This window comes from Equus caballus, chromosome 21, assembly GCF_041296265.1.
Source record: "Equus caballus isolate H_3958 breed thoroughbred chromosome 21, TB-T2T, whole genome shotgun sequence".
Lineage (NCBI taxonomy): Eukaryota > Metazoa > Chordata > Mammalia > Perissodactyla > Equidae > Equus > Equus caballus.
In genome coordinates this window covers 14204628-14273191 of record NC_091704.1, presented here as the reverse complement: position 1 = coordinate 14273191, position 68564 = coordinate 14204628, and the positions used below count along the sequence as shown (strand labels likewise).

The 68564-nt window shown below is 44.5% G+C and overlaps 2 protein-coding genes, 1 long non-coding RNA gene and 1 pseudogene across 4 annotated transcripts; 1 reads left to right on the top strand and 3 right to left on the bottom strand.

Moving 5' to 3' along the window:
* Nucleotides 1–13931: 13931 nt before the first annotated feature.
* Nucleotides 13932–15836, bottom strand: LOC138919897 (uncharacterized). The gene is made up of 3 exons (XR_011430436.1): nt 15695–15836; nt 14542–15062; nt 13932–14298 (listed from the first exon to the last, which is right to left on the bottom strand). It is a non-coding gene; the product is annotated as an uncharacterized lncRNA (long non-coding RNA).
* Nucleotides 15734–39342, top strand: SLC1A6 (solute carrier family 1 member 6). 2 transcript variants are annotated; one of them, XR_011430435.1, is made up of 11 exons: nt 15734–15874; nt 20760–20971; nt 21716–21853; nt 23371–23575; nt 24383–24425; nt 24953–25296; nt 28027–28260; nt 29432–29626; nt 34178–34252; nt 35828–35962; nt 36716–37785. XR_011430435.1 is itself a non-coding variant. In XM_023625320.2 (10 exons), exons 2-10 carry the CDS (start codon nt 20767–20769, stop codon nt 36909–36911), a joined length of 1695 nt encoding a protein of 564 aa, XP_023481088.1. In that variant the 5' UTR covers nt 15734–15874; nt 20760–20766; the 3' UTR covers nt 36912–39342. The 2 variants fall into 2 exon arrangements, 1 of the variants encoding a protein (XP_023481088.1); XM_023625320.2 differs by lacking the exon at nt 34178–34252 and having other exon boundaries at nt 36716–39342.
* Nucleotides 39343–44754: 5412 nt separating this feature from the next.
* Nucleotides 44755–45708, bottom strand: OR7C2 (olfactory receptor family 7 subfamily C member 2). The gene has a single exon (NM_001391734.1). It carries the CDS (start codon nt 45706–45708, stop codon nt 44755–44757), a length of 954 nt encoding a protein of 317 aa, NP_001378663.1.
* On the bottom strand, nt 59372–60333 carry OR7A206P (olfactory receptor family 7 subfamily A member 206, pseudogene; annotated as a pseudogene).

The window sequence follows — 68564 nt, the reverse complement described above, 5'->3', positions numbered from 1 at the left end:
AGAGGACACCATGGCTGCTGTTGCAGAGCTCTCAGCTGCGCTGAGTCCTCTGCCTCCGGAAATGCCAGCTGCTCCTGCTGGCCACCGACCGAGTCAGCACTCTGTGGAACCTGCTTCTCTGCCTGTGCAGTTCAGGGGTCCCAGGCAGCTGCCTCTTAGGGGCTGAGCCTGTGGCGCATGGCCATGGCCCCAGAAAGCGAAGCTGGGGAAGCAGTCATGCCTGAACGTTCTCCTCCTCGAGTGGGAGGAGGGTTTGCTTCTCAGGAAACTCATGATGTGAATTCCTCCCTCGGAGGAAGCGGGCCAGAGTCCAGGGTGGAAAAAGGAGACAACTGCCCTCCGTCCTTCCCCCATGGTTTTCCATCTCGTCACCTTGTTTGGCTCCCTCCGGCAGTGGCATCTTTACTTGGGCAGTTGCTAGGCTCCTCAAACTCAACAGGTCCCAAAGCAAACTTTTGGTTAACGTCCTCCATCTTTTCCTTCTGCTAGTAAGACTTGGTAGCTGGCCCGCCATCCACCCGAGTCGCTCATGCTAAAAACTTAGAACATGATGCAGTCTGTACAGAAACTGATATGGAATACTGGACACTTGAGATTTAGACAATGTTGTAAGTCAATATGACCTCAATAAAAATAATTTTTAAAAAACTTAGGAAGCTTCTTTAATATTTTTGTGTCCACATCCAATCCATCAACCAATTTTGCCTTTCCTGCCTTCCATATTTATCTCTAATATGATCATATTTTTCTCCACCGTTTTTATTCTCTTTCACATCATTTCTCATTCACCTGGTCTTCCTGTGTACCCTCCCCGGCCCCCTTACCTCCTCAGATTCATTCTCCACACCACAGCCAGCACTGTGTTTTAAACTAGGGCACTTACTTAAACCCCTTCAGTGGATCCCATTGTACTTGGAATAAAATCCAGACTCTTTACTCAGAAGGCTCTGCATAGTCTGGCTTTTCTTACTTCCTGGAATTAACTCACCTTCTGTCTCCCACCCCTGGGCTCACTCACTGCTCCAGCCTTCCTGCCCATCTTTGTGGTCCTCTAACGTATCACACTAGTTCCTACCCCAGGGTCTTTGCACTTGCTGTTGCCCTTTTGGTTAGATCTCTTTCCCTCAAGATTTTTGCCTGCCTGGGTTCTTGGTGTCCTTCAGGCAGGCCTTACCTTTTCGACAGGTCTTCCTTGACAACTCAAAAGTAGCTTTCTTAGTTTTACAATTTATATAGTGCCTGATAGCGCTTATGGTTATCTGAATGTCTCCTATCCATTTATTTGTTTACTTTTTAATTTTTGATCTCCCCACCACCTACCCTAGAAGAATGAGAACCTTGAGAGCAGGAACTTTGCTCTCAAGTGCCTAGCATGGCTCAAGGCACATAGCAGGTCCTCAAAACGCATGTGATGAAGGAATGGATGGTGTCAACCACATGCTGTGACCATTTTATTGGTTTCTTTTTTTTTGAGATGAAATTCTCATAAGTAAACTTAACCATATTAAAACGCACAATTCAGAGGCATTTAGTACATTCATGATGTCATGCAGCCACCACCTCTGTCTAGTTCTAAAACATTTTCATCACCCCAAAATAAAACCCTATTCCCATTGGCAGCCACTCTCCATTCCCTTCTGCCCCCATCTCCTGGCAACTACTAGCCTACTTGTTGTCTCTATGGATTTGCCTGCTCTGCATATTTTGTGTAAATTATTTATACATTATGTGACTTTTTGAGTCTGGCTTCTTTCACTTAGTGTAACATTTTCAAGGTTTGTCCTCCCGTAGCATGTATCGATGCTTCATTCCTTTTTGTGGCTGAATTACATTATATTTATATTCCACAACTTCACTTATTCATTCCTTCATTGATAGACATTTTGTTTGCTTTTTACTTTTCTCTTTTGTCTATCTTCCCCATCAGATTGTGAACTTCATGGGGGCAGTGACCTTGCCCCTCTTATCTACCCCTGTATCCCAGCATCCAGCACAGAATGTGGCTCATAGTAAGCACATAATAGACATTTATTAAATGAATGCACGAGCAAAGGAATGAATAAGCATTTTCTTGTTGAGCGATTGAGAGGTACAAGGATGCAGAAGGGATGAATGACCCTGGCTTTGGAAAACCAGAAAATCATTGAGTGATGGGGAGGAATAAGATGGGCAACTAAAGGCTCCCAGGCCAGCTATGCTGGACACCCACCAGGGTCACCAGGAAGAGATGGGGGCAGGTAACCATTGTGACGGAGGCTTGCTTCAAGGATTCACAGGAATGTGGGTTTAGCATGGTCATTAGCCACTGGGCCCAATGATATCTGGCTCAACAAACCTTCACTAGAGTCAGGATAGTGCTGTGGTCACGATTCTGGAACCAGACGACTTGGGTTAAAAGTATGATTCTGACACTTGCTGTCTGTATGATCTTCTGCAAGCTGCTTGACTTCTCTGTGCCTCCATTTCCTCATCTTTGAACTAGCATAATAGGATCGTGGCATGGATTAAATGAGTTAATATGAGTAAAGTGCTTAGCATGGTGGCTGACACAGGGTGGGCATTATGCAAGTGCTGACTTTTCATTTTTATTAATTGAATGAATAGATGAATTAGCTCTCCTAATACCAGGAGACTCAGAGAGGGTTTCACAAGAACTGGGGAGACAGCTCTCTTGGGACAATATGCTCCGCTCAGCCACCCACCTTTGCTTTGTTCCTGTAGTGCTTCCATTTTCCCAACCAGAGGATTGCACTGGGTTGGTTTGCTGCCTGGTGTATGGAGCACTTCTGTTAGGCGGTGTTCCTGCCAAGCTACACAAGGGACACCTCAGGAAGCTTTCTTGTGCCAAACCTGCTTATGGAGGATTTTGGCTCCAACATCGGTCTCTCATGAAATTCATTAGGGCTGTGAGTGGGGGTGCAGTCTGTTCCATTATGTTTTTTTATTGGTTCAACCCATTCATGCCAACACACTCCCAGTAGATACTACCTTTGTCTGAGTGTTGGATTTGGTCCAGTGCTCTGTCTGCCAACTTCTCCCCATTTTGACCTTCCAACCCAAGTTTGACTCTATCAGCTTCTAATACTCACTCCAGTTCCTGGTCTCTGATGGCCCATTTTGGACACTTTTCTCGAGCCTGACACATATGCCTGTGTTTGAGCAATAGGTGAACCACCTCCTGCTCAGCTTTCAGAGACTGCTGCTCACAGCCTAGGGGTGCAGGTGCTAGAGACTGAATATCTGTGTCTCCCCAAAATTCATATCTTCAATCCTAATGCCCCATGTGATGATATTAGGAGGTGAAGCTTTTGAGAGATGATTAGGTCATAACCTCATGAATGAGATTAGTGCCCTTATGAAAGAGACCTCAGAGAGCTCCCTTGCCCCTTCTGTCATGTGAAGACACAGTGAGAAGACAGCTGTCTATGAACCAGAAAGTCCCCAGCAGACACTGAATCTGCTGGTACCTTGATCTTGGACTTCCCAACCTCCAGAACTGTGAGAAATCAATTTTGCTTGTTTATAAGATACCAGTCTATAGTATCCTGTTGTAGCAGCCTGAACAGACTGAGACAGCAGGTGGCTGGAAGGAACGATAGCAGGGCTGGTGTTAGCTCTCAGTCTCCAAGAGATTCAACTGCACAGAAATGATGCAGTTCAAAAAATGCTACAGAAACATTTACATATGTGAGCTGAGGGCTGGGAAAATTCTTCACTGCTCTTCAAGCCCAAATACAACCCTCTTAAGCTAACAAATAAGCCTGTTTTTATGCTATGAAAGAAATGTGTGCACATTGTGTAAAACACAGAAAAATGTAATGGGGTCAGAATCATCTATAATTTTACCATTCAGAAATGTCTATTCTGAACATGTTTTACTTTCACTCCTACATTTCTCTATTCCCGCTCCCTCCACATAGTTATAGTTATACACATCTCCCTCCTCCCAACATGCTGAACCTCAGATATGTCTAACTCAGGCCACTGGGGAATAATATTTGTGAAATTAGCTCTCTGATTTTTATGACAAAGGATGCTTTACAGATATTCCTTTCTGTAGTCATCTTTGCCGGGACCACCTGTTCTATATAATGGATACTGAGAAGTGGAGAGCAGAATTCTGCCCTTGGATTAAATAGAGAAATTGCGGGATGTATGAGGAAGGAGAGCCTTCTAAAACTTCTAGCTTTTCCTCTCTCTTTTTCCTTTGGTATTACATGGAGATGCCCTTTGCTCTGAAATCTTGGCAGGTAATTATCAGAGACCCCTTTTTAGGTCTTCCCTTCTGGGGCACCAGGTTCTACTTTTAGTAAATGCCCCCCTTTCTCTTGGAGATAATCACATCAATTGGTCTCTCGTTCCAGGGGGATGTGACCTAGAATCAGTTTTGTCTTTAAGAAATGAGGTCACTTTCCTGAGGGAGGTGTCAGGAGATAGCGGGAAGCCCCAGGCTGGGAGAGGAGCTTCTTCCCAGCCACCTCATGCAAAGGTGGTGACCATGTTGGTTGGTGAGGATAAAGACTGGTCCATATGGTTCTAGCCCCCGTCAGTCCACTTAAATGGTTCAGACCAAGGTATCAATGTCCTCCTATAATTGACAAATTCCATAGTTACTTTCCATCCCACTCAACCAGACCCACAGGTAGCATCTGAAGTTGTTGTCTACCTGAAACTTGAATCTCCTCTTTCACATTTTCCTCTTCTAGCTCTACTCTGGGTCCTTCACTGGCTGATTGTTTGCCATCCACCCCTCCAATATAGAGTTCTTCAGGTGAGTTAGGCAGTCTTGAAGATGGCCCCCAAGGGTCCACACCTCCTGGTCTTCATGCCCTGTGAAATCCCCTCTCTTTGAGGGTAGGCTGCACCTAGTGACTCACTTCTAACCAGTAGAATATGGCAAAAGTGATAGCGTACTACTTCTGAAAGATTAGGTTATAAAGAGATCATGGCTTCTGTCTTGCTCCCTCTTTCGGAAATGGAGAGGCCACGTGGCAAGGATGTGAAGGGATCTCTGGCCATTAGCTAGTGAGGACTTGAAACTTGCAGTCCAATATCTCGTGAAGAACTGAATTCTGCCAACAACCACATGAGTGAGCTTGGAAGCCATATCCTACCCCCATCCACCCTTGAGATGAGATAGCAGCCCCTACTCACGTCTTGTTTGCAGCCTGGTGAGAGAACCCAGCTAAGTCATGCCCAGATTCCTCACCCGTAGGAACCCATATAATAAACGTGTTGTTTTAAGCTGCCAAGCTTTGGGATAATTTGTTATGTAGCAAAGATAAGTAATGCATTAGAATTCCATCCTCCATTTACTTCTCATTACTCACCTTCTCCCTGGAAAACACTCATCCGTGTTAATGGATTTGGGTATTACTTATTAGCTTAGGATGACTGTGGCTTTAAGACCAATGGGTAGGTTTAGTGAGGTGAGCCTCAAGTTTAGAATAGCATCCAAATTTCTTGCCATGATCCGCAGAATCCCAATTCTTTACCACCTGGCCCTGTCCGCCTTTCCATCCCTATCTCCTATCATGCTGTCCTTGGATCATGAAGGATCAGTCATGCTGGAATGCAGACTTACCAACCTTGTTTTATCTCATGGCCTTTGAACTTGTTTCTCCCCTTTCTGGAATGTTCTTCCTTCTCTGGAATGTTCTTCTCCTACATTTTCATATGGCTTATTCCCTCTCATCCTTTAGGTCTCTGCTCAGATATTATCTCCTACAGGGCCCCTCCTTGGCCATCTTTTCTGAAGTATCACACCACCATGCTGTAATATAGCCCTTCTTCTCCTTGTAGCACTCATCAGTTTGTGATTCTCCCACCTCCCTCTCCAGATATTAGCTCCTTGATGGGAGTGTTATCTGTCTTAGTCATCGCTGAATCCCTGGCGCTTAGCCCAGTTGCCCGCACAAAGCAGGCCCTTACTACTTATTTGTTGAATGACTGAATGATGGTGACCCTATCACGCTTGGACATAATCCATGTGTGGACCAACCAAGGACTTTCTGTTGCTTCTTCATGGACTTTCCTGTTCTGGCCTCTCAACCTTCAAGCATCTTTCTTATTTATGAGGGAACCCAAATTAGGTGGCAGGCAGGACTGATGAAGGGCCTTACCCACTATTGTGGGATGGATTGTTATCTCCCCATCCCCAAAATATTTGTTGAAGTCTAACTCCTGGTACTTGTGAATGTGACCTTATTTGGAAATAGGGTCTTTACGGATGTAATTAGTTAACTTAACATGAGGTTATACTGGAGTAGGGTGGGCCCTTAATCCAGTGACTGTTTTCCTTATAAGATGCCTATGTAAAGACATAGAGACACATACAGGGAGTAAAGCCGCGTGAAGAGAGAGGCAGAGACTGGCGTGATGTGTCTACAAATGGAGGAACACCAAGGATGGCTGGCAACCGCTAGAAACCGGAATAGGCGAGGACGGATCCTTCCTAGAGCCTTTGAGGCAGCACAGCCCTGCTAACACCTTCATGTCAGAATTCTGGCATCCAGGACTGTGACAGAATAAATCCCTATTGTTTTAAGCTGCCCAGTTTGTGGTAATTTGCTATGGAAGCTCTAGGAAACTAATACAATGGTTTGTCCCTTTTGTCTTGGGTCCCCTGCCTGCTCCTGGCCTGTCTGTATGTGGCATTCCTTATCACCTGTGCACAATGTGAGCACCTCTTCAATGCTTAAAGAGTGGAACCAGAGAGAAGCAGCCTTTTCCTCTCCTGGCTGTTTGAGCTCGTCTTCTAATTTCTAGGTTTCCCAACTTAATCTTACCCTTCTCTCATCTCAGATTCCCTGAGGCAAGGAGCCCATGGGTCTGGTCCACAAAGATCTGCCTCCTGAGGTACACAGCAGGTTGGCAATGGATGGAGAGTGGACTTGGGGGGGGGGTCCACCAGAAAATCTGTCTCTCCCAATGGATTGACTGATTGACTGACCCATCAAGTTACCTGACAAATATTTACTGAGCACCTGCCCTGAGTCAGGTGCTGGTCCATGAACCAGGAGATGAGAACGACAAGACAAAGCCCCTTCTCCCACGGGGCTTCTCATCCAGTGGGACAGACAGAATATGAAAAACTAAAATAAGCCACAAGATCATGTCAGATAGAGGTAATTGCTTAAGGTGCAACAACAGGTCATCATCATCATCATTGTTGTCTTTGTAGGCAGGACAACAAACTGCCAAAATGACATGATTCTAATTTTTCTTTCTCATAGTAAAATATACGTAGCATAAAATTCACCATCTTAATCATTTTTAAGTGTCCAGTTCAGTGCCATTAAGTACATTCCCATTGTTGTGCTGCCCTCACCATCATCCATCGCCAGGACTTGTTCACTGTCCCAAACTGAGACTGTGTCCCATTAAACATTAACTCCCCACCCCCTCCCCCAGCCCGTGGTGCCCACCATCCTACTTTCTGTCCCTATGAATTTGACTCCTCTAGGGATCTCGTATAAGTGGAGTCATAAAATAGTTGTCCTTTTGCATCTGGATTGTTTCACTGAGCATAATGTCCTGTAGTTTCATCCATGTTGTAGCATGTAGGCATGATTCTAATTTTGAACTCGAAAAAATATCTCTACCTGGAAAGTGATCCACCTTCGCTGCTCAGTACGATGTTGGGCACAAGACAGATGATAATAAAGGCTGAATAAATAATCATGAACTAGAAAGAGACTGAAGTTTTTAATTGTAAAATACATATAACATAACATTTACCATTATAACTATCTTTTCCAGCTTTATTGGAATATAATTGACACAGAACATTGTGTAAGCATAAGGTGTACAAAGTATCGATTTCATACATTAATGTATCGCAAAGTGATTACCACCATAGCCATTGCAACCATTTTAAAGTCACAAGTCAGTGGTGTTAAGTACATTCACAACGTTGTGCAACCTTCACCACTATCCAGCTCCAGAAAGAACATTGCCATCCCCTGCCCAAAGAAACCCTGCACCCGTGAGCAGCCACTCTCTGTCCCCCTCCCCAGTCCCCGGCCACCACTAATCTGCTTTCTGTCTCTATGGATTTACCTCTTCTGAATATCTCGTATAAATATACATGCAGACTGAATTTCGGAGGAGTAAACTTAGCCCCTCGTCTCTGACTCTCTTCTTTTCTCCCCTGAAATTCTGCTTCTGGTTTGAGACACTTTACTTGCATATCAGGTGACTTTGATAACAAGGGGGGAGTTTCAGAGAAGGGGCACCTGGCCTTCCTCTCCCTCCTCCTCTGCTCCCTCTGGGGCCCTGAGAATGATGGGGAAGCTGCCAGCAGATAATGAGACCCCGCCTCTCCCTTAATGACTCTGGGGGCTGCGGGGATGCCGCAGGCTGGCTCTGCCCTAATTAATTAATAGGGAATGCTACCCGCAGAGGAATTAGCCTCGATTCCTCCATCTCAGGCTCCTCTTGGCTCAGCCCCTGCTCAGGCCCCACCCCACAGCCGGGGCAGTCATCTGGGACAGCCTGGGGATGCTCTCTCTGGGCTGGCCTGCCCTCCTAATGCTAGAACCAGAGCTGGAGCCTCTGGTCAGTGTGGACCTGGGGTGGGCTTAAACTCTGGCCCCACCATTTATTAACAATGTGGGCTGAGACTTAACCCCTTTGAGCCCCTTTTACATCTATAAAAGGGGGCCAGTAGCCTTTCCCTTATTGAAAGAATGAAAGAGAGACTTACAGGGCCAGGATGAGGGTGAGGTGATTGAGTGACTCACCTGGGGCGTGAAATGTAAGAGATTGAGTGACTCACCTGGGGTGTGAAATGTAAGAGATTGCCAAAACACCTGTAATTAAGATAAGCCATATTCCAGATTTTGAGAGGTGATGGATATGTTTATGGCCTTGAAGGTGGTAATGGTTTCATGGGTGTATACTTATTGCCAAATTCATCATGTTGTATGCCTTTACTACATTCAGCTTTTTTATGTCAATTATACCTCAATAAAATGAGGAAATAAATAAGGCAATGAAATAGACAGTGACTCTGTGTTTATCTGTAATTTCTAAATAATGAAATCTATCGGATTTTTTTCTTTATGAGTTAATCTTTGGAGATATAGTTATGTTATCTTTTCCCATTCAGAGGCAGTAAAGCTATTCTCCTGTAAAAAAGGGTAAATAACATTCCAATGTCAATAATTAAAAAACACACACACAAAATTAATGCAAATATCCACGGTGAGAAAAATAGCAGAATATTAGAGACAGAATCAGTAAGAATGTCCAGTCAAGCTACATGGAAGCCTGAAGCAGGAGGAAAAATCAGGAATTCTAATCCTGTTTTTATCTGACATGTTGATATTTTGTTCATTGTGGATTTTTTGCATCCATTGTAATTTTTAAAAATATTGCATTGAAATATTATTTATCTTAAATCTGAGGTTTTTTTGGGCACTCCCTTACTTTTTTTTAATTGGAGTGAAATTCACACAACGTAAAACTAACCATTTCCAAGAGTACAATTCAGTGGCATTGAGCACATTCACAGTGTTGTGCAACCATCACTTCTATCGAGGTCCAGACCATTTTCATCGTGCCTACAGGAGACCCTGTGCCCATTAAGCAGTCACTCCTCATCCTCCCTCCCCCAGCCCCTGACAACCACTAATGCGATTTCTGTCCTTATGGATTTGCCTGTTCTGGACGTTTCATATACATGGAATCATACAGTGTGTGGCCTTTTGTACGTGGCTTCTTTCACTGAGCATCTCTTTTTCGAGGTTTGTCTGTGTTCTAATTTGCATCAGTGCTGCCCCCAAACATTTTGCGCCCATGGCGAGTGCTTCACTTGCCTCAACCTCGTCCAAGCCCTGAAGAATCGTAGCAGTTCACTTTTACTGAGTCCTTCATGTAAGCTTCATTTTAAAAATTGAGATAAAATTGACATATAACATTGTGTAAGTTTAAGGTACACAATGTGTTGATTTGAAATTTAAATATTGCAATATGATTACCACCATCGCATTAGCTAACATCTCTATTGAGTCACCTCATTATCTTTTTTCTTTGTGGTGAGAACATTTAAGATCTAGTCTCTTAGCAGCTTTGAAGTATCCAGTACTGTATTGTTGACTTTATCACTATGCTGTGCATTAGCTTTCCAGATCTTACTCATCTTCTAGTTCTTTTAACCCTCACTACAGCTCTTGGGGGTAGTTCCTGCAAATGCAAAGACTCTGAGCATTCCCATTTTACACATAGGGAGACTGAAGCTTGGAGAAGTTAAGCAGACTGCCATAAGCTTACAGAGCTAATAAGTGGGGGAGGTGGAATCCCAACCCAGGTAGCCTGACTCCAGGGTCTGTGCCCTTAATACTGTGTGGAGTGCCCGGGCCGTGCCTGGCACACAGGGGGTTCTCGGTACATGCAGAGTCGCTCAGGCCACATGGATCCAAAAAGGGCAGGCCCTGCTGGGGCCAGACTAGGCTCCCCACATTGCTTCCCATAGGCTTTCTAGTCGGGGACAGGTTGAGTTTGAATTGCCTGTGGAACGTGTTGGGGGAGATGCACGCTGCCCTCCCTGCTGTGTGTCAAAAGCCCCAGGTTCATCCTGCTCAGAGTCTTTGCATTTGCTCTTCCCTCCCCCTGGATTTCCTTTCCTAGAGATATCCTCATGGCTTGCTCCTTCATCTCCTTTGGGTCTTTGCTCGAATATCACCTTTACATGCAGACTTTTACTGAACAAACAAAGTTACTCCTTCCCCACCCTCCGTGTATTCTTTTCCTGGTTATTATTTTTTTCATAGGGCTTATCACCATGTGACAATGGTTTGCAAAGTGTGGTCTGCAGATCACTGGGGTGAGGTGACCCTGAGATTCTTTTAGGGGCTCCACAAGGTCAAAACTATTTTCATACAGGGGCCGGTCCTGTGGCCAAGTGGTTAAGTTCGCGTGCTCTGCTTCGGCGGCTCAGGGTTTCGCCAGTTTGGATCCTGGGCGCGGACATGGCACTGCTCATCAAGCCACCCTGAGGCAGCGTCCCACATGCCACAACTAGAAGGACCCAGAACTAAAAAAATATATATATACAACTATGTACCGGGGGGCTTTGGGGAGAAAAAGGAAAAATAAAATATCTTTTAAAAAACCCCACAAAAAACTATTTTCATACTAATACTAAGAAACTATGTGCTTTTTTTCCACTGTGTTATTATATGCACTGATGGTGCAAAAGCAATGGTGAGTAACAACTGCTAGCATCTTAGTATGAATCAAGGCAGCAGCACGGAACTGAGCTAGGAGTCTTTGTTTTCTTCACTGCCACAAACTCAAGATTAAAAAAGCAAAAGTCAGTTGCACTTTAGTGCGTCCTCGATGAAGCAATAAAAAATTGTTCACTTTATTAAATCTCAACACTTGAGTTCATGTCTTTACTTTTTTCTGATTTTGATTGGAGTGGTTTTTTAAAAGATAACTTTTCTTAGAGCAGTTTTAGGTTCACAGGAAAACTGAGTGGAAGGTACAGACTTCCCCCATACCCTCAGCCGCCACTCAGGCACAGCCTCCCCCATTATCCACATTCCCCATTACAGCCGTGACTTTGTTCCAAGTGATGAACCTTCGTGACGCATCACCATCACCCTAAGTCCACAGGTTACACTAGGGCTCGCTCTCGGTGTTGTGCATCCTGTGGGTTTGGACAGATGTATAATGGTATGTGTCCATCATTACGGCATCATAAGAATATTTTCACTGCCCTAAAAATCCTCTGGGCTCTGCCTATTCTTTCTTCCTTCCCCCAAGCCCTGGTAACCACTGACCTTTTTACTGTCTGCATAGTTTGCCTTCTCTGGAATGTCACATAGTTGGGACTGTACAGTACGTAGCCTTTTCAGATGGGCTTCTTTCATTTAGTAATGTGCCTTTAAAGTTCCTCCGTGTCTTTTCATGTCTTGCTAGATCATTTCTTCTTAGCACTGAATAATATTCCATTATCTGGATGTATCGCAGGATATTTATCCATTCACCTACTGAAGGGCATCTTGATTGCTTTAAGGTTTGACCATTATGAATAAAGCTGCTATAAACATCTGTGTGCAGGTTGTTTTGTGGACCTAAGTTTTCAACTCCTTTGCATAAATACCAAGGAGCCTGACTGCTGTATCATATGGTAAGAGTATGTTCAGTCATCAGTTCTTGTCTTTTCAAAATTCTGTATGATGAAACAGGAAGCATGCAGACAGCATCTTTGCTGCCCCTGCAGCACCGCAGTCACCGTCTCCAGGAAGAAACACCTGTGTCCCTGTGTGAAGTGCAGGCTGAACTAGCCGCATGTCTCGTGGAATACCATATTTAGATACACAAACTTCAGGTATTCTGATATGGATATTTGGCAGACATTTTCACAAAAATGAAAGAAAGGGGCCTGTCACTTCTAGGAAAAACAATGGACAGTATTTGTTGTTAATGATAATATTTGAACTTTTAAGTGAAAACTAGAATTTTGAAAAACTTGTATTTACCACAGTGATCTCGACAACTTCCCAACACTTAAAGATTTTCTGATGAGATCAGCGGTCATATTAACATATGTGACTTTTGGATATTGAATAATGAAATGTGTTAATATTTGGAAGATCTGTGTAATTCAGTGGACTAATATTTTTCAAATGACTGGTGCATGATGTTTCCAAATCATGCGTGGGGAACAGATGCACTCGGTGGGTTTTCATGTAAATGGAGTCCAGAAGTCCACTGACAGTTCCAGATCACACATTGCAACTATTCTTTAAGAAATTAAAATGTGTCGAGTTTTGGAGTAGTCTCAAAGACTAGGCACAATTACCTGAAAAGCTGGTCAAAATACTCTTCCCTTTTCCGTTTACATGTCTGTGGGAGGTTGAATTTTCCTCATATACTTTAACCGAAACAACACATCATGACAGATTCAGTGCAGAAGGTACACTTGATTCTCGTTATTCGCCGTAGTTGTCTTCTACAAAGTGGCTGTGAACCCTGAACCATGGCTCTTAGGCAGAAAAATCGGGTTAGGTTCCTGTAAGCCTCTGGTCACCACATTTTTTTTTTTTTTTGAGGAAGATTAGCCCTGAGCTAACATCTGCTGCCAATCCTCCTCTTTTTGCTGAGGAAGACTGGCCCTGAGCTAACATCCGTGTCCATCTTCCTCTACTTTATGTGTGGGATGCCTACCACAGCATGGCTTGCCATGTGGTGCCATGTCCACACCCAGGATCCGAACTGGTGACCCCCGGGTGCCAAAGTGGGAGGTGCGCACTTAACCGCTCCTCCACCAGGCGGCCTCTCTGGGCACAACATTTTTATCAATCAATCATCAACTGATAAAAAGCCAACTCTGTTTTATGTGTGTTTCCATTTAAAGGCACCTTATTTAATAGATATCGTTGATTCATTCACGTTGAATTCACAACCAACAGCCCTATAACTCCTGCATGAATGAAGCTTGTGGCATGAGGCACGTCACAGCCTTCTGGTGCTAAGGACCACTAGGCGACACCACGCCTGGGGCCAGTTTAAACAGCAAAATCAAGGAAAAGCACAAAAATGTGAAAAATGCGGCACTAAGCAGACTGTGGAAAGGACACTTTTTACAGTATGACGCTGGAACAAGAAGGCAGAGCATCGCCTCCTTTGACCTCAGCTGGGAACCCGGATGTCGGCCACGTCAGAGCTCTCACTGCTCCGTGGAGGCCCCTGGCCACGGGAGGCCCCGAGTGCTGATCGTGGGGCTGCAAGTGAGTTTTAGTGAGCGGATGAATTTGCAAACACAGAATCTGCACATCATGAGGGTCAACTGGAGGAGAATCCCGTCTTCTTGTTATTAAGCTAGACAATAAAGCAATCTGCAAAGGTGTAAAACATTGCCACTCTTCTCATAATTCTTTGTTTTGGAAAATATAGTTAATTTTTATAAAAATACACTATTTTTGTTGCCATGTAAAGAGTTTATGTTAAAATGGATATTTAAAAACATTCTCAGTTTTAATTTCTAATACAGTTAAGATCAATAGGCATGCCCTCTGTAGATGAAAACTGATCTTTTAAATCAACAGACACAATTGTGTAGAACAGTTTTATATTTACAGGGAAATTAAAAAGATAGTGCAGAGGGGCTGGCCCCATGGCCGAGTGGTTAAGTTTGCGTGCTCCGCTGCAGGCGGCCCAGTGTTTCGTTGGTTCGAGTCCTGGTCACGGACATGGCACTGCTCGTCAGGCCACGCTGAGGCAGCGTCCCACATGCCACAACTAGAAGGATGCACAACGAAGAATATACAACTATGTACCGGGGGGCTTTGGGGAGAAAAAGGAAAAAAAATAAAATCTTTAAAAAAAAAAGATAGTACAGAGAGTTCCCCTATCCTCCCCCCGCAATTTCCTCTATTAATATCCTGTCTTAGTACAATACATGTATTACAATTCATGAGCCAATATTGAAACACGACCGTTGAAGTCCAGGCTGTTCAGATATCCTGTTTTCTCTTAACACCCCTTTTCTGCCCCAGGAGCCCCCGCAGGATCCCACGTTAGTCTTACGTCTCCTTGGGCTCCTCTTTGCTGTGACGGTTTCTCGGGCTTCCCTTGTTTTTGATGGCGTGACGAGGTTGAGGAGCACCCGTCTGGTATATTGTTGAATGTCCCTCCATTGGAAGTTGTCTAATTTTTAAAAAATCATGATTTGACTGGAGTTGTGGGTTTCCTGGCTGTGTGTACACAGGGAGTGAACGCTCCCTGGCTGTGTGACCTTCGGCTGAACCTCCCTGAGCACCTGACCCTCACGGAGAAATGCGGGTGGTGGTATCTCCTTCAAAGGGGTGTGTAGATTAAATACAGGTAGAAGCGCCTGCCTAGACCGGGAAGCTGCCGTTCACAATTGCTCGGCAACAACGAGAACAATGACAGCAAACACGTAGCCAACACTGGGTTTTTATCACGTGCTGGGCTCTGTGCTCAGCTCTCTGAATGACGATGAGCTTTCAGGAGAGGCCAAGATGTTGGAAGCAACCGAGTCAGTGCCGTTTGAGAAGAAACGCAGGATCAACATTGCCCGGCGTACCCTAAAGACAGCAAAGAATAATATTAATTACTATACTAACAGCAATTATACACCTCCCATTTGCACAGGGCTTCACGCTGCACGGGGTATTTCCACGCTCAGGCGTTTTAATTTTCTCAGCCTTAATTTTCTATGGGGTCAGCAGAGTCATCTCTGTTGTTTAAATGAGGAAGCCAGGCTCAGAGAGGGAGAGGGGCTGGCCCAAGCTCGCACAGCGGCTAAGTAGCCAAGGAATGTGCCCCCGGAGGGAGAAGCGGGCAGCGGAGCCCGCGCTGCGGCCGTGTCTCCGATACGCTCAGGCCTGCGCCTTCCCCAGACCTCCGCCCAGGATGCAGGCGCAGGCCCCAAGGTGCCCGGCCTTGTCCCGGGGCTCTCCAGGGACGTCCAGTCCTCAGGAGGGCTCAGGGGCTGGCGGAAGGCGCGGGCTCGGAGGCGCGACTCTGAGCTGGCGGCGGGGGCCGGACGCGGGAGAGGCCACCCACCCCTCCCGCCCCAGGATCCCCCTCCCTCCCCAAACACGCGGGGCCCTTTCTAGGGCGCGGCTGCGGAGCCTGGGCCGGCGCGGGGGAGGCGGGGGGCATCCCGGAGGGGATCCCGCCCCCTCCCCCGGCCGCGCGGCGCCCCCACACCCACGTGAGCGCACGGCCGGTCCGGATCCCCGCCGCTGCACAGCGCGTCCCGGCTCCGCGCCGCTGCCTCCGCCGTCTGTCCCCGCGCCAGCGCTGCGCCGTCCCCGGCGGGTGCCAGCTGCCGGGCCGGGGCTTCGCGGGACTCCGGGTCTCACGGTCCTCCTCGGAGCGCAGGCGAGGCGCGGTGAGTCGGGGGACTGCGGCCCCGCGCGGGCAAGGGCTCTGAGGGCCGGGGCGGGCGGGACCCGAGGACGGGTCGGCCCACCCTGGGGTCAGGCGGGCGGGGTGCGCCCTACTCCTGCCTCCCCATCTCTCGCCGCCCTTTGTCTCAGCTCCTCCCTGCCCCTTAGAGTCGTTCGCTGTTTCCTGGCGCCTTAGTTACCCGCGGGTCTCTCTGCCCCTCTCTCCGCCCGCCTCCTCCCGCGCCTCTGTCCGCGGCCTGGATCGTGACAGCTATCCGTCTCCGTGCCTGGTGCCTCGTCCTTTTCTGGGGCTCTGATCCCGGCCCCATTCGGGGGTTTATTCCTCCAACTCCGGACAGCCCTGGTTGTGACTGAGACTTTGGCCACCGCTGCAGGGCGCTGGGTGTGGAGCTGCGTGTGTGTGTGTGGGGGGGGGGGGGGGGCGCGCGGTGGTGGTGTGTGCCGCCGAGAGACTGAATGTGTGAGGGCGCTTGCCTTCCCAAGGTGTGTGGGGCTGCATGTTTAACTACTGGCAGGAATTTGTTTGGAGTTTTGTGTCCTGTGTCGCAAGGTGTGTGTGTGTGTGTGTGTAGGAATTGTAGAACTACTGCAGTTTCTTTTACAAGGGAAGTTGTGCAGGGCTTTGAAGGTGTGTGTGGGGTTGTGTGTCTGACGGTGTGCATGAATGTGGCAAGTGTGTGTGCATTTGTTTGTGTGTAGGGATGGTATGACTGATGCTACCTGAGCGGAGCTGCATTTCTGAAGGTGTGTGTGGGGTTATGTGCCTGAACAGTTCTGTGTGTGACTGTGTGTCTGTGTGTGGTTGTGTACCTGTCAGTTGCAGAAGGAGGCGTGCGGGGTTGTGTTTTGGAGTGTGTGTGTGATGTGTGATGTGTGATTTCCGTGCTTCCTTTCCCTCCCCCCACTCACCCTCCGGCTGCAGGGTGTTAGATAAAATGTGTGGAAGTAGCCTCGTTTTGCCACAGCAGCTGGCTTCAGTTCTAGGGTGTAGGAGGCCCTTCTTTGTTCCCGTTGGCTGCAAGCGGGGGGGGGGGGGGGGTGGCTGGCACATCTCACCACATCTAAGAGTCTGGAGGTGGGGGAACCAGGTGGGAGACCCATCCTTGAACCCCTGCAGACACTAGAAGGGCCATGTCCAGAGCAGGAAGCCTAAGAAGCAGGTCAAGACCATGTCTAGAACCAGGAGAGACTGGACAAGAGAGAACCGAGGGTGAGGGGGGAGGCCCCAGGGGTCCAAGAGAGGCTGAGAAAGGCCCCAGTGGAGGCCAAGATCCTGGGAAAACCATTTCAAGTCCAGTACTGCTTGGTGAGTAATGTACCCAGGACCAAGGAAAATCGATAGGAAGACACACTCCTGCTTCTGCATTCTTCTCTGTCCTCAGTTGTACGTCTGCTGGGCTTCTGCTTTTCCTCAACCATGGCTGACATGTTTTGTGCTCACCAGGCACTGTTCTAAGCGTCTGGTGAATTTTGCCCTCTGAGCCACACAGACAGTAACCAGTTCCTGCAAAGGGGAGTGGGGTTTGAAATAAAGAGCTCACGTAAGCTCTTCCGCTAGGCCAGGGGTCTGCAAACTTTTTCAGTAAAAGGCTAGAGAGATTGTTTTGTGGTCCACAGGATGTGTCCCACCAGCTCCACTCAGCCGTGGTAGCACGAAGTATAACCATGGACAATACGCGTTGAGTGAGTGCGGCTTGCCAATAAAGCTTTATTTACAAAAACAAGTGGCTGGCTGGATTTGGCCCTCAGACCATGGTTTGTCTATCCCTGCTCTATACTGTACTACCTCTTGTAAGGAAGAGACAGGAAAGAGAGAAAACTAGCTCTGGATTTTTTGTGACTAGTTTAGATCTTAGCTGACACTTCCTTGGGACCCGTGGGACGCTACTGCTTGGTGACAGGGAATGTACATCCTAGAGGAGAGGGAGGAATTTCGCATTTCCTCTGTAGTCTGTGGTCCTCTGTCTGGGATTTTTCACAGCAAGGTGAGAAGCAGCATCCTGGTTTCAAAGTGAGCGATCCACTTGAAGCAGGACCCCAACTGGAGTTGGCCATTGGAAATGGGGGTTAGACCTGGAGGAAGCAGGGCCTGGAAAGGTGAGGCCGACGTCCTATCACTTGGATATGAGAGGACCAGAGGGCAAGGAAGACAGTGGCCCTAGAAAAGTAGCTGCTAAGCCAGTGGCAGCCAAAAAAAAAAAAAAAAAAAGAAAGAAAAAAAAAATTCCAAGGACCTACCTGCTGGTGGAACTGAGACCTCTGCCAGACTCCCAGCCCTGACCTGATGAAATCAGGCACTGGGGCGGGGGTGGGGGCAGATCGGTAAGGAGAGGTGTCAGAACCCAGGTCCCTCAGAGAGTAGCTGGGTAAGGCCATGTTCTCCCTACAGGTGCAGCGATCCCAGGCAAACCAAATATGCAGAGTTCAGTACAGGATACAGTATTCACTGTCTTCCTTTGGCCTGGATGTTTTTTTCTAAGAGTTGGATGAATCTGGTGTATCTGTCAGGAAACAGCACACTCAAAAGGGGGAACTGCAAAGAGTTTAAGTTAGGGACTATTTACAAAGATATGAGCAGAGTTAAGAGAAACTAGTGTGGCTGGTGTAGCACTCAGGGATCAGCAGCAGTGGGGAGGCTGCAGGGAGGGAGGAGGCGAGCGGCCTGGGGAAAGCCATGGCTGGAACAGAGAATTATCTTTCTTTTTTAATTGAAATATATTTGACACATTACATTGTGTAAATTTAAGGTGTACGCCATGTTGTTTTGATACATTTATATATAATACGATTGCCATTGTAGTGATGGCACCTTTATCACATCAAGGGAGCCAAGAACACCCAATGGGGAAAGGAGAGTCTCTTCAACAAATGGTGTTGGGAAAACTGGATAAACACATGCAGAACAATGAGGCTGGACCCCTATCTTATACCACTCCCAAAAATTGACTTGAATCAGCCTAAGACTTAAACATAAGACCTGAGACCATAAAACTTGAAGAAGAAAACATAGCGAAGAAGCTCCTTGGCGTGGGTCTTGGCTTTGATGTTTTGCATATGACACCAAAATCATAAACAACAAAAGCAAAAATCAACAAGTGGGACTATGTCAAACTAAAAAGCTTCTGTGTAGCAAAAGAAATGATCAATGAAATGAAAAGGCAACCTGCAGAATTGGAGAAAATTTTTGCAAACCATAAATCAGATAAGGGGTTAATATCTGAGATATATAAAGAATTCGTACAACTCAATAACAAACAAACAATCCAATTAAAAAATAGGCAGAAGAACTGAATAGACATTTTTCCAAAGAAGACATTCGAATGGCTGATAGGTACAGAGGACTGTCTGATGGGAGCTGTGGCTGAGGTGGAGGAACATAGCCTCTGCCAAGTATGCTCATCTCCACCTGCTGCCTTCCGCGGCCAGACCGAAAGGAGAGCCAGTGGGCAGGGAGCCTGGGTGATGCCATCTCTAGCAATCAGCCTCCGCCTGGGAGTGAGTCTAGAGGGATGGCAGAATTCCCAGTGTGCTTGGCCTGGAGGCACTGCCACTCTGGCTGTGACATCAGTGCCTGCAACGTTGTTGTCCTTCAAAAACCAGAGGCTCAGTCCCCAGGGCCCACCATACTTTTAGGGACCCATGGAAATGCTTTCACTTCTTTTAAAATCACAAGAAAGAATTAAACTTTTAGGTCAAAGAAAATGTTTTAACATATAATATTAGGTGAAATTCACATCACAGGAAACCAACCATTTTAAAATGTCATTCAGTACATTCACAATGTTGTGTGACCATCACCTCTATCTAGTTCCAAAATAATATATTCATTTTTAGATCAATGCAGTCGTAAAATAGGATTGTCATATTTTTTTTTTAATGGAGGAAGGAGTCCAGGAAGGCAAAAGTTGCTCAGGCTTATGAAAGTCACATTTCTAACTTGCCTTATACATGTTAGGTGTTTAGCTGGTAAGAGGATAGGCAGGTGTTTATTTTTATATGCATTTAACATGTATTAAAATATAATTAGCATTTCAAATGATGACCTAAAGTTTGACATAGAGGAATGATGTAATGTATCTAAAGTTTCCATTTTAGATACACTTATTTAGATAAGTAAATGAAGTTACATGGATATGGCCGGAGGTAAAGAAAAGACATAGAAGTCTGAAGTTTGGATAACAGTGCCCTGCCCCCTAGGCAGACTCTGAACATCACATTCTCCTGCAGAGATGTATCCTGAAGAGCCACGGGGGTCAAGAATTATCCCCATTTCCATCCCGAGGGACTCCCCCCCTCTGCAGTTGCTCATCTGGGCATTCAAGCAGCTGCAATTATAGGGCACCCACTGTTTGCCAGTACCTGCAGATTTTGTCCTTGTGGAAAGCCGTCTTGTCAGCACCTCCAGGCCAGGCACCGAACCGTATGAATTTTGGGGGGCTAGCCTCAAAGTGCCTTGTCTAGGGCTCTGCATGCAGTTGTCGCTCAGCAAGCCTTGTTAGTTTGCTTTGCGAGATGGAGCAGCCCCCAGTTGCTTGTGATGATCTCGTGAAAGAGGAGGCTGGAATCAGGGAATGGCAAAAGCGGCCATTCCATTGTGGTCTACTTCCCCGCCTCTCCTCAGCCATGCCCAGGAGTGATTCTGGAGACCTTGGCCCTTTTCTGCCAGGACACGACCCCTGAACCCTAGGCAGTGTTCTCAGTGGCCCAGCCCCAACACATCCCGACAGACCGACACCGCCCCTCCCCTGCTGTCTGCACTCCCCCGGAGGACTCACCAGCGTCCTCCACCCTTCCATCCGTCCCCGTCTACCCACATCCGCCCTCTGTCCCGTCCCTCACCCGGCCCGGGCCCTCTGTCCCCCGCAGATAGACGATGAGCAGCCACGGGAACAGCCTGTTCCTGCGGGAGAGCGGCCAGCGGCTGGGCCGCGCGGGCTGGCTGCAGCGGCTGCGGGAGAGCCTGCAGCAGCGGGCCCTGCGCACGCGCCTGCGCCTGCAGACCCTGACGCGGGAGCACGTGCTGCGCTTCCTGCGCCGGAACGCCTTCATCCTGCTGACCGTCAGCGCCGTGGTGCTGGGTGAGTCGGCGCAGCCCGCGAGAGCGGGACTCCTGGGAAGTTCCCTGCACGCACGTCTCCTTACTTCACCCACGGGTTTTTGCCTGCACACATGCGCACGTCCCACCAGCGGCACCCCCACCAGGGACACACTCACACGAATGGGTACAACACAGTTGTGTGTGTACAACGTCACATGTATATGCGTGTGTACACACACACACACACGTGTACACTATACAAACACACCCTTTCTGTTTGTAAACAGACAACAAACATGAACACATTTTAATGCATTCACAAAACTTACAGGTGGAACGTGAACTCACATCACACTTGCACGCATTTACTAGAACTTAGAAACACATTCGTACATGCACATACATTCCTTTATACTTATAGCACTCTTATGAACTTAAATGTACATACACTCCCATGTCTGAAAACAGTAACGTACACATACAACTCACACCTGTATACACACAGAGGAGAAACATGTGCATCCCGTGTATAGGGCCACATATACAGGCACAGGTACATGTGCACAAGTGAGTGTACAGTGTCACATATGCATGCATATGTACGTGTAAATGTGTGCATTTACACACACATCAACATGATACACAAATTCATACATTTCTACACTCAGAATGTGTCTCTCTTTCTGCCACCCTCATCCACACACATCCTTATTCAGATGGATGGCCCCTGCTTGGGGCTCAGTGGCCCAAATTCCACTCCACGGACCCCTCATTTTGGCCCTAGGGGTGAGCCTGGCCTTTGCCCTGCGTCCGTACCAGCTTACCTACCGCCAGATCAAGTACTTCTCTTTCCCTGGAGAGCTGCTCATGAGGATGCTGCAGATGCTGGTGCTGCCACTCATCGTCTCCAGCCTGGTCACAGGTGAGAGAGCCCAGGCCGGCAGCGCTGGCCTCCAAGACCCATCCCGGAAACCAAGCTCCAACCTGGAGCTGAGGCTGTCCCAAGCATGGGGACGCATCTCCAGCTCAGGCCTCAAACATGGAGTGTGAGTCTGGCCCTGAGTCCTTGGCCAAAGCTCCAATCTGCGTCAGACCCAGGTTCCGGACCTCATATCATCTACACCACTTATTTCAGGAACTTTCCTGTACTTTTCCTTGGAGTTAAAATACCAGCCTGCCCGAGGCTTGGTGTCATCCAGAGATGGGAGAAAAGTTGTGGTGGGACAGCCAGGGAAGGTTGCTGGGATGTGGTGTGGGTGGCAATGGGATGAGATGCGGATGGAAGTGTTTGTGATGGGGGTGACAGGATGGTGGGTGGAAGGTGAGACGAAAGTATGGATGGACTATGCAGGAGTTAGCAAACTTCTTCTGTAAAGGGCCAGAGAGAAAACATTTTCAGTTTTGAGGGCCATACGGTCTGGTGCAACTCCTCATTTCTCTCCTGTTGTAGTGCAAAGGCAGCTGCAGATTAATATGTAAACAAGTGGGCATAGTTGTGTTCCAATAAAACTTTATTTCTAAAAAGAGGCAGTGGATCAGATTTGGCCCATTGGTAGTCAGTTGCCAATCTCCAGAATTTAGGACAAGCATGAAAGAATGGTTTCTTGGGTTGGGTTTCTTAGAAGCAGAGCCTGAGATGAGGATATTTGTGCAAGCAATTTATTGAGGGATAGCTCTCAAGAGAAACCTATGAGGAAGTGAGGAGAACTGGAGGGGTGGGGAAAGAAGCTAAGCAGAAATGTTGGTTCAGAAGAAGGCTGGCATCTCAGCCTGATCCTATGAGGAGCTCTGGAGCATGAGCAACCCTGCAGAATTGATCCCCCCAACTCTTCCTCCACCCAAGTCAAAGGAGCTGGCTTTTTAATCCCTGTACCAAGCAGCCATTGGCTGTAGGTCTCCGATGGGGCCTTTCTGGGTGAGGAAGCTCCTTTCTGCTGAGAGCAGTTCTCAGCAGAGGTAGGTAGCATGAGCTGTTAGCAGCCAACACACTTAGCAGCTGTAGGATAGGTGTATCATTCTGGTAAAGGGTGTCTGAATAGGGCACCAAAAGTATCTACTACAGAGAGTATGCAGTGAGGTGGGTTGGAGTGAGGTGTGATTTGGGGTGGATAGCGGAATGAAGAGTGGAATTAAATTATGTTGCAAAATGGGGGTAAATGGAGAATGGGATGGGGATTGAAAAGATTGGCTTGAAGTAGAGGGAAGGTTAGTGAAGTAGTGTTTGGGAAAAAAGATGGAGTGGAAAATGTATATGGAAAAGAGAATGGAGCTTGAAGAACGATGACATGGTGACATGGGTGGTGGGTGCGGCATAGGAGGAGGGTGTGCTTAGTGGAATGGTGGTTGAACTGGTGGTGTGGGAGGGTGGAGCAAATGGATGGGAGAGTGGGTGCTCGGGTGTCGATGGGGCTGCTTGGGGCTATACTACCTGTTCTCCAGGTATGGCGTCCCTGGATAACAAGGCGACAGGGCGGATGGGGATGCGGGCAGCTGTATACTACATGGTGACCACGGTCATCGCAGTCTTCATCGGCATCCTCATGGTCACCATCATCCATCCTGGGAAGGGCTCCAAGGAGGGGCTGCACCGCGAGGGTCGGATCGAGACCATCCCTACAGCCGATGCCTTCATGGACCTGGTCAGGTGACGTCCTTTCTAATTTTGATGGGAATTTTGGCCCTCCATGCAACAATTTATGCTCAAGCAGAGACTAAGGGGACAGGCTGACTCAGCCTGGAAATGGCAGCACCCAAGTTGAGCCTGGTTTTATTGGTACCCATTTTATGCCCTGGAGCCTTGCACAAATCCTCTGAGAGCAACGGACTCCTAGGATATGATCTTTTGACCCCTAGGCTGGGGAGGCTGTAGCTTAAGCATCTTGGGATGGGCTCAGACAGCTGGCGTTTGTCTGGTGTCCCTAAATTCCACTGCAGGGTGAATGATTCTCTTAGAGCAGCAAGATTGTGTCAGTTGGAATCAAAGCTGGCTCGAGTGATACTCTAGTCACCAACTTGGGAGGAACCCAGGGTTGGGGGAATTCAGGAGCTGTCGGTGTGATTTTGAGGCATCATTATCATGTGTGATAATGTGTGTGTGAACTGAGGTCCCTGAGGTGGCATAAGGTCCCACTGAGGGCTCAAACAGACCTGGATTTGAGGTACATCTGCAGCCCTTGGCAGCTGTGTGACTTTGGGTAGCTTACATAAATTTTTTGTGCTTTGGTTTCTTTGTGTGTAAAATGTGTGTAAAATCAGTAGCACTCACTTCTAGGGTTATTTTAATGTTTAAATCAGATCATATAGATAAGGCACTTAGCTCAGTGCTTGGCCTAGAGGAAGTGTTCATATGTTGGCTGCCATTATTATTATTGCCGTTGTTATTATTATAGCTATTATCACCCTAGATTCCTTTCCAAGGTCTAACTTCCCTTTATCTGATGCTTTTCTGCAGAAATATGTTTCCGCCCAACCTTGTGGAGGCCTGCTTCAAACAGGTCAGGAGGAAATACACAGTTTCATCAAGGAGGCTTGGAGGGTGGGGGAAGCTTGCTGCTGAGTGAACGGTCCAGGGGTGAAGGGTGTGAAGAAGGGCCTGACAGAGCAATGGCCAGAGGCTTTTGGAAGAGACTGGGACATTGGTGTGATGATTAAGAGAGGGTTAGAGAGGAAGACTTAAGCCCAGGGCTGCCTGGGAATGGTATTGGAGGAGAATCCAAGGCTTCTGACCATAAATGGTTGAGGAGAGAGGCCCCCAAACCTGCCTGAGCAGTGCCTGGGGAGCTTGTGCAAAATGCAGAATCTATACTCATTCCCCCAGGTGGTGGCTGTTCCCTCCCTCAATCATCTCTTCATTCACTTATTCTTCTATGTGTTGGTCAAATCATCCATTCACTGATTCAGATCTACTGAATAAGACTCTCCAGGGTGTGGGAACCAGGAATTGACGTTTGAAGGAAATTTCTCCAGGAGATTCTGATGCATCTGCTGAATCATATTTGGCCCCAATCTCTCCATATTTCAGTTCAAGACGCAGTACAGCACGAGGTTGGTAACCAGGACCATTGTGAGGACAGAGAACGGATCTGAGCTGGGCCCCTCCGTGCCTCCTCTATCCTCAATGGAGAATGGAAGCAGCCTCCTGGAAAATGTCACGCGGGCCTTGGGCACCTTGCAGGAGGTGCTGAGCTTTGAGGAGACTGTGCCTGTGCCTGGCTCGGCCAATGGCATCAATGCCCTGGGCCTTGTGGTCTTCTCTGTGGCCTTCGGGCTGGTCATCGGTGGCATGAAACACAAGGGCCGAGTCCTGCGAGACTTCTTTGACAGCCTCAATGAGGCTATTATGAGGCTGGTGGGCATCATTATCTGGTGAGTGCTGGTCTGTGACAGGGTGGGTGGTGATGGTGCCTGGGAGGATGGAACCAGAGCTGGAAAGTCAGGCTGTGGGGAAGCTGCTGACGGGCTCATTGCAGCCATTTGGCCAAAGTTGTTCATATACGTATTGGTTAATTCACTCACTAACTCTTGCAGTCATTCACTCACTCATTCATACCTTTCTGCAATGATTTCTTCACTCATTCACTCCCTTGTTCATCTATTCATTCACTCATTTATTCATTTATACTCATTTTTCCATGCATTGGTTTACTCATCTTCTCATTCATTTATTCATTCTTCTGTGCATTGGTTCATTCACTCATTCATCCGTTCATTCGCTCATGAATTTGTTCACTAACTCATCCTGCATTAGCTAAACCATTGAACGATGCATTTATTTATTTACTAAGTCACTTATTCATTTGGACTCATTGTTTGACCCACTCATTCATCTCTGCACTTGTTACTTTCTCATTCGCTTGCTCAAATATTTCTTGCATTCATTCATCCATTCACTTAACACACTCATTCATTCATTCACCTACTCCTTCATGTCTCATTTGCTCATTTTCTTACTCATTTATCCACTTGCTAATTGTTCCTTAATTGATGCATGCACTCATTCATTGTTTAAATCTCTTCATTATGTCACTCATTCAACCAACATTTTCCCAGGCTGACTTTCTCTTTAACTCTGGAATACAGAGATACATTGAATTAAGTCCTTGTCCCCAAGGAGCTTGCAAAGTCTTGGAGGAGACAGACACATATTAGATACATAGAATATAAGGTGGAAGGTTCTATAGTAAGGAGACCTTACAAAGTGTTGGGAACATGGAGAAGTGAGCAGCCAGTGGAGGAATTTACAGTGAACTCTGCCTGGGAAGGTGAGGAGGGAGTCATGGAGAAGGTCATCTCTTAGCTGGGTCTTGAAAGGTGAGTAGGAATCTAACAGGACAGGAAGAGGGAAGAGGACTTCAAGCAGAGGGAAGAGAACATGCAAAGCTTGAAAGAACCTGAGTTGTTTGGAGAATGGTGCAGAGTTCAGGAAGGTGGGAACATAGGGTAAGTTGGAAGTGGTTGTGGAAGATGTTAACAAGGCTGTCTGGTCCCAAATTGAGGAAGACTTTGTACATTATCCCAAATAACTTGAAAGTTGTGTCGGGGGCTGGAGGGCCATGTAAGAGCTTGGAAAAGCTCCTGAGGGGGAATGGAAAGGGGTGATTATCAAGGATAAGCAAGATGATTGACAAGGAGTAGGAAGGCTCAACTCAGCTGGGAACCATGAGTGGTGTCATTGGCATGGTTAGGGAAAGTATCCCTATGTGCCAGGTGGCTGAGCGTGGGAGGAAGGAAGTCATGTGCAATTCATTAGGGTTGAGGAATTTTGCAGAGGACAAGGAGAATGGATGAAGATGAGGGAGTTGGAAATAGAGTTCACAAAGTAATCATAGAGGTAGGTCTAGACTTGGGGACAACTTAGCAACCGCTCACCAGGGCTAACCCTTGAGCCCAGCTTGGGGAACACAGATGTGGCTGGAGAAGTCCCCCATATCCTCATTCCCACAGCCTTAGCTTGAGTCTCATCATTTCTGATCCAAGCTGTTGCATCAACTTCCCAAGAGGTCCCCAGTTCCTCCCGTACATCCATGAGAATGACCAAGGGTAGATTTCAGTTTCTAAAGAGACGAATAACAGTTGAAGCCTGGTAATAGGTAAATGATGGCACCACTGGCAGAAACTCACAAGACTAAGCAATGGGCTGTTTTTTGGGGAAAACAGGCGAGCCCCTGATAAACTCACTTCTTCTGTCTTCTTTAGTCTCCTTTTCACTCACTGCTCCAGCCACACTGGTCTTCTCTCTGCTCCTCCGATACTCCTAGCTCATGCTCATCTCAGAGTCTTTGCACTGTGCCTGAAATGCTTCCTTCTCAGATACACATGGTTCCTTCTCATCATTCGGGCCTCAGCTTAAATGTCACCCCTTCAGAGAAGCCCTTCTGACTGCCCACACTTAAGCTGCCCCACTCAGTGACACTCTTTTGCAGTTATCACCACCTGAAGTTTTTAATTACACATTTCTATATGTACCACCTATTTCTGAAAGAATGTGCACCATAAGGGCAGGAATCATGTGACTGGAACATAGTAGGTACTCAATAGATGTTTGTTGAGTGAATTAATAAATAGATAATTTGCTAAGACATGTTGTTTGACATGTCTATGGGAAATCTAGGTGAAATAGCTCAGGGCTGGTGAATGAGTGAGAATATGCACTTACAGGAAAGAGAATAGGCCCATAAAGGTGATAAATGCAGAGCAAAGAGTTGGGGGCAGTGAATAATGGAAGTTAGAAGGCCAGAGATAGGGAACGTCTGGGCAATGCCTACAGAAATAGTCCTGAAGACAGTGATTATTTGAGGGGGACTTGGATGGAGGAGTGGATAAGGAGAGACCTTATCAGATTGTATGCCCTGGAGTTGTAGGAACTTTTCTGCTGTCTGGGGGTGAGCTGTGGATGAGCAGGAAGAGGTGGTGGGGTATGCTTGTGGCGCCCAGCCCTGTTTGTTATTGTGTGGAGAAGGTTGGGTGGAGGAGGGTGCTGTATGACAGGCACTGCCTGGCTCCAGGGTCTCATATGGGCAAAACTTTAGGGATGCCAGTTCTGAGTTTGTAGGGGAGGTCATGAGGGAGCCCTGACAGGTGTCTGGCTTGGCCCAGGTATGCACCTGTGGGCATCCTGTTCCTAATTGCTGGGAAGATCCTAGAGATGGAAGACATGGCCGTCCTAGGGGGTCAGCTGGGCATGTACACCTTGACCGTCATCGTGGGCTTGTTCCTCCATGCTGGCGGCGTCCTGCCTCTCATCTACTTCCTCATCACCCACCGGAACCCTTTCCCCTTCATTGGGGGTGTGCTGCAGGCCCTCATCACCGCCATGGGCACATCTTCCAGGTATGGCCTTGTCTACCCCTGTGGGTACCCTTCCTAGGTTCACCGTTGGTCTTTCATGAACTCTCCTAGGAGTCCCAACCTCCCCCACTACAGAACCTCTTCTGAGTTGTATAATAGTGTCAGATGCTCCTGAAGGCCTCCAGGTGGCTCGCAGGGTGATCTTTGTCCTGGGCTAGCTCTCCTGACCCCTTTTTCTCCTCTCCTGTCTCTATTTTATGTGGAGGAGAACTTGCTGCCAATTTTGAGGTTAGGATGAAGGTTCCAAGATGCCTCATATTCTCATTTTCTAGCTCAGAGGGTCTCATCTCCCCTTAAGATGGTTACTTCCTTCTCCCTTTTTTTGTGGTTTTAGGGGGTTAATAAAAAGCTCCCCTTTCTCCCATCACCCAAATTCAAAATGGTTTGAGGAGTATCAGAAGCACCAATCAGATGGAAGAAAAATACAATTTTTATTGTCCATAACGCTGATTGGAGAATGTGCCTTTTGATCTATGGCCAAGTAGGGTTGGTGCCATTGTACCCCAGGATTAAACTCATCTGGCTTCCACAGGGCTGGACACTCAGAAGCCCTCTCTGTGGGTCCAGGCTTCTCACTGCATGATGTAAAGCTTATCAGACAGAGCACACATCTTTGTGGACAGGCTGACCTCAAATGAGATGCCCACTCCTTTAACTAAACTCACCAATTGATTAAGTCACTCTTCCTTACCTGGGAAGTGGTGGGGAGAGAGGCCACGAGGGTTAGTGTAGCTCAGCTTGCTCCCTGAGCAAATATGGGGAGTGCGGAATAGGAGTCCTCTGTAATGTTCCCCTCTTAGCCCTGAGGGGTGGGAAGTCAGAAGGTTCTTAGTTCTCTCCTTTCTGGGAGTGAATAGAGTGAATTAGTGGTATGAACTAGCCTAGTAGTTAGCTTTAAGCTATTGGCTTTAAGTGGGTCAAGAGACCTTCAGCTTGGAGGAGCCCCATTGCTCTGTGCTCCCTGTCATAAGGAGACCCTCTTCCCCATGCACAGTTATCAGCCTCTGAAATGTTACACACCTGCCATCCTCCCCTTGCTCTGGCTCCCATCTGGCTTCCCAGTGTTCTCAGGGGAAGCTCTCCTTGGGTCTGTTGCTGCTCCAGCTCTGCTCTGCCATCCCCTGTTCTCAGCCCCCAGGGCTCTCTCCCTTAGCTCCGCGACACTGCCTATCACCTTCCGCTGTCTGGAAGAGGGCCTGGGTGTGGACCGCCGCATCACCAGATTCGTGCTACCTGTGGGGGCCACCGTCAACATGGACGGCACTGCCCTCTATGAAGCCCTGGCCGCCATCTTCATCGCCCAAGTCAACAACTATGAGCTCAACCTGGGCCAGATCACAACTATCAGGTGAGATGGTCTTGCGTGGGACCTGCCAGCAGGTGAGACCTAAGAAGTCTTTAGCTTGGCTGGGGGAGGGTGGAGCCACAGCTCGAGGTCAGGGGAGGCCCTTGATGTTGGAGAGGGGGCCTGTGGGAAGAGCCCAGTCACCCATACTAGACGAAGCTAAAGGTGAGACTTTGCAATCTGAGGCTGTCAGAAGCTGGCAAGATGTTCAGGTCAGCCCTCCTCTAACGTGGTATTGTGGAAGATCCCTTTGTGCAGTATTTTCCAAAGTATCGCTGGCACCTCCAAATAGCCTGAGGTTCTTGTTATAAATATGGATTCCTGGGCCTCATCCCAAAGGCCCAGAGGTTCTAACTTAGTCATTATAAAAGCAAAAGCAAACATCATCATCTCCTTCGGGTCTTTGCTCCAATGTCACCTTTTCAGGAAAGCGTTTCCTGAATACCCTATTTAAAATTGCATGTCTGGATTTTCGTAGGCTGAACCATTGTCCCGTAGCACTATCTGCCCTCCTTTAAGTATTTTACTTATTCATCTTGCCGATTGCCTGCCTTCCCCACTAGAATGTAAGCTCTGTTTGGACAGGGATTTTGTTCTATGGGAATTTCTACTAGGTGTCTAGCAATAGCATATGTGCAATAAATGTGAGTTGAAAGAATGAATTTATTAAGGCTGTGTAAACAGTCTTGTGCAGAGTGCCTTTGCACCCATTCATTTGATCCTCATGACACCCCCTGAGGTGGGTAAAATTATATTTACTTTTTTAGAGAGGAGGAAACAGAAATTGAGGCCGGTGAAGTTACTTGCCCAAGGTCACTTAGTGGAGAAGTTGAGCAGGGGGTCTTGATTCCTGAACCAGTGCTGGCAACTGCAGAGCACAGGGTGGGAGGAGCGATGGATGAGGGGTGGGAGGAAGGAGTGTGCATTCAAGGAAGCTGGTCTGGGAAGCAGGGGTACATGTGGGCAGTGGTTTGAGAATCTCTTACCCAGGTGAAGAGTCTGAGTCAGTGGAGCTTAGCTTCTTGTGTGCCACACTCAGCAACCTCATGCTGCCTTCCTGTGAACGTGAAGTACTTGGAGCTCATGGGGCTGTGGTTCTCTATACCTTGTGGCCACTGAAATAGGCCTCATAAGTATTGGATATTGGGGAATAGCCTCTTGTTCAGTCAGTCAGCAAATATTTATTGTAGTAGTACTGACTCGGTCCCAGGAACTGGGAATATGGCTGTGAACAACATACTCATGACTCTGTACTGAATCTCTTTGGAAGTCAGCTGACACAGCAGACTCAGAGTCCTGGGAAGGCACTGCTGGGAATTTTCCTCATGGCTTGGGCTCCTGGCAGTAAGGACTGTGCATGGACTCCCAACAAAGGCTGGCTGGGGTGTGCTGGACACAGCTCTCTGAGGCTCTGCTCTTTTGTATAGGTTCTTTTTGGAGGAAGAAAGACTCACTGTGACTCCTCTGCTGACAAGGGCCTGGGGGCCAGTTTCTTGGCTTATGTCTCCAATTCCTTAGAAAAAGAGAACTTAGAAAGATTTGCAGTAATTTTCTGGGTGTGGGTCTGCCTTTGTTCATTCCTTCCTTGCTCAAACGTTCATTTGGTGTCTACTTACTGAACCCTGTGCTTAGGAAGACCTAAATATGTGAAGGCATGAACCTGGCTCAGAAGGCATCCACAGTCCATTAGAGGAGACCATGAGTGAACTAAACATTTCCACATGGTCTGCCAAGGGCTGCGCTGGGGAAGCCAAGTGCTGTAGGAGTGCAAGGGGGCACCTGGCCCAGCCTTGGAGAAGAGGCAGTGAGTGAAGCCTTCATGGACAGGTGACTCTGGAATTGAATGTGGAAGGAGGACTAGGAGTTGGCCAGGTGGAAAGGAAGGCAGTGGGTAAAGGGGTTTATGGCATCTGAGAGCAGTGGTTCTCAAAGAGGACCAGCAGCAGCAGCATGTGGGAACTCACTAGAAAATGTAAATTCTCAGACCCCAACACAGTCCTACTGAATTAGAATTTCTGGGATAGAGCCTAGCCATCTGTGTTGTAGCCAACCCTCTCATTGACTTTGGTGCACAGTTAAGTTGGAGAACCACTGCCTTAAAAAGACTAGGAGGAGCTCATCAAGGCTGAGGCTCGGAGGACATGAGAATGAGAAGGACATAGGGCTGGAAAGTGGGCAGGGGCAAGTTCAGGAAGGCCCCTGTGCCAAGAACTCTAATTTAAGAGCAAACGTTCAGAAAACATGTGCTGAGTGTTTTCTATCTGGCAGGCTCTGTGTGGAGACTGAGGGATGCAGGGAAAAATAAGACATGGTTCCTGAACTCAGGGAAGATCCAGTCTAATGAAGGGAAAAGACACACAAATGATGATGATGGTGATGGTGGTGATGATGATGGTGATAGTGGTAACAGTGGTGATGATGGTGGTGATAATGGTGGTGGTGCTGGTCATGGTGATGATAATGGTCAATATTTATAAAGCACTTACTATGTGTCAGACACAGCATTAAATATTTTACCAGTGTGAATTCTTTGAATGACATCCCATTATGTCCTATGTATAGCTCCATCATTGTCCTTGCCAAATTAAAAAAAGATTATCTGTTTGTTGTGGGTAGCATAAGAGCTTTGGGAATCCGGGGAATGGGCATCTAACTCAGCTGGTACCATGTAGCTTTCTTTTCCCTTCCATTTTGTTAGTACCCCTCCTCCCCCCAAATAACTTCAACATCCACACAGGTGACCCTTCATCATCTTCCTTTAAAAGTTCCCTGGCCTTTGGAACTCCAGCCACCTACCCTTGGGACCACACCCTGGACTTTGTCACCACTCAGCCTGCTTTGACATCTCTAGTATATGCATCATGGGCACAACCTCCAATGTATCTGCCTTCTTACTTTACTTCCCCTACATTTCTTTAATTTCATGAGAACTTTTGCTTCCTCAATTCCTCTCTTTCCCCCCCATTTTGGTTTCACTTTTCCCCTTATGTGTTTTAGTTCAGTGCTTTTATGTGCATACTAATCACCTGGGGTTCTTGTTCAAAAGAGGTTCTGATCCAGTGGTTCTAGAGTGGGGCTTGAGGTTCTGCCTTTCTAACAAATCCTCGGGTGATGCTGATACTGCTTGTCGGGGGACCACACTTGAAGTCGTGAACTTCCAGACCAGAGAACGTGGCGCTTCCTTCTTTCACTTTCTTGAGACTGTCTTTGACATCCTCACTCCCTAGTCTTTCTGTCCATCACCTCTCCAAATCCTCAACATTGGGGAACTCATCCATCCACTTTATCTGCTCATACGTCAAGGTGTCTGAGCCCAGGTAGGAAAAATCTACCCACCATGGAGATTTTTGCCACTAGAAGAGGATGCATTACATTCTCAGCCAAGCACATTTCCACTCAGAAATCCCTTTATGTCAGGATTCACAGTCCTGGGTACACATTAGCATCACCTGAGACCACCTCCTCCAAGAGGCTCTGACTTAGTTCTGGTGGATGTGGGGTCTGGACATCAGTATGTTTGTGAAAGCCACCAGGTGATTCTACTGTGCAGTCAGGGTTGACCACCCAGTTATATAGTGGTTGTATTAGGCGTTCCTCAGCATTCATACTGAATATTCATCACTCTCTTTACCCACCAAACCTGTTCTCCGGTTTCCTTCCTCATGGAAGACCGTATTGCCTGCTACCTCAGGGAGATCTTGGAGATCATTGAGGTTATTGGGCATGAATAGACCTAACTTTCTGCTCCTGCAGCTCAAATCTGTTGTGTATGCATCCATCCATGCTTCCTTTCCTCTGATCTCAGTTTAAACACAGTTCTGTTGCTCTGTTCAAAACTCGTTCCTCTGCTGTTCCCCAAATCCCATCCCTCCTGTCTTCTCGTTGTCAGCCATTCCATTGCTATTTGCATTTTCAATTCCACTGCCTCTACTTGACCTTTCTCTGTAGCATATGAAGGCATGCTGACATCTATCCCATATTATAAAATTAAAGATCTCACACCTAAAATGCTACTGATCTCAGGGAGGCTTGGCTCCAGTGTCTGAGCATCTCACCCTCTCCAACACCTGCTTGTCCTTCATGGGTACATAGGGATTGTGGCTGAAGGCAGGTACCACAATGTCTCAGCATAGTACAAAGCTGGCTTGATGGAAACACTTATGACTGGGTGTCCGCAGCAGGATGAGGTGCTCTACCTTTTTGAGGGTCCTGATAGATCACCCTGTAAATAAGGAAAACAGTCTGAACTTGGGTCCCCATGACTGAGGGGACTTTCAGGGATACATCCCGACCCCAGGGCTGATAGCACCTGGAGGTTCTGTGGGATGTTGAGCCCATGTGAAGTCCCTTCTGCTACAGGTAGAGGAACCCTGGTCCTAGTTACCTCATTGCCACACAACCCAGAGATTGCCACTGGATCTTTCTTCAAACAGCCTTTCTTGTTACTGGCTGGGATATATGAACCCTTTTCTATGGTAAACCAAGGATATAATGAAGATGACGTAAAGATAATTTCAAAGGAAAACATTTTTTTTGTTTATTTGTCTATGTCAGGGTCCCAAACATTGCTGTGAACACTTCTCATGGGAAACTTTGACATCATTGGGAGTAGGGAAGTCATCAAAAAGGGTAAGGATGAAAGACTTTTGAGGGGTTTCTTAAATGGACCTGGGATCTGAGCATCACTTCCAGCATCTTCCTGGGGAATCTTTGGGGAGAGCTTGGTGGGGATGGCCACCTTGAGAGCCACCAGATAATAGTTCCAAGTTTAGTGGCAGATAGTGATTGGCTAGTTGGAGATTCCTAGTTTGGACCTAATCTAAACTTAACCCAGAGAAGTTTGCGTTGGCTTCTTGGATCTGGGTTGGGATTAGCTCGTCCCGTTGAGAGCAGGCTGCCCGCCTGCCAGGGGCACACGCAGACCACTGTTTATGCCAGGGCCAGCGATCGGAGGAGGTGTTTTCTCTCACTTAGGTTGATGGTAATAATGATCCCCTTGAGGCCCGTCCTTGAAGCACTGTTCTCTTTTACTGCTCACAGTAACCTCACAAGGTGGGTGTATCTTCCCATTCTACAGGTGAGGAAATAGAGACTCTGAGTTTATGTCCAAGGTTGTACATCTAATGAATAGGAGTCTTCTGGATCCCAAAGTCCATTCTCTGTTCACCAACCCAACAGTTTGCCCAATAGATGTTCTGTTAGAGACCTCATCTGGGCTAAGCATCCGAGTGGCTCCATGTTCATGATTATAGAATTTGGGAAAGGGCTTCAGAGGCCACCGGGAAGAGGGGCACCAACCTCAGGGCACTGACACCTTTCCTGGTAAGCTTGGTGGCTTTAGAATACTTGGCACCATGCCAGGCAACCCACGTTGATGTGGGAGCTACAATCTAGCCTACTCTTGATCCAGTCTGACTCTTCTTGATGCTGGACAGCCATCTCCTTCATTTTCCATAGATTTTGCCTTTTAATTTTCCAAAAATGTATATGTGTATTATTTTTCATATATAATTTTTTCCCTTTGCTCAGCATAACAGAAAGTTTTTTCTTTTGGTTCTAAACTTTGTCCATCTTCCACATTTCCATCCCTGAAGCTGGACGTGGCCATACTGACCTACCTGCTTCTAGTGTGTGTGCAGATGGGAACTCAGTCTTCTGGTTTATGGCTGCTGTCTGGTTTGATTCTTCTGCTTTCTTGCAGCCCCTAGTGGCAGCTAGTTAAATACCTCCTTTTACATCTGCAATATGAGGTGTTTAAACATACAAAAGTCTGTCGTTGGGTGAACTTCCAACCACATCCTAGCAGAAGACGAGGAGACCTGTCTGCACTGGGACTCAATGAAAGTCACTTTTGGTTACTTTTTTTTTTCCTGATTTTTCTCCCCAAATCCCCCCAGTACATAGTTGTGTATTTTAGTTGTGGGTCCTTCTAGTTGTAGCATGTGGGATGTGGCCTCAACATGGCCTGATGAGTGGTGCCATGTCCGTGCCCAGGATCCGAACCAGCGAAACCCTGGGCTGCTGAAGCAGAGTGTGCGAACTTAACCATTCGGGACCGGCCCCTGGGTTACTTTTTATTTTTGGGAATTTGATTTAGGATGCCCTGGGAATGGACCCCTTCCCTTCTCTCATGTCCTTTCTCACTCTCTTCCTCGTCTCTCCCCTCCCTCCTCCTGCCTCCTTGTGTCCTCTCTCCACTTGCAGTATCACAGCTACAGCAGCCAGTGTGGGGGCTGCTGGCATCCCCCAGGCGGGTCTGGTCACCATGGTCATTGTGCTCACGTCGGTCGGCCTGCCCACTGAAGACATCACGCTGATCATAGCTGTGGACTGGTTTCTGTGAGTGTTCTTCAGACCCTTGTGCTGTCTCTCCTTGACCCCCTTCCTTTCCCTGTAGGACTCCAACCCATGGGCCCTCATTCCAGCAAGGACGCTGAGTTCTAGAATTTTATATTGAAAGGGGGTGCTTGGGGAATACTCAAAGCCATGGCCTGTGGATCCCAAATTCCATAGAGTCAACCTTGGGAAGTAGGGCAGGGAGGAGACAAGCAGTGGGGGCTTTACCTCTCAGCTGGAAAAGCTCCCCTTGTACCTGTTCTATGTAGAAGTCACACAAAGGTGAACCGTGGGACAGAACTGCCTTGAAAATATTTTTAAAAAATTCTCAACTTTAAAAATAGGAGGTTTCCATTAAAAAATCTGGACTTTCATCCCCACCTGGGAGCTGTCAGCTGGACCTGAGTCCCATTTGGATGGTCTCCAGCCTGGCCTGATTTACTCGTGGTGGTTACCTTCCTCATCTCATATGCTGTTCAGATCATGACTCCTAATTTTTTATCAGATGTTTACGTCCTTTAAAAAAAGAATTGTATTGCTAAGATCAAGTGTGAGCATCAGAGCTTGTCCGACCTGTGCTCGTTAGAAGGGGAAACTGAGGACAAGGGGGGTACCTGCAAGTGTTATATGGTCGTGGATTGGACTGGAATGTGAACCCCAGCTCTCAGGCACAGGAGCCCCCCTACTGCACCCTGCCCCCTGGGGAGCTCTTCAAGCCTCTGTTAATGAAGTTTCTCTCTCCCCTCTCCTCCCTAGTGACCGACTTCGCACCATGACTAATGTGCTGGGGGACTCGATCGGAGCAGCTGTCATTGAGCATTTGTCTCAGCGGGAGCTGGAGCTGCAGGAAGCTGAGCTCACCCTCCCCAGCCTGGGGAAGCCATACAAGTCACTCATGGCACAAGAGAAGGGGGCATCCAGGGGGCGGGGAGGCAACGAGAGTGCCATGTGAGGGGTCCCCAGCTCTGCTGCCCAGAGGTGGGGGGAGGGGCTGGGGAGGGAGGTCCTGGGGAAGATCCACTGCCTGGATGGCCATGCACTGAACACCTGTGTTCTGTCTGGATGGCCATGCACTGAACACCTGTGTTCTGTCTGGATGGCCATGCACTGAACACCTGTGTTCTGTCTGGATGGCCATGCACTGAACACCTGTGTTCTGTCTGGATGGCCATGCACTGAACACCTGTGTTCTGTCTGGATGGCCATGCACTGAACACCTGTGTTCTGTCTGGATGGCCATGCACTGAACACCTGTGTTCTGTCTGGATGGCCATGCACTGAACACCTGTGTTCTGTCTGGATGGCCATGCACTGAACACCTGTGTTCTGTCTGGATGGCCATGCACTGAACACCTGTGTTCTGTCTGGATGGCCATGCACTGAACACCTGTGTTCTGTCTGGATGGCCATGCACTGAACACCTGTGTTCTGTCTGGATGGCCATGCACTGAACACCTGTGTTCTGTCTGGATGGCCATGCACTGAACACCTGTGTTCTGTCTGGATGGCCATGCACTGAACACCTGTGTTCTGTCTGGCATGTTTGGGGGAGACTGGGATAAAAGAGCAGGAATGAGAGGGGTGTGAGGTCTCCATTTCTCTCTGAGTGTATGCTGAGAGCTTGAGGGCGGGTCATGAGCGAGGCAGGGAGGAACTATTTCTCCTGGGATTGGGGATACAGGAAGCTTCAGGCTCAACCAAGAGAAGGATCAGCTCATGTGCCTCATTTTCTCGAGGAGTGGTGGAACTGAAGAAGGAAAAGGAAAACCTCTGTTTCTCATAATAAAGCAATATCCATGGCCTCTGTGGAGGGGTCCCCAAGACCACCTTTGGGTTCAGTCATTTGCGAGAAGGACTCATGGAACTCAGAAAAGCTGTGATGCTCATGTTTATGGTTTATTGCAGGGAAAGGACACAGATTGAAATCAGCAAAGGCGAAACGTGCTTGGGGCAGCGTCCAGGAGACACAGACATGAGCTTCTAGTTGTCCCATTTTAGTGGAATCACATAGACAGCACTTAATTTTCCCAACAATGACCTGTGACAACACATATGAAGTCTGCCAGCTGGGGTGCTCACTTGAGCTTTGATGTCCACGATTTTTATTGGAGGTCCAGTCACATAGGGATGGAGCACTTGCTCCATCATTCTTTACTCCCCCTGGAGGTCAAACTAATACAGCATTGCCCAGGGCCCCAGGTGAACGAAAACAGGCATTCACCATAAATTACAACTGTCAGCATAGACTGTTTGGCATGGCTCAAAGCCCCAGGTATACAAAGACAGTTTTATCAAGCAGTATATTCCAAGGGCTCAGAGGTCATCTTCGAGGAGCCAGTCAAGGGCCAGTCCTTTTGTCGGCAGGTGCAGGCTTTCAGCATCCCTAACCTTCTGAGTCAACCCTTTACTGCATACAACCTGCGGAGGGGAACAGAGGAAGCAGCTTCTCCTGGGGATGAGTAGCTGGTTCTTGTAGCCTCAGCTCTTAACTCTCGAGAATGAATGGCCCAGACAGCCCCATACCAGTCTTGGGGTTCTGTATCTCCTAACTACACAAGAGTGGATGTTGGCCTCTTAGTATCATTTTCTTGTAACCTAGTGAACCAGATGTGACACTGAATGAGACCTTGCTAAAGACTTGGGGAAAACACAAGTAGACAGAGGAACATGATTCTGTCTGTCATGGATGTAACTCAACTCCACGACCCTATTTGTCCAGGAGACATGACAGTAATTTTTTCTAAATCAAATTAAGCTCTGCTTGAGCATTTACCTCTCCCAAATTGGGGAGGGAAATTCAAGCACAGGTGTGTTTTGAGATGGCCCTTCCCCCATTCTTTAGGATCCTAAGAGAACCTTTGGATATAGGCAGTTGAGAGAACGTGGGAGAAGGGCTCCATGGAGACATATGTGGTCAGGGAGTGGAAACAGTCTACACAAAGGCAAGAGGCTCCTCCGTGTGTAAAACATCCTGCTCTGCATTTGCCCAGGGGGGACTTGGCCTGGGACCCGAGTGTCAAACCGGAATTCCAGCCTCCAGCCCAACACCACCCCATGGCTGTGTCTCCAGAGGGCTCCTTGTGGGAGCGAGGTGTATTAGTTTTCCAGGGCTGCCGTGACAAAGTACCACAGATTGGATGGCTTGAACAGCAGAAATTTATTTTCTCAGAGTCCTGGAGGCTGGAAGTCTGAGATGGAAGTGTCATCAGGGGTGGTTTCTTCCGAGGCCTCTCTCCTTGCCAGGGGCTGGCTGTCTTCTCCCTGTGTCTTCATATTGTCTTCCCTCTGTGTGTGTGTATCCTAATCTTCTCTTTTCATAAAGATACCAGTCAGACTGGAGTAGGAATGAACTCATTTTAATTAAACAATTAAATCTGCAAAGACACTTTTTAAATGAAGTCTCATTCACAGGTTCTGGGTGGGCAAATCTTTTGTGGGGCCACCAGTGAAGCCACTACATGGCCAGGAAATGTAGTCAGCCTACCTAAGACCAAGATCTTCGTAGTCTGGGGAGGTGGAGTTGTGAGTCAGGTAAAGGAAGGCACCCGTAAAGGAAGCATCTGTCAAACCAGTTATCAACGTGGTTGCCCAGGGCTTCTGCTGAGGAGCGCTGGGAGCCAATGTCATGTGTATGCCTCAGGGCCATCTCACCCAAGGGAGTTATACACCAACTCTGTCAGTCTTTGGTGAAGGAGTGAGTCCTGAGGCATTAATTCTCTATGCACATAGGCAGAGCAGAATGCTGCCACCAGAGTGATCCCTCCTTAGGCAAACGATGCAGATAGAAAAGTTTGAAGCCAGACAGGATTGCCTTAAAATGGTAAATGGTGATGGGAGATCTTCTATATTACGCCTCTTCATTCTACCTTCCTGGGATGCAGTTGCAGAGGCTGGAAAGGCAGAAGTTTTTGTGACCATGATGATGAGAATCCAATGCTAAGGTTGGTAGAGCGGAAAAGTGGCATGATCCTGAGTACTTGAGGACTGGCCTTGAAATGCTTAGCTCCAGAATTCATGTTTCAAGAGGAAAGAAAAAACCTTTTTGGTTAAGCCATTACAGAGTGGTTCCTGCTATATGCAGCCAATTGCAATTTTTAATTGGTATGAAAGAAGTTTATTAGCAACGTACCTGATGACCTTGACAGGACGTCCCTGAAGAGAGTTATATAGAAAAGACAGCTTCCTTCTAAGGCCATGCTCTCTGACAGAGCTTTCTGCAGTGATGGAAATGTTCTCTATCTGCTCTGTCCAGTACAGTAGCCACTAAGCACACATGGCTTCTTGATCACTTAATATGTATAGTGTGACTGAGGGACTGATTTTTTATAAATTTTGTTCATTTTAAATTATTTTAAACTGCCACGTGTGGCCAGTGGCTGCTATGTTATATCAGACAGCACAGTTCTAAGGGACATGCTCTTGGGGGCCATGGTGCTGTTTTGGTAGAGTTAGCAGAGGTAAGGACGTAGCTCTGATCCCTACGAAGGACCAACGTGGTCAGCACCCCACCCCGGAGCATCGGGCTCAAGTTTCTTCATTTGACCTCGTGTCTATGATGGAAGTGAAACCGCCGTTTTCCGCTAAGGCATAGGCATTTCTGGCTGAGACCCCAAAGCTTCCGTCGCTGTACGACCCTTCGGGACTTGCATTCAGCTTGGAGCAGCTGAGGTCATAATGTGACAGAGCTCGAGCCCAGATTTCTCGGTAGCTTGGGAAAGTGGCTTCTTGTCTTGGAGACAGTGGACAAAGTCAAAATTTCTGGCTGTCTAGGTCCTTGGGTCCATAAGGGGCCGGCTGCCTCTGCATCTGCTGAGATTTTGGGAGATCAAATTCATGAACACGCAAAGATGATAAAAGTTAGTTCTTTTTTTCTCCCCTTTTCAGTTCCCTTAGGGAGACTGAAGGGAAGTTTTCCTGCCACATGCACAGGCAAATAAATATTCTTTCAAACGAAGACATTATTGCTTAACTAGTGGGTAAATTTAGCATTAAACTACACCCCAAGGCAAAAAAAGTTATCTAACTTTTTCAGCGACTTTTGACTTATGCTTTTAAAACTTCTGTGTTTTTGTCTTACTCTCTATCTTGCCTCCATTCTTGGGCTTGTCAATGAAACATTAAAAATATTAATGTATGCTACCACTGTCCTTTGTGCTCTACATGCATCTGCTCTTAATACTTACAGTGGCCCTGTGAAGACTTGCTATTACTATTAACCTTATTTTACAGATCAGGGAGCAGGCCCAGAGAACTTAAGAAATACTGCATGGTCAGCCCCAGTGGCCTAGTGGTCAAGTTCAGCATGTTCCACTTCAGCGACCCGGGTTCAGTTCCTGGGAATGGACCTACACCACTCGTCCGTCAGTGGCCATGCTGTGGTGGTGGCTCACATACAAAAAGAGGAAGATTGGTAGGGGATGTTAGCTCAGGGCGAATCTCCCTCAGCAAAATAAAACAAAAAACAAACAAAAAAGAAATTCTGCAAAGTCACACAGCTGGGAGGGGCAAAGTTGGTCTTTGAACCTGCACGTTTTGACCACTGAGCCTGTGCTCCTATCCTCCACTGCCTCTGAGTAATCCTGGCCTTATTTATTCTTTGGTAGGTTGTACCAGCGGTCCCCAGACTTTACTATGAAAATGGATCACCACCTCTTTTATGGTGGGACACATTACATACATTTTAAAATGTGTCCTGGACAGTGTTTCTTGTTAGAGATGGCATTCAGCTGCAAGTAACAAAAAGATGGACAAAAACAGTAGCTTAGATAAATTAAGGCTTTATTTACCCCCACATCACAGGTCTAGGATTAGGAAGTATGGCAGCTCAATGATGCATTATGGACTCAGTCTTCTTTTGCTTCCCTGCCATTCTCAATCTGTGTTCATCATCCTCATGGCCACAGAATAGCTGCTGAACCTTCAGACATTGAATGCATATCCCAGGCGGGAAGATTGAGCGAAGAGTCAAGGGGGCTTTCTAAAAAAAAAGAACAAACATCTTTTTAATGAAATATAACCTATAGATAGAAAAGGGCCATATCCAAAGCTGAAGGAATTGTCTCACACTGAATATTCTCCAAATAACCAGAAACCAGCCTGAGAAAAAAACATGTCCAGCCAGAAGAAGCTTCCTTTGTGCTCAGTTCCAGTCACCACTTCCACCCCCAGCATAACAGCTATCTAGAATTCTGGCAGTATAGATTACTTTTTCCCCAGTTTTGAATTTTATATAAACAGAATTATTTAACATTTATTTTTCATGTGCGTATCTGACTTCTTTTTTTCAACATTATGTTTGTGAGTCTATTTTTTAATTTTTTAATTAGGAAAATACGTATTTTTTTGGAAGCTCCACCTAACAATTCCAGCTTATATCTCTTTGGGCAAAACTGTGTCACATGATATGTTAGGCAGAATGATGGTCTTTCCAAAGGTGTCCATGCCCTAACCCTTGGAGCCTGTGAATATATTAAGCTATATGAAAAAGAAATTAAAGTTATAGATGAAATAAAGGTTGCTAATCATCTGACCTTAAAACAGATTATTCTGAATTGTCTGGGTGAGCCCAGTGTAAACATGAGCATCCTTAAATGTGGAAAAGGGAGGCAGAAATAGGGGTAAGAGTGAGACAATATGGGAAAGACTCGACTAGCCATTACTGGCACTGAAGATGGAGAAAGGGGCCATGTGGGATGTTCTCTAGAATGTGGGCATTCTCTAGAAGCTGGAGAAGGCAAGAAAGTGTATTCCTCCTTAGAGTCTCTAGAAAGGAAACCAGCCCTGCAAACATCCTCATTTTATCCCCTTGAAGCCCATTTTGGACCTTTGACCTACAGAACCGTAAGCAAATACATCTGTGTTCTTTTAAGCCACTAAGGGTGTGGTAATTGGTTACAGCAGCAATAGTGAACCAAGACACATGGTTATCCCTATAACGATGTTTTAAGCTGGGTGTATTGCCATCGCAAGCAAATCAGTGTTCTGCTATTAGGAAAAGGTTGAGAATCAATAGTGGAAAAGCAGCTTAGCCATGTCTTCCACAAAGAGTAATTGGGAAGATAATTTTTAAAAAGAAGAATAAAGAGGGAAGATTTGGCTTCCTCTTTATGGAAATGTGTAATAAAGCTGTGTTTGTCAAACATAGTGAAATTGGCTTGAATCTAAACAGATACATCAATGTAGCAACAGAATAATAATAAACAAATTCAGTGAAATGAGACACTATTATAAAAGGGGCAAAAACATCAATGAGGAAAGAAATTATTTTGGAATAAATGGTGCTTGGGCAATTACTTACTGGTTGGAAGCAAAATAAAGTTAAATTTGTATCTTAATACCAATCACCATAATAAAATAAACTCGGAGGAAAAATATAACATAGCAGTAAATGTACACTTCTAGAAGAACTTACAGACTAACCCTCTGAGCATAAACCCAGGTGGATGAAAAAGAAAGGAATAGAACTGAGAACATAATTGATGGATTCAAGCATGTTAAATGCCTGTGGGTCAGCCAGCAGAGAAGATAAAAGACAAATGAAAGACTAGGAAAAATATTTAGAATGTGTTGGGTATCACAAAGCATAACAATGTAGACACATGAAAAATTTCTTTTAAACCAGTTAGAATAAAAAATACTGAAGATGATAGATGATCAAAAGATATAAGCCAAAAACTTAGAAAGAATAAACACAAGTAAATACATAAACATGAAAAGGTGTTCAACCTCATCAACAATCAAAGGAAGTCAAAATATTAAGGAAACCTTAATAAATTTTATCCCAGGGTTTGATTTATTTCTAAGGTTGCAGCCCCCAGAGACAGAACAGTTCTTGGTTGGGGAGCTGACTTCCAGAAATGAGAGTTTTTATATTTGAGGACTCCTTTTTCTTATAATAAGTTTTGACTAGAGGGAACATAACATGATGCCTTAAAGAGTGGTCTGATTTAGAAGCTCTGGGTTTCAGCCTCTTCACCCCATCTGTGACCTTGAGCTGGCTATCAAGTTATCTTAAGCTCTTAGTTCCTTGTCTGTGACTATCTGGAAATGATACTAATCAAATGTTACTCAAAAATTTAAATGAGACAATGTGTGTAAAACGCTTAAATAGTGCCAGCATATACTGATTGTTGTTGCTATTCTTATTATAAACTTCAATAACAGAATCTCTTTTCTAGCTCAAAAGCCTTTATTAAATCAGTACATTTGTGTTTTTACGGTCCAGTCTCTATATTTAACCATCCACCCATCTATTTTTTACTCCATTCAAGAAATGTTCACTGAGCATAAACCCCTTTCTAAGAAATGTACCAAGCACTGCCGTTTCAAAGATGGATAGGATATAGTTCAGAAATTTAAGGAATCCACATTGTGGATAAGTAGAGAAATTCAGTAAAATTGATGTGACTGAAGGAAAAGTGAACCAGAAAAAAGGGGGGAATCTTTCAGTTTATTTCATTCTCATACCCTCAGAAATCATCTCCGTGAATGAGTTTCCAGGGCAACATTTCCAAATAGGTACACACCCCATCACTTAGAGGATGGATATTAAATGTGTGAGATTTGATTTGTTTTGTAGGAAATCCAAATCATTACTGAAGAAACAGAAAATATCATATGAGGTTAAAATGTCTGGTTACAGAGTGAAAAAGAGAACCCAACATATGATCTGAAAAAAAATAGAGCAAGGAAGACCCAAGGGAAGTTTTGCCTTAAAACATGTAAAAGTAGGAAAAATAAAAACATTCGACAAGGAAGCCAGGATTTCTGGTCCTCAGTATTGTGCACCTAGCTACTCATGGGATAGTCCCAACAGAGAGAGGCACCACCCTGCTGAGGAGTCTCCCGAGGGCCCCCTTCATGTCCTGGTTCCTCAGACTGTAGATGAAGGGGTTCAGCATGGGGGTGACCATAGTGTACATCACTGAGGCCACCAGACTTGTCCTAGAGGATGAAGTGGCTGCAGAACTTAGGTAGACCCCAAGGCCTGTGCCATAGAACAAGGAGACCACCGAGAGGTGAGACCCACAGGTGGAAAAGACTTTGTACCTGCCCTTGGCTGATGAAATTCTCAGGATGGAGGAGAAAATCTGAGAATAAGAAAAGAGGATTCCAGAGAGAGGAAAAACACCTAGGATAATGGTCACAAAATACACCACAATATTATTGATGAAGGTGTCTGAACAGGAGAGCTTCAGGACTTCAGGAAGATCACAATAAACATGGGGGATTTCCATGTTTGTGCAGAAGGACAACCTCAAAACAGTCAAGGTCTCGAGGAGGGAACCTATGACACTGATGCACCAGGACCCCAGAACCATCAATGCACACAGCCGGGGGTTCATGATGATTGTGTAGTACAGGGGGTGACAGATGGCCATGAAACGGTCATAGGACATCACAGTCAAGAGTAAATTGTCCAGGCACCCAAACGCAATGAAAAAAAATATCTGGCTGAGGCAGGCTTCATAGGTAATAACTTTTCTCTGCATCTGCAGATTCAGTAGCATCTTTGGGACGGTTGTGGAGGTGAAACAGATGTCAGCAAAGGAAAGGTTGGAGAGGAAGAAATACATGGGCATGTGGAGGTGGGAATCTGAAATGATGGCCAGAATGACAAGCAGGTTCCCAATGCCCGTGACCAGGTACGCGGACAGGCACAGCCCGAAGAGGAGAGGCTGCAGGTCTGGCTCCTCTGTGAATCCAAGGAGGAGAAAGTTTCCAAGTCCTGTTTGGTTTTTTCTTTCCATGGAGCTGCTGGGTTTGCCTAGAAGGAGGGAAAAAGCAAGACAAAATTCACTTCAAATAAGCATTCCCTGGAATAACATAAAATATCCTTAATCCAAAGCCAGGCAAATTATGAAGTCATTCATTTTGGTTAATGATTGGATCTCTTTGCTGGCAAACTGTAGTTACCACTGTGACCTGGAAAAATTGTCTCTAAGTTCAGTGGTCCCCAAATTGTGGTCCCTGATCAGTACCATCAGCATCACCTGGGAACCTGTTAGAAATGCACATTTTCAGGCCCACCTGACCTACTGAATCAGATGCTCCGGCATGAGGCCCGAACTCTGCACTTTAACAAGCCCTCCAGGGAATTCTGAGGCACACACAAGTTTGAGGAGCACTGCTCTAGTGCTTGCCTGCATCCCTAAGCAACATCCCTTTGTCAGCATCCCTGATGGCCTCTCTTGCACTTTCTGCTCAGTGCTTGTGGGAACAGGGAATTGCCTAACTCTAGGCAGATCTTCTAATCATTGAGAGATTCTTTCATGGTGCTGCTTTTCTGTAATTTCTATATCTTAGATCCTCTGGACCTTGGGTGCTCCTTCTGTTAAAAAAAATAACTAATCTTATTATTAATCATTTACATTTCATTTATATTATCCATGTCCCCATATATAAATTCAACCAAAATTGAATTTCTAAACACAGTATCCTAGAGTTCCAGAATATCAAGTTTGTCTTAACATAAGTCCCTATTTTATTTTTAGTTTTATTGAAGTATAATTGATTTACAAAAAATTGCACATATTTGATATATATATCTTGATAAGTTTGGACATATGCATTCACCCCTGATACCATCAGCATAATCTAGGTAATAAATTTTTATCTCCTTGTACTCTTTTGTGTGTTTTTGTGTGTGGTGGGAATACTTACAATCTATTCTCCTAACATATTTTAAAGAGTACAATACCGTATCATTAACTATACATGCTAAGTTGTACACTAGACCTCTGGAACTTATTCATCTTGCATAACAGAAACTTTATACCCATTGGGCAACAGCTCCTCGTTTCCTTCCCCCCAGCCACTGGCAACCAACATTCCATTCTCTGCTTCTATGAGTTTGACGATTTTAGATACCTCAGGCAAATGTTGTCATACAGTATTTGTCCTTCTGTGTCTGGCTTATTTCACCTTGTATAATGTTCTCCAGGTTCATCCATGGTGTTGAAAATGTCAAGATTTCTACACAGCATTTTAATGTATGTTAGGTTTAATATCATTAATAATGAAATTCCCTCACATTATCTCTCTGATAGTGTTATTAGTAAAGATTTTGATTTTTTGCATTTATTAGGTATAGTGTGCATTTCCTTAATGTTCTTATTAATTTTAAGATTTTCTCTAATATTCATATACTTTATCCAAATAATATTAATTTAAAACATCTATTTATCTTTAGGTCTTATTGCATTGATATGAAATTCCACCACACTATTCAACTGTATGGCAAGAGTTGGAATTTTTATTAGTTTTCCTTTCTTTCGAGGGAATAATTCTAGCACTTTGTAAGTTAATATGATGTTCACCATAAATTAGGATATATATACTTTTCTCAACTTAACCTGCATTTTTTTATTCCTAGATAGCTTAGAGGGTCTTTTAAAGGTACAAATAAGTGTTTTGTGATTGATTAACAATTTAGAAAAAATAACATTAAAAAATAAAATTAAATCCATATTCCCTAATAAATTTCAAATGTTAAGTGTGGAGCAAGAGACCATACAAGCTATCAGAAGAAAATAAATAGACTACATAGATAATATAAATTTATACATGAATATATATATAATCTTTGAAAGTAGAAGTTCTGTCTGAATAAAAAGTCTAGTAGATACAAGAGAAGAAAAGATCCATAATTGGACCATAAATCGAAAAATTCTTAATGAGAAAATGTGCCATGCAGAAAATTAGAATGTAAAAAATAATCTATCTGACTGATAAAAGTTAATATCTTTAGGCTATAAAATCTTAATTATAAATCATAGAAACATTAATGAATTAACTTGGAAAAAGGCATTGGATATTAAAGATTTACAAAAGAGAATATAAAAGGGTAATAAATGTTTGAGAATATTTTCTTTCTAGTATTATTCTATGAGAGTGAAATTAAAATAAGATATCGTTTCACTGAGAGAATTAAAAAGTACTTTTTAAAACAAGATTAAGAATGCAAAATTCCCTTATGTGGAAAGAGAAATAACACTTCAGATACTGCTATGAGAGCATAACTGATCCGTTTCTCTGGACTGGAGAAATTAAATGAGCATACAGATCTTTTATAATTAGACACATATTTGCACAAACCCAGGGAAAAATGATCTACAGCAAGATACACGAAAATGTGGACAGAGATCATCTTTGAGTGGTAATGTGAACCCTGATTTTTAGATTTATTTTCTTCTGTCTTTCAAAAACTGCAAATGAACACACATGTAGTCTATACTCAAGAAATAAACACTTTAAGATTTGAAGATGTGGTTAATAAAAGTTCCTCAAAACAAAGGTAAAGCAGAAAATTAAGATAAAAGCAGAATTAATGAATTAAAAAGAAGAAAACTTATAGAACTGAGAAATAAATTCTAGAGCTAATTATTTGACAAAATCAAACAAATAGATGAAATTAGAGAGAAGTCTAATGAAAATGATAAAAAGAAAGAAAAAGAACAAAAATGCCTAAAATTAGGAATGAGAAAAATGAACACAGAGGTAAGGAAGTGCTCAACTTTGCAAGATAACATTAATTATAACTCTATATTAAAAATTGGAAAATCTCTGAGAAATAAATTTATTTCTGGGAAAATATGTGTCAAAAGTTGGTTCAGGATGAAGGATAACAGATCAATAATTAAGGAAGGAATTAAAGAACCAAACTGACCTCCAGAAATGCCCTGGTGGGACCTGTGGCAGGAACAATAGAAGAATCCCCTTTAAATATTAAGAAGAAAGGAAAGCCTGCTATCACTAACGTTATTTATCAACACCCTGGAAGTTCCAACCAATGCAACAGAATGAGAAAAAATGTAAAATGTAAGTATTGAAAAGGCAATTCTTCATTGTTTGAAGATGATGGGTTGGTTGCAGATAGTGAACTGGCAGCTGAAAACCTCTTTTAACTGAGTATGGTTTTAGTAAGACAGTCGATACAAAACAAGCATGGAAAAATTAGGAGCCATTTTAAAATGACATTTAGTGGCATATAGTACATTCAGAATGTTGTGCAACCATCACTTCTATCTAGTTGTAAAACATTTTCATCACTATGGGAACTCTCTGTCCTATCTTTGTAACTTTTCTGTAAATCTAAAATTATTCAAAAATAAAAACTAATGACAAAAGTGGGTGCAAGAGAAAAAAACCCAGTAGTGTTCATACGTATGGTTAAATCTCTCAGGAAACAGATCACAATGATTTCATATGTTAATAAAAATATAAATCGCCTGGAACAGGGACTGGAAACTTGGAAATATACAATAAATGAGAGTGATAAATTTACTAAATAAGCTAAAATTTCTTGAAGACCTTCATGTGTCAATGCTTTTTATGTGCTATGTTTTATATGCCTTAGCTCATTTTGTCATCATAACTATTCTTTTTACTTAACAATGAATATGTGTTTCCAGTAATGCAGTGATAATAATCAATATGTATAGATTCTCACTAAGTGTTAGAGCCAATTTGGAAACTTCCCATTCATGATCTCCTTTAATTTAACCTTCACATTAACCTTGTGAATTGGGTACTACTATTATCCTCATTTTACAAATGGGGAAACTGAGACACAGAAACACTAAATAGCTTAACATCAAAAGCTATATGAATGGACTTGTAAGTGATAACTATGCAGAATCCCAGGGAATGTTTCTTGCTTGAATGAATAAATGAACGAATAAGATTTTACAGATAAAAGGACACAGGAGCATCTTTGATAGAGGAGAATAGAGGCACTTGTAATGGCTCCTGGAAAATTGCTAAGATGGCTGGGTAAGAAACTCTGGAGAGATGTTGAGGGCTGAGAGAAGGTCAGTTTCATCAGGAATGTGAGAGGTCCTCAGAACTGGGTTCCAGAAGAGACAGGAAGGAAGCTGAGAGGAAGAGAAATTGAGAGAGACTCAGGAATTGAATTTTGTAGAATGTTTTAAGTGAATGGACTCTCACCATCACATTATCTCATTTTTGCCACCAAAGTTTGTCCTCTGAGAGCTCTGCCTGCCTCCATCCCTGTTTCCCACAGCAAGTGCTCTGATGGCGTTGCTGAGCCTCTAGTTCCCCAGGTCCTTTCTTCTCTGGGTGATGGATATTCAACTCAGTTCCCAGGAAAGGCAGAGAGGGGGCGTCAGGCAACCATTCTCTGAAAGGGCACAGTTGAACTCCCTCCTCCCTGGGACAAGTGAGTTGCAAGTGAGAGGAGTAAGGAGCATATTTACCGTTTCTGTGGCCTCAGAGGTTGAATTCTCACAAAAGCTCATTAAAGCAATTGTTCCATTCTTAGTCTACTCTCTGAGAAATTTTGTTCCCATGAGTTAGGGAGCCAAAATAGGTAGGAACTTCTTTATGCTAGTTTTGTGCCCCTGGGAACATCTTGGATGCCAGCTATGTGTATTCCCTGCCCTACGCCCCTTAGTCATGGTGTTCTTTTCTCCATGGGTGTGGTCTCCATTGTCCTCTCCCATGAGCATTTCTTCAAGATTTGAGATGGAATTTCTTTGTCTACCAAAGGCATGAGCAGGCACATTTTTCAAGACTATGTGAGTCCCAAGAACCTTGACTTGGAGTTGTGAAAAAGGCTCTAAACCACACTCAACTCCCAACAAAACCATTCTGATGACATTGGCACAACTCCTCTTCTTACCATTGAAGGTGCAATCAAGAGATAGTTGTAGACATGCAACGAGAGAAGTGCATGGAGAGGTGGCTGGCTCTACAGGCAGGACTCTGTGGGTATTTATAGCTTTACAGGGTAAAACCAAGTCCATCAGACAGTCCTCAGTATTCTAGTCCAGAGGCAATGGGCCATCTTTATCAATTCACAAGGGAGTGAATTTTATAGCCCAAATCAAACATTATTAAAATATTTCCAGAAGATAAGAACAGTAGGATACTTAGAGCATTCCCTTTGAATGGCTGCTTTCAGCCTGAAGGAGTAATCAACAGGATGAGACCTTTTCTACCAGAAGGGCAGACCTACTGTGGGGTTCACTGTGCTCATGTCATTATATTGAACAGTGCACCATGTTATTTAATCAGTATCATGAATCTTGTAGTTGACTCAGTCTCCCTTCCTTCTCATGGCTGTTAACAGAAAATAGAGCTAAATCTGGGTCTTCACTTTAGTGCTTGTACAGGGATTTATGGTCCATTATTATCATGTGTAAAAATGTTTCAGGGAAGAGAGAGAGGACATGAATCAGAGAGGAGAGGAGGGAGTCTTTTAGGCCCCTGGGAAGTCTGAGGCTTTTGCTCTTACTGATGTTGGAAGCTAATAAAGGGCTTTCGAGTGGAGGAATCATTGAACAAACTTATACTTTTAAAAGATGATTCAGTTGCTAAATTGAGAATTAACTGTAGGGATGGGGCATAAAGGGAGAACATTGAGATTAATGGGAAGGCTATTGCAATTCTCCAGGAGGGAACTGACCGTACAACTTATTGCTCAAATTGAAACTGAAATTTAAGTTGAAAATGTTGAAATGGAAAGAGGGCGCTATTAATAATTATTTTGAGACAACAGCTATAGATCAACACAATCCTGTGTAAATTGGTCACCTAACCGAGGAAAAAGGGTGGTGGCTGGGACCAGAGAGGCGGCTGTGGAGGTGGTGGTAGGGAGTTAGATATGGAATGTAGTTTGAAGGTGGAGCTGATGGACTTTGCTGAATGATATGATGTGGGGTGACACAGGAAGAGAGGAATCAAGGACAATTCAAAGTATTTTGGTCTCAGATACTGGAATAGTGGAGATTTGCTGTTTACAGAGATGCGAAGACAGTGAAAGGAGCAGATTTGGGCAATAATTTTTCAGGACTATGGCTTTGTACATGTCAAGTTTGATATGTTTATTAAGCATCCAAGTGGAGATGTCTAAGGAGCAGTTGAGTCAATGATTCTGGAGTGATGTTGTATGAAAAGAAATATTTGGAGTCATTAGTCTGCAAATATGATTTTTGAATCTATGACACAGCTTGAAATTACCTACAAAATGAGAACAGATAGGGAAATGGAGAGGACTGAGGACTGAAGCATGGAACACTACAGAACTGAGAACTTGAGACTGTGAGGGGGAGCCAGCAAAAGAAGACGGAGCTGCCAGCCAGGTAAGGCAAAACCAAGAGAGGATAAGTTTCAAGAAGGAGCAAGAAATGGTGTCAAGGGAGCTGAAGTCATTAAGAGAGAGTCATTAAGAAGACTGACTGTTGGATTTGGTGATGTGGAGGTCTCTGCCAACCTTGACAAGACCTTGATGAGAGTTGTTTAGTTGGCATTATGAGGATGGAAGTCCTATCGTTAAGGGTTTAAAAGAGAGAGGGGAAGGGAAGGGGAGATAGTGCTTTTGGAATACACTCCAGAGGAGTTTTAATGAGATGGAGAGCAGAGACATAGGAGCACCATCTGGAGGGAAAAGCGAGGTTAAGAAAATAACATTTCCATTAAAATGTAATTCACCTAAAATTCACTCAAGAAAATACTTTTGAAAGGAGAAATGGCAGTGTGTTTGTATAATGTAGAGTGTAATTCACCAGAGAGGGAGAATTTGATGTTTCAGCAGAGAGAGTTGCTGAGGAAACCAGGAGAAGGAAGGTTTCAAGGAGTGACCCACATCCTTGGGTAGCGGAGAGGGGGAGGGTCTAGGGTGTATATGGAGCTCCTGGCCTGCAAGGCTCTCACCAGACACCAGACCTGTTGGCACCTTGATCTTGGGCTTCCCAGCATCCAAAACCATGAGCAACAAATGATGTTTAAGCCATCAGTCTATGGTGATTTGTTAGAGCAGCCTGAACTAAGACAAAATTAGTGGGTCATTGGGCTTGATGGAGGGAAAAAAAGGCTCATTATTTGACTACAGAGGTACAGTTTTCTTTGTATAAGTTTCCCAGGTCCAGTTATTTAGTTTTTCCACCTGGAGTAAACACATCCTCAACTTTAAACTCACATGACAAAATTTTCCTGGCTGTATTCCCAGGTAGGCTATTCAGGGCATTCCTCCCCAATGGGGAAGTCCACTTTGTAACTATTAGTAACTGACAGTGACTTAGAGCATCAGTGGGCAAACACTTTCGTAAAGGGTGGGATAGTCAATATGTTAGGCTTTGTGGGCCGTCTGTTCTTTATTTTAACTATTTAACAGCTGCTGTAGTGGGTAAGCATGTGTAGACATTATGTACAGAAATGGGTGTGGCTGTCTGAGTTTTCTGTGGCTGCTGTAACAAATTACCACAAACTAGGGGACTTGAAACAGCAGCATTTATTATCTTGCTATTCTAGAGGCCAGAAGTCTGAAATCAAGGTCTCAGTAGGGCTGTGCTACCTCCAAAGGCTCCAGGGGAGATGCCATTCCTTGCCTCTTCCTGTTTTTAGCAGCTCCCAGTGTTCCTGGGCTTTGTGGCTGCATCACTCCAATGTCTGCCTCTGTAGTCTCATGTTCTCCTTCTCTTCTCCGTGTCTCTCTTCTGTGTTTCTCTGTGTGTCACCTGTCATTGGCTTTAAGTTCCACCTGGATAATCAAAGATGGTCTCATCTCAGTATCCTTAATTATATCTGTAAAGATCCCTTTTCCAAATAAGGTCATATTCACTGGTACTGCGGGTTAGGATGTGGACATATCTTATTTGGGGCCACCATTCATCCCGCTATACTGGGTTCCAATAACTTTTTTTTTTTTTTTTTTTTTTTACAAAAAAGGCTGTGGGTTGGACTTGGTGGATGGGACACAGTTTATTGATCCCGGGCTGAGAGAGTAGCTTTAGACACGGGGAGCAGGTAAATCAGAGAGAACACTGTGAGCTGTACAGTCATGCTCCGCATAACAGTGTTTGCATATAGGAGGGTGGTCCCTTAAGATTAGTACCATATAGCCCAGGTGTGTAGTAGGCTATACCAGCTACGTCGGTGTTAGTACACTCCACGATGTTCGCATAATGAGAAATCACCTAATTTGGCACTTCTCAGAAGGTAACTCCATCATCAAGCCGAACGGGACTGGATTTTCTTTGGTATCCTCCATACCTGAGCAGCGGTTCAGCCTGTCTTTTACCTCTGATGCCCTAGGTTTCCTGCAGCTCAGATGCAAATCTAATTCCCCATGGTTTTCTTTCAGCTCAGGGGCGCCCCGGGCAGGGCAGGACCCGGATTTAGAAAGCAGGTACTCCGGGTACACGATTTAAGCGGGGAGTGCCTCCCTGTGCCCCGGGCACCTCACCCTCGTCCAGGCTCCTGCACCCGCTCTCAGCTTCCAGCCCTCCTCTGGCGTCTTCCCTGCAGCCGTCCCTCCCCTCAGGTGCCCCCGCAGTTCAGCGGTAGCCCTGGGGCGGGCGGAGCGGCCTTTCCTCTGGGCCTCCGCAGGTCTCCTCCTGCTTCAGGCGCAGCATCCCCAGCGCTGAGTCATCTTCTGAGCGGAGGCGAGCATCTTTTCCCAGTGGTTTTCCTCTTGTACGAGCTGCGCTCAGTGTTCCCGTCGGCTCAGCCACGAGGTTTTCCTTTTGGTTTTTCCTGGGATCCTCTTTGCCCAACGAGGCAGCATTTCCTCTGCAACGGCCCAGCGTCTCGACACCTGCAGGTTTCCTCAGGCTCCAGGTGACTCGGGCTGTGCCTCTCCCCTCAGTGGCGCCGGATTTCCCGGTGGTTCTGCAGCTCATGCTCAAGTCCACACTCTTGACAAGTCCACGCCCAGCGCGCTGCCCCTTCCCTCTGGACACGCACAGTCGCCTGCGTCCCCACGGCGTTTTCAGAGCGCGTTTCGCGCACAAACGCCTCCGCGGCTCTGCGTCTCCTGCTGGGGCTCCCCGCGGCCCAACCGGGCGTCTTTTCCTATGGTTTCCCCAGAGGTTGGAGACGCGCCCTCGACCCGAGAGTCTCAAACCAAAGTTCTCCGCTCCGTGTCGCCCTATTCCTCTCTCCCCAAGACCCCAGCTTGGCCGTAGCTTACGTGGGAAATATCCGAGAGTCTTAAATGATCCCCACATTGCTATGAATGTGGTATGTCTGCTAAACACAGAGCGATCGTAGGCTTTATGTTACCCAAGAATTTGTCACAGACAATTTATAGTGTATTCTTAGCCCACGTCTGGAGTGTGAATTTCAGTCTTGAGTATCACGATTTAAGAACTTCCACTGCAGACTCAAGGAAACTTAGGCACAAATACAGTGCTATTGCAGTTAATGATGTAGAATGGGAAGTCTCTGGAGGGGGGAGGGGTGGGGACACCTGGGAAGCGTTTTCCTTACCTGTTAACATGGTCAGAATCTGAGAAAAGATTTCTTATAATATTATAAAATGCGTTCCATGATGAATCTCCAGATTTTTAATTTTTCCTTCTAGAGAAATAACCCAGGCTCTGCCTTAATTCTCCGTGATGGAGGCAATGTTCTCACCAGGAAGTGCTTTGCCCTGCTGCACGTTAGGGAAATACAGTGGAGTTCCTCCATATGACAGCTGAGCCCTCTCCACCTCCAGGCTCCGTGGTCCAGCTATTTATTTAAACTTGTTTTGGGGCATATACTCCATTCATCTTAAGGCCACTCTGTGCCTGCTAACATACCAGACACCACAGAGAAAACGTACCTGACATGAGAGCAGACACCATCGCACCTGTTAAAGGTTAAAAAGCAGGTGGAAACAGAGGTGACCAAGGAGGCCCCATCTCTCTTCTCATCCAAGCCTCTGAGAAACTTCCCGAGGAAAGATTTCCATCCTGGGAACTGAACATCTCGTGTGTTTAATTAGCAGAGCTAATCTGGGAAAAGATGATGATGTATTATTTGTGGACCAGGAAGACTTCTGAGAATTCCATGTTATTATGTGAGATATCGGGGATTTCCTGTTACTTTTCTCTTGCTGCATTAACCCCCCCCCCCCCCAGATTAGTGACTTACAACTACCACCAACATTTACTATTCTGCATGGTTTCCATGGGTCAGGAATTCTGGAGTCCTTCTGCTGGAAGTCCTGGTTTGAGGTCTCTCCTGAGATTGCAGTCAGAATGCTGGATGGCGCTGCAGTTGTCAGAAAGCCTGAATGGGGGTGGAGGATACACTTCTGGTTGTTGGCAGGAGGCCTCAGTTCCTGACCACGTGTGCCTCTCCATAGGGCTGACTGAATGTCCTCACACCAAGGTGGCCAGCTTCCCTCAGAGGCAGCAATGCAGGGGGGAGCAAAGGGCGAAACTTCAATGTCTTTTATACTCTAGCTTTGGAAGTCACACGTTGTCATTTCTTAATATCCCGTTGGCTTCAAAGGTCAGCCCTATTCAATGTGGGGGGCAGTACATCAGTAGGTGGGGATCATTGGGGACTATCTTAGAGTTGGCTCCCACAAATATGGTGTGACAAATCTAATTATGGGAACAACTGACACAGAAATGGAAAGAAATTGAGAGTGGAAGTGTTTGGGTAACAGGGAGGCAGAGTCGTCTACAAAAATTCTTTGATTAAAATGAATAAAAACAAGCTGTCGAAGAAAATAATCCATAAGCAATCTATAAATGAAAATTTGGGTGAGTTTATTCTGAGCTTAAATCTTAGGATTATAACCCGGGAGAGTCTTTCCACAAAGGAACAGAACACTCCAAAGAAGTGGGGGTATACAGGATGGTTATATACCCTCAAAGAGTATGTTTCACATATGATTGAAATGTCCCTTATACGATAGTCACGAGGCTGCTCTGTCAGCACAGCGATTGATGGAAACGGCAGATAGGTCTGCTGTCTCAGTGAACGCTGTGGGGCAGCCGGTGTGTTGCCTTGGGCTGGGCGGTCACAGATGAGCGCTGCAATCGGTTCCCAGCCTAAAGAAAGATGCTTAATCTTTAAGGAGATGCCAACGTTGGGAGGGGGAGAGAAGTTGCACCTTTATCTCAAGGGCCTTTTGCTTTTGCCATAGGGAATCTCTAAAGCAGATATAGAGTGCATGCTCAATGGCCTCGGTCAGGTCCTTTTGGAAAGACAAGCTCAGGCCGAATTAGGTTTACACAAAATGGCTTCCTCATATACTCCAATATATCCTATTACTTGTCATTTTTATTTGTCAAAGCATATCGTTTTCAAGGTCATCCCATGCACTGAGGGAATAGAGCAGATTTTTCTCTGACATATGAAAAGTCTGGTCCCATTGTATGGATATACCACATTTTGTTTATCCATTCATCAGCCATGAAGAGGAATGAAGTACTGACACATGCTACAACCTGGATTAACCTTGACAACATTATGCTGAGTGAAAGAAGCCAGACACAAAAGGTTATATGTTGTATGATTACATTTACATGAAATGTCCAGAGAAAGCAAGTTAGAGACAGAAAGCAGATTTGTGGTTTCCAGGAACTGGGGGTGAAAGGAAATGGGGAGTGATTGCTAACAGTTATGGCATCTCCTTTGGGGTAATGAAAATGCTCTGGAGGGGCCTGCCCCATGGCGTAGTGGTTAAGATCATGTGCTCTGCTTCGGTGGCCCAGGGTTTGCTGGTTTGGATCCTGGGCACTGACCTACTCACCACTCATCTAGCCCTGCTGTGGTGGCAGCCCACATGGAGGAACTAAAATGACCTGCAACTGAGATATAAAACTATGTGTTGGGGCATTAAAGAGAGAAAGAAAAAGGAAATATTAGCAAAAGATGTTAGCTCAAACTTCCTAAAAAAAAAAATCATGATGGAGGCAACCGAAAAAAAAGAAAATGCTCTGGAAGTAGATAGTGGTGCTGATGGTTGCACGACATCATGAGTGTGTTTATTGCTATTGACTATACACTTTAAATTGATTAAAATAGTAAATTTTACACTAGGTTTTAATCTCAGCCTTCTTGGCTCATATGGGGCTCCATGGGTCACATAGAAGGGTGATAGGTTTCCGAAGACTCAAAGAGGAACACACAAGGCTGAGCTGAGCGCCCACAGGTTGGAAACTGGCCCCTGGGTGAGAAGTCAGATGATGCCACCTAGTGTCCACTATGGACAGTCTGTGTCAAGGGACAGATAGAGGACTCGCTGTGACAACGAAGGTTCTGGGGTATTGAAAGGAGCTAAAATCTGGGTGAATCATCATGAGAGGACCACAGAGTTGGTCCAAACCAAGAGAACATAGCAAAGGTTTGTTAACCCAGATATTGGCAGAGGCTGCCGTTGGAAGTCCAATGAGAGCCACCACTGCCAATAGCAGTCAGCTCAGGCAGTTCAATGACTCACATTTTCCGGTTGTTATTACCATTATAATTATTGTGTGGCAGTGAACTGGCATCCAGATGGACCAGACATCTTGTCTGGGCAAATGAACCTCTGCTATCTTCTCTTGGTTTGGACAAATTCTGTGGTCGTCTTCTGTTGATTCAGTCCAATTTTAGCTCCTTTCAACTCCTCAGAACCTTCAACATCACAGTGAGTTCTCCATTGTCCCTTGACACAGACTGTCCACAGCAGACACTGGCTGACATCATCTGACCTCTTACCCCAGGAGCCAACTTCCAACTTATGGACACTCAGCTCAGCCTTCTGTGTCCTTCTGTGGGTCATCAGAAACTTAATGACACTTCTAAGAGACCCATGGAGACCCATATGAGCCAACGAGGCTTAGATAAAAACTCAGTGTCCCTCCCAGGTTCACACTGCACAGATATTGCACCTCTGCTACAGAAACCTCATTTTAATTCAAGGTAAAAATATATAACCATAATCCCCAAGCTTCCCAAACAGGATGAGATGAGAGATGTAAGCCCCCGTTTATTACTTTTTAGGCTTCAGCAGATGCCCTTGAGGATTTTGCACCTGGGAGTTTTCCATATGTTCTCTTCCTCTTTGGAAGAAACTCTCCTGTGGTTATGCACTGGGGGTGATTTGGCCCCGAGAGGACATTTGTTCATATCTGGAGACATTTTTAATTGTTACAACTTGGCTGGTGATACTACTGGCATCCAGTGTTTAGAGGACAGGGTTACTGCTAAACACCTACAATGCGGAGGACAGCCCCAGCAAAGAATGATGCAGCCCAAGTATCAAGAGCGCCAAGGATGAGAAATTCTTCCCTATATCATGTTGTCTTTCTTCCCAAGGAAAATGAGCTTTGTGACAGTCTAATGGAGACCAGAGCACAGGGAGAGAAATTTGCTTAATAACGTGGGCTGGAGCATCATAAAAAATTAGCCCTCTTATATATATCAATAGCTGGCATTTGCTTAGGACTTGCCACTTGCATTCCCTGTGCTGGAGCTTTACCATATCATCCCTTTTGATCCTCTTGTCACCTGTATGAGGCATGCATTGTTGGTCCATTTCAACAATGAGAGAAACTGAGGCACAGGACGTTGAGCATTTCTAACAAGACCACCATCCATTAAAAGCGACATCAGCATTTGAACCCAGTCAGGGGGACTTCAGAGTCCACACTGTTAAGTGCTCTGTTCCATTGCCCTTGGTCACACTTGTCCAGGCACAGAGTCTTTGCTGTTGTCTTGGGAAGATGATACACTGCAGTCAGGCTTTCTAAAGGCCCTCTTCATGACCCTGCTCCTCAGGCTGTAGATGACGGGGTTCATCACGGGAGTGATCACAGTGTACAGGACTGAGGTAAACACCCATGTCTGAGAGGCGTGTGTCCACGTGGAACTGAGGGAGACCCCCAGGCAGGTCCCACAGAACAAGGAGACAACCGAGAGGTGAGACCCACAGGTGGAAAACATGCTATACTTCCCTCCTGCTGAGATCCTCAGTACACAAGAAATGATTTGAGAGTAAGAAAAAAGGATCCCAGTGAGAGGAGAAAAGCCCATAGTGCCTGTCACAATATATAATACAATGTTATTGATGAAAGTGTCAGAGCAGGTGAGCTTGAGGACCTCAGGGAGTTCACATAAATACTGCAGGATTTCAGTGACTGCACAGAAAGAAAGCCACAACATGGTTAAACTCTCAGGGAGGGCCCCAAGAACACTGATGGGCCAGGACAGGAGGAGTAACTGGGCACAGAAGCGGGGGTTCATAATGACTGTGTAGTGCAACGGGTGGCAGATGGCCACGAAACGGTCATGGGCCATCACAGTCAGGAGTAAATTGTCCAAAAGTCCAAAACCTGTGAAAAAAAATACATCTGCATGATGCAGCCTGCATAGCTAATGCCTTTGCTCTGCACCTGGATGTTCAGGAGCATCTTTGGGATGGTGGTGGAGGTGAAACAGATGTCAGAATAGGACAGGTTGGAGAGGAAGAAGTATATGGGTGTGTGAAGGTGGGAGTCTGAAATGTTGGCCGGGATGATGAGCAGGATCCCCAAAACAGTGACCAGGTACAAAGACAGGAACAGCCCAAAGAAAACACATTGAATCTCTGGCTTCTCAGAAAGTCCTAGGAGGGGACATACTGGGAGCGCCGAGTGGTTTCCTGTTTCTGTGTATAGCAGTTTCTTCCAAGAAAGAGGCAGAAGCAAGACTGAATCAATGACCAATAGGCAACTCAGAACCGTGGTCACTGTTAGCTTGAATGCAATTTGAGGAGATAAAGCATTTCTTCTTTCTTGTCTGTCAGTTTGGGGTTTCCAAATGCCGCCATCTTCTCCTCAGAACATCCAAATGCCGCCAACTTCTGTGTTGCCACCACTAGCTGGAAAACCTACACATGAAAACTAATTTTGCACCCAAAGTAGACCTCATCTGTTCAACTGCCCTGACACCTGGTCATCCAGTCTTAGTCTTTTCAGATGTCTTTAACTAATCTGTACTTTACTTTTAAGTGCCTTTACAATAAAAATAATCACAATAATTTTTATTATTGTTTTAATAATACTAATTAAAAAGGCCTGGGTCTGTATATAATTTCCATAAACTATGGTAATGTCGTGATATCTACTCACTTTCTACTCACAATTTCTACTCATTTGACTACTTAAAATGTATTATGGACCAATCATGAAAGAAATTGAGTCATCAATCAACTTTACCTCCCAGAAAAGACACAGTGCCAAATTACTAATTTGAAATACATAAAAATTATTTGCAGTCACTTGAAAATAAATGTCCTAACGAATTTTATGAAGCCATTTTAATCATGATACCAAAAGCCAACAGCTCTTCACAATAGCAGAGGTACAGCCAAGACTACAGATTAATCTTTTAATAATTAATGTAGGATAAAGCTCAAAGAAAATAGCAATAAAATATATTCAGCAATTTATCAGGCAAAACAAATACCATGACCAGGTAGCATTCAACCTTAGAGAGCAACCAGCATTTCATATTGGTAATTTATTTATTGTAGTAGAGCAAATCAGCAGAAAAAATCATCCAAATAGAATAGGATCGTCTTATTAAATGCCAAAGATATTGCATGAAAACTGGTCTGAGGATCTGTAAATAGGATATTTCTTAACTATGATAAAGTAGTTTCCTTGGTCATCAGCTAATAACAACCCTGACATGAAAAAATTTGAAGAATCCCCATAAAGATCATACAGAAGACAAATATGCCTGCTGCTGCCACTACCCAACACTGTTCTGAAATTTCAAACCAATATGACCAAAGAAGAAAAAGCAATAATAAGTTCACATTTTGAGTAAAAGTAAATTGATCAGGTTTTCACATGATACAATTGGCTACCTAAAGTCCATTGGCAAGGTATTACAACTAAGAAGTCACTTTGGTAAGGCTAGATTTTTTTGTTGTTGCAGTAACATTGGTTTATAACATTATGTAAACTTCAAGTGTACATCGTCATGTATTTTGGTTTCTGTGTAGATTACATCATGTTCATCACCCAAAGACTAATTACAATCCATCACCACATACCTTTTGCCTTCCTCCCTCCTCTGGTCCCCTCTAGTAACCACCAATCCAATCTTTGTTTCTATGTATTTGTTTGTTGTGGTTTTTATCATCTACTTATGAATGAGATCATATGGTAGATGACTTTCTCCTTCTGGCTTTTTTCACTTAGGATAATATCCTCAAGGTCCATCCATGTTGTCACAAATGGCCAGATTTCATCATTTCTTATGGCTGAGTAGTATTCCATTGTATACATATACCACATCTTTATCCATTCATCCCTTGATGGGCACCTAGGTTGCTTCCAAGTCTTGGCTACTGTGAACAATGCTGCAGTGAACATAGGGGTGCATGTATCTTTATGCATTTGTGTTTTCAAGTTCTTTTGACCAATACCCAATAGTGGGATAGCTGGATCATATGGTAGATATATTCTTAAATTTTGAGGAATCTTCATACTGTTTTCCATAGTGGCTGCAGCAGTTTGCACTCCCACCAGCAGACTATGAGGGTTCCCTTCTCTCCACATCCTCTCCAATACTTATTGTTTCCTGTCTTATTAATTATAGCCATTCTGACAGGATACAATGATATCTCATTGTAGTTTTGATTTGAATTTCCCTGATAGTTAATGATGTTGAACATCTTTTCATGTGCCTGATGGCCATCTGTATATCTTCTTTGGAGAAATCTCTGTTCAGATCTTTTGCCCACTTTTTATTGGGTTGTTAGTTTTTTAAAAAATTTTTATTGAGTTCATAATAGTTTACATCAATGTGAGATTTCAGTTGTACATTATTTCTTGACTGTCACCACATAAGTGCTCTCCTTCACACCCAGTGTCCCCCCCACCCACCTTCCCCTGATAACCACTAAACTCTTTTCTTTGTCCTGGAACTTGTTTATATTCCACATATGAGTGAAATCATCTGGTGTTTGTCTTCTTCAGTCTGGCTTATTTTTCTCAGCATAATTCCCTCTAGGTCCTTCCATGTTATTGCAAATGGGATGAATTTGTCTTTTTACTGGCTGAGTAGTATTCCATTGTATATATATACCACATCTTCTTTATCCAATCAACGGTCAATGGGCACTTGCATTGCTTGCATGTCTTGGCTTTTGTGAATAGTGCTGCAGTGAACATAAGGGTGCATATGTTACTTTGGGTTGTTGATTTCACATTGTTTGGGTAGATACCCAGTAGTGGGATAACTGGTTCATATGGTAGGTCTATTTTTAGTTTTTTGAGGAATCTCAATACTGTTTTCCATAGTGATTGCACCAGTTTGCATTCCCACCAGCAGTGTGTGAGGGTTCCCTTCTCTCCACACCTTCTCCAACATTTGTTATTATAAACATTTTAACAGGTGTAAGGTGGTATCTTAGTGTAGTTTTGATTTGCATTTCCCTGATGATTAGGATGAACATCTTTTCATGTGTTTATTGGCCATCTGTATATCTTCTTTGTAAAAATGTCTGTTCATCTCCTCTGCCCACTTTTTGATCGGGTTGTTTGCTTTTTCATTGTTCATTTGTGTGAGTTCCTTATATATTATGGTGATTAACCCCTTTTCAGATATATGATTTGCAAATATTTTCTTCCAGTTGGTGGGTTGTCTCCTTGTTTTTATCCTAGTTTCTTTTGTGTGGCAGAAGCTCTTTAGTCTGATGAATTCCCACTTGTTTATTTTTTCTTTTGTTTCCCTTGTCTGAGAGGACATGGTATTTGAAAAGATCCTTTTTAGTTTGATGTCAAAGAGTATACTACCAATATTATCTTCCAGGAGTTTTATAGTTTCAGGACATATCTTCAAGTCTTTGATCCATTTTGAGTTTATTTTTGTGTATGGTGTGAGATAGTGGTCTACCTTCATTCTTTTGCATGTGGCTGTCCAGTTTTCCCAACACCATTTATTGAAGAGACTATCTTTTCTCCATTGTATGTTCTTGGCATCTTTGTTGAAGATTAGGTGACAGTAGATGTGTGGTTTTATTTCTGGGCTTTCAGTTCTGTTCCATTGATCCATGTGCTTGTTTTACTACCAGTACCATGCTGCTTTGGTCACTATGGCTTTGTAGTACATTGTTAAATCAGAGATTGTGATACCTCCAGCTGTTCTTTTTTCTCAAGATTACCTTAGCAATTCATGGTCTTTGATCGCCCCATATGAATTTTAGTACTCTTTGCTCTATTTCCGTGTAGAATGTCGTTGGGGGTTCTGATAGGGATTGCATTGAATCTGTAGATTGCTTTGGGTAGTATGGACATTTTAACTATGTTTATTCTTCCAATCCATGAGCAAGGAATCTCTTTCCATCTCTTTAAGTCATTATCAGTTGCTCTCAGTAATGTCATATAGTTTTATTTGTATAAGTCCTTCACCTCCTTGGTTAAATTTATTTCTAGGTACATTATTTTTTTAGTTGTGATTGCAAATGGAATGATATTTTTGAGTTCTCTTTCTGTAAGTTCATTATTGGAGTATAGAAAAGCAACTGATTTTTGTAAGTTGACTCTGTACCCTGCAACTTTACTGTAGTTGTTAATTATTTCTGTTAGTTTTCCAGTGGATTTTTTGGGTTTTCTATATATAAGATCATATCATCTGCAAACAGTGAGAGTTTCACTTCTTCACTCCCTACTTGGATTCCTTTTATTTCTTTCTCTTGTCTAATTGCTCTGGCCAAAACCTCCAGTACTATGTTAAATAAGAGTGGTGATAGAGGGCATCCTTGTCTCATTCCTGTTCTCAGGGGGATGGCACTCAGTTTTTGCCCATTGAGTATGATGCTGGCTGTGGGTTTGTCATATATGGACTTTATTATGTTGAGGTAATTTCCTTCTATCCCCATTTTGTTTAGAGTTTTTATCATAAATGGCTGTTGGATCTTGTCAAATGCTTTCTCTGCATCTATTGAGATAATCATGTGGTTTTTATTCCTCAATTTGTTGATGTGGTGTGTCACATTGATTGATTTGTGGATGTTGAACCATCCCTGTATCCCTGGTATAAATCCCACTTGATATTGATGTATGATCCTTTTGATGTATTGCTGAATTTGGGTTGCCAAAATTTTGTTGAGAATTTTTGCATCTATGTTTATCAGTGATATTGGCCTGTAGTTCCCCTTTTTTGTGCTGTCCTTGTCAGACTTTGGTATAAGAGTGATGTTGGCCTTATTGAATGTGTTAGGAAGTGTTCCATCCTCCCTAATTTTTTGGAATAGCTTGAAAAGGATAGGTATTAAATCCTCTCTGAAAGTTTGGTGGAATTCCCCAGAAAAGCCGTATGGTCCTGGGGTTTTATTCTTTGGGATGCTTTTGATTGCTGTTTCAATCTCTTTCCTTGTGATTGGTCTGTTCAGATTGTCTGTTTCTTCTTGACTTAGCTTTGGGAGGTTGTAGGAGTCTAAGAATTTATCCATTTCCTCTAGGTTATCCATTTTGTTGGCATATAGTTTTTCATAGTATTCTCTTATAATCCGTTGTATTCCTGCGGAGTCTGTTGTTATTTCTCCTCTTTCATTTCTGATTTTGTTTATTTGAGCTTTCTCTATTTTTTCTTTGTAAGTCTGGCTAGGGGTTTGTCAATTTTATTTTTCTTCTCAAAGAACCAGCTCTTTGTTTCATTAATCCTTTCTACTGCCTTTTTTGTTTCAATAGCATCTGTTTCTACTCTGATTTTTATTATTTCTCTCCTGCTGGCTTTGGGCTTTGTTCTTCTTTTTCTAATTCAGTTAGGTGTAATTTGAGATTGCGTATTTGGAATTTTTCTTGTTTGTTAAGGTGTGCCTATATTGTGATGAATTTTCCTCTTAATACAGCTTTTCCTGCATCCCATATGAGTTAGTATGGCACGTTATTATTTTCATTTGTCTCCAGGTATTTTTTGATTTCTTCTTTAATTTCTTCAATGATCCATTGCTTGTTCAATAGCATATTGTTTAGTCTCCACATCCTTGTGCCTTTCTCAGCTTTTTTCTTGTAATTAATTTCTGGCCTTATAGCATTCTGATCGGAGAAGATGCTTGTTATTATTTCAATTTTTTTAAAATTTGTAGAGGCTTGCCTTGTTTCCCAAAATATGGTCCATCCTTGAGAATGTTCTGTGTGTACTTGGGAAGAATGTGTATTCTGCTGTTTTTGGATGGAGTGTTCTATGTATGTCTATTAAGTCCAATTGTTTTAGCTTTTTGTTTTATTCCACTGTTTCCTTGTTGATTTTCTGTCTGGGTGATCTGTCCAATGATGTGAGTGGGGTGTTGAGGTCCCCTACTATTATTAGGTTATTTTTAATATCTTCTTTTAGGTTTGTTAATAGTTGCTTTATGAACTTTGGTGCTCCTGTGTTGGGTGCGTAGATACCTATAAGCATTATTTCTTCTTGATGGAGTGTCCCTTTCATCATTATATATTGCCCCTCTTTGTCTCTCTTTACCTGCCTTATCTTGAAGTCTACTTTGTCTGATGTAAGTATTGCAGTGCGTGCTTTCTTTTGTTTGCCATTAGCTTGGAGTATCATCTTCCACCCCTTCACTCTGAGCCTGTGTTTGTCATTGGAGCTGAGATGTGTTTCCTGGAGGCAACGGATTGTTGGATATTGTTCTTTAATCCATCTTGCCACTCTGTGTCTTTTTATTGGAGAGCTCAAGCCATTTACATTGAGGGTGATTATTGATGTATGAGGGTTTAATGCTGTCATTCTGTCACTCATTCTCTGGTTTTCCTGCATTTCCTTTGTTTCTTGTCCTGTGTGTTTTGGTCTACCCATTGAATTATGCAGTTTTTTATGCTGTGTTTCTTTGTTTTTTCCTTATTTATTTTTTGTGTCTCTGTTCTATTTTTTAGTTTAGTGGCTTCCCTGAGGTTTGTATTCAGAAACTCGTGCATAACATACTCCATTTTCTGATGGTCTCTTATTTCCTTAGTTTAAACTGATTCAGTCTCTTTCCTCCTCCCCTCCTAAGCTATTATTCTCATATTTTATTCCAACTTGTGTTGTGATTTTCTTCTTGTAGTTGATTTCCAGTTTCATAACTTTGTGGTCAGAAAAGATGCTTGGTATTATTTCAATCTTCTTAAGTTTATTGAGACTTGTTTTGTGGCCTCATATGTGATCAATCCTGGAGAACGTTCCATATGCATTTGAAAAGAATGTGTATTTTGAAGTGTTTAAATGGAATGTTCTATATATATCTACTAAGTCCACCTGGTGTAATGTGTCATTTAAGGCCAATGTTTCCTTCCTGATCTTCTGTTTGGCTGATCTATCCACTGGTGTAAGTGGAATGTTAAAGTCCCCTACTATTATTGTGTTATTGTCTATTTCGTCTTTTATGTCTGTTAATAGTTGCTTTATATATTTAAGTGCTCCTATGTTGGGTGCATAGATATTTACAAGTGTTGTATCCTTTTGTTGGATCATTCCCTTTATCATTATCTAGTGCCCTTCTTTGTCTTTTGTTACAGTTTTTTTTAAAGATTTTATTTTATTTTTTCCTTTTTCTCCCCAAAGCACCCCAGAACATAGTTGTATATTCTTTGTTGTGGGTCCTTCTAGTTGTGGCATGTGTGATGCTGCCTCAGCATGGTTTGATGAGCAGTGCCATGTCCACGCCCAGGATTTGAACCAATGAAACACTGGGCCACCTGCAGTGGAGCATGTGAACTTAATCACTCGGCCATGGGACCAGCCCCTACAGTTTTTGTTTTAAAGTCTACTTTGTCTGATATAAGTATTGCTGTCGCAGCTTTCTTTTCATTGACATTTGCATGGAGTATATTCTTCCATCCCTTCACTTTCAGCTTGAGTGTTTTTAGGTGTGAAGTGTGTCTCTTGTATGCAGCATATATATGGGTCTTGTTTTTTTTCCTCTTGGCCACCCTATGACTCTCTGTTCCTTTCCTCATCTCTTGCTCTCTTCTCTTGTGATTTTATGGCTTTCTTTAGTGTTTGTCTTCCTTTGTCTTAATTTTTTTGTGTATTAATTATAGTTTTCTAGTTTGTGATTATCATGTATATAGCAATCTGCACTGAGCTGATGGTCTCTTTAGTTTGACCTCTTTCTAGAAGCTCTACTCTTTTACTCTCCCACATTTTATGTTTTTGATATCAAATCTAACCACTTATTTTGTGTGTGTGTATCCATTACCCTCTTATCATTGAAGTAGGTAATTTTAGTACTTTTGTCTTTTGACCTTTGTATTCTCTTCACAGATGGTTGATCTGCTACTTTTACACTATTTTTGCCTTTACCAGTGGTTCTAGTGTCTTTTATTTTTGATAATTTTCTTATCTCTATTTGTAGTCTTGTCTTTCCAACTTAAATAAGTCCCTTTAGCATTTCCTGTAAAACTGATTTCTTGGTGATAACCTCCTTTAATTTTTGCTTGTCTGGGAAACTCTTTATCTCTCCTTCCATTCTGAGTGATAACCTTGCTAGGTAGAGTATTCTTGGCTGTAGGTTTTTTCCCTTCATCTCTTTAAATAAGTCACGCTACTCTCTTCTAGCCTGTAGGGTTTCTGCTGAGAAGTCAGCTGATAGCTTATGGTGTTCCCTTTGTATGTCGCTTGTTGCTTTCTCTTGCAACTTTTAGGATTCTCTCTTTATCTTTAATTTTGGACATTTTAATTATAATATGTCTTGGTGTGGGCCTCTTTGGGTTTATCTTGTTAGGTGCTTTCTGTACTTCCTGTACTTGGATGTCTGTTTCCTTTCTTAGGTTAGGAATGTTTTCAGCTATTATTTCTTTAAATAGATTCTCTGCCCCTTTGTCTCTTGTCCTTCTGGGACATCTATAATGTGAATGTTAGTGCACTTGTTGTTGTCTCAGAGTTCCCTTAGACTGTCCTCATT

Coding starts and splice junctions, on each gene's coding strand:
- SLC1A6 (XM_023625320.2), top strand. CDS start 20,767: ATGAGCAGCCACGGGAACAGCCTGTTCCTGCGGGAGAGCGGCCAGCGG. Junction 25,297..28,026: donor CTGGTGGGCATCATTATCTG/GTGAGTGCTGGT, acceptor GGCTTGGCCCAG/GTATGCACCTGTGGGCATCC. Junction 28,261..29,431: donor GCCATGGGCACATCTTCCAG/GTATGGCCTTGT, acceptor TCTCTCCCTTAG/CTCCGCGACACTGCCTATCA.
- OR7C2 (NM_001391734.1), bottom strand. CDS start 45,708: ATGGAAAGAAAAAACCAAACAGGACTTGGAAACTTTCTCCTCCTTGGA.